The sequence below is a fragment of the Apodemus sylvaticus genome, chromosome 21 (assembly GCF_947179515.1).
Source record: "Apodemus sylvaticus chromosome 21, mApoSyl1.1, whole genome shotgun sequence".
Classification (NCBI taxonomy): Eukaryota; Metazoa; Chordata; class Mammalia; order Rodentia; family Muridae; genus Apodemus; species Apodemus sylvaticus.
Genome location: NC_067492.1, coordinates 5293760 through 5354707, shown reverse-complemented (window position 1 = coordinate 5354707; position 60948 = coordinate 5293760). Strand labels below are relative to the sequence as shown.

Below are 60948 nucleotides of genomic sequence, written 5' to 3'. Positions count from 1 at the left end.
ACCTATCCATCAAGTATAAAGCCAATCTATTTTACCCTTAGCATTACTTATCCTTTGTTTTGTTGTCTTTTTTTTTTTTTAATCTAGTTTTTAGACCTTTTAGAGTTTACAATGTTTGTAATGTCCTTTGTGTTTGAAACAGTACTACACCATGTACCTTTGGCTACTTGGAACTATGTAATCCAGGCTAGCCTCTATCTTGTAGAGATCCACTCTTATCTGCCTCCCAAATGTTGGGATTAAAACTGTGTATTGTCACATCCAGCTACAATGGACCCTCCTAAATAGATGTTCATCTCTTCTAATCAGCAGCTAGTAACAATGGATGTATCACTGCTGTAGGTGATACAAAGTACACTGAACAGAACACAATAGACCACTAGACCTGTTTTGTGGCTAACCCAGACTGTACTCTGCCCACATCTCTGAAGAAAGGCAAGAGTGCCCCTCTAGGACCAGTGATGGCACTTGACTATTCTCAAAGCATCAATGAGAAGCCACACATTGTTTGAAACTAAATACATTTTAATAGAAAACAAAATACAAAATAACTCTTTTCAGAAAACAGAAATATTTAATTCTTTAGCAGACATCAGAACTTGCTTTGTCCTTAGAGCATGGTCGATATTTGTGAGTGTGCACTCATGATTCACCCCCTGTTCGCTACCAACACTGCAGTGAGGTGGAAGCAGGTCATTGAGGGAGAAAAGGACCAATAAGCCACATTTAGTTACCTTTAAATCCAGCATTTAAGTCTATCTTGTGACTTATTCAAAATTATTTTATATCATAATTTTGTTGATGGTGTAGGAATGGAACCCCAGGTAACTGGCACAGCACGGAGGCCTACCCTCTGGCCACCACGGTGCTTCTCCCTGGGGTACAAGCGCCGACAGAAGTGCAGCCACCATCACTGCAGGAGCCCATGCTCAGTAGCTACCTCTGTGCCCACAGAAGCACAGCAGATGGTGCCCCCTTTCCTGACACAGTGGGCCAAAGTCTGAATTCCCTGAACCTCAAAATTCCAAGTATTATAGCCAGTGCCAGGAGTCACTTGCTGCCAGTGCTAGGTTTCCTCTTCTCAATAATAAAGTTATAATTATAATATAAAAATCCTGGTTTTTTTCACTGTGGAAATGGAAAGCCTGTCAGATCATCCCTTCCTTTCCTAGTTCCCGTCTCCACTTCCCTCAAGGGCAGTCACAGGAGAGGTTTCTACGGCTGCCAGAGGGGGAGCTCTGCAACTGTCCCAGGACACCCCAGGGAGAGGGCAAGGTGCCTGCATGAAGCAGGAGGCCTCAGGCCTGGAACACCCCAGCTCTCAACCAGGGCTGTGTTGAGTACATGTGGGGTAGGGGAGGGCTCTTTTGTAATCACTGATTCAGTTTTAGCAAGTCCTGGACTGTGACCAGTCTTCCAGCCCCACCCAGTCTGCCGCCTGGATAAAGACTCAGTGTTCTTGATTCTCTTGTGTGACTCCTGTCACCAGGAGGAGGTTGCAGGCCATGAACTGTACACTCAGGACGCTGCTCATCTGCCCAGTGTACACGCCCACGAGCTCACCCGAAGAGCCGTCAGCAGGTGTGTTGCAGCATGTGCTTCTGATGTCCCAGACACGCACAGAGTTGTCCATGGAGGCAGAAGCGATCAGACCACTGTCTGGGCTAAAGGCCAGACTGGTGATGCTATCCGTGTGGCCTCTCAGTTCTTTAAAAAGTGTCCCAGAGGCCAAGTCCCACAACTTTAACCGCTGGTCCTCACCAGCAGATGCCAAGTACTTACCGTTGGGAGAAAAGGAGAGGGAGAGCACGGGGCCTCGGTGGCCCGTGAAGAGCCGCACCGAGTTCCCCTGCTGGGCACTCCACAGCCGGACAGTTTTGTCAGTGGAACCTGTAGCTAAGTAGTTTGAGTTGGGGTGGAATTTGACACAGTCCACATCTGCCAGGTGTCCTGCATATATCCTCAGCGGGTACGTCCGATCAAAAGACCACAGCCTGGCGGTACGGTCATGGGACCCACTGGCAAAGTACAGGCTGTAGGGGCTGATGTCCACGTCCCACACAGGGTAGGCATGTCCCTGATACAGCACAGTGTTGGTGAAGCTCCCCAAGTCCCAGTACCTGATAGACATGTCTTCAGAACAAGAGAGCAGCCCTGAGCTGTCTGCGAGGAACCGTGTGCTGTATACTGGGCCACAGTGTCCCCGCAGGATCTTCATCTCTGTGCCTGTATTATCTTCTTCATTCTCCTGGAACATAGTGGGTGGGATGGTAAAACACACAAGAAGAAAACATTTAGTGGTCTTCCAAGGAAAATAAGCCTGAGAGAGGAAAAGCAGAGAGCAGGGCCTGCCTATGTTCAGAGGGCACACACACGGCCACACCAGCTGACAACGCCCAACCATAGGCCACATCAGAGTGAAGATGGGCCTTAATCTTTCAGTGAGGATCTGACAGAAAGGCAAACTTATGGGACAGCCACTATTAATTATGATAGGTATTTGCTTTTGAAAAGACTGACTTCTATGTTGGCATTAAGTTTCTAGATTTTTCCAAAGGCACTGTCTTAGCTGTCAGCTCTTACTGCTATGTATGCCATGTGATTCCCTGTTTCTATTCTACTTAATGAAATCTTAATTTAATAGGCCTGGTAATGCACTGCCTGGTAAGGCACTGAGAAATCTACAGCAGGAAAAGCTGGCACTCAAGGCCAGCTAAGACCCACTGAGAGCCTATTTAGAATAATTTGAAAAACTTGAGCCAAAGTAAAACCTGACTGTCTAACTTTAGGCCAGAGCATACAGCTGCCTTGTTTGTAACGGCAGTACTTAGGATCGTCAAGAATCTGATATTGGGCCAGGCGGTGGTGGCGCACGCCTTTAATCCCAGCACTCTGGGGAGGCAGAGGCAGGCGGATTTCTGAGTTGAGGCCAGCCTGGTCTACAGAGTGAGTTACAGGACAGCTAGGGCTATACAGAGAAACTCTGTCTCGAAAAAACAAAAAACAAAACAAACAAAAAACCAAAACCAACCCAACCCTTCTTCCCCCTCCAAAAAAGGAATCTGATATTGCAGAGACTTTGGGGGAGAAAAAAAAGTAAAGACAAAGGAAAAGAGGAAAAAGGAAGGCAGAGTCTCCAACATGTCTCCCAAGGTAACAAACCATATACTGAGAATGACAACCAGGGGTGGTGGCACACATCTCTAATCCCAGCACTTGGGAGGCAGAGGCAGGTAGATTTATGAGTTCAAACACAGCCTGGTCTAAGTGATTAAGACTGAGAAAGTAAGAATAAGAGAGAGAATGACCCTAAGTCAATTACAGACCTTTTGGGCATAACTATATAGACTAGAGGTATAAGCAGCCTGCACCTAGTGAAGGGACACAGGAAGCAGGCTGTGGCAGCCTTCCTCAAGCCTTGGCTGAGATTCAAAGACACTAGAGCATCTGCTATTGTCAACACCACAGCCTAAAACAAGCAGCTATGATCTCTGGTGTGGCTCAGCTCAGGACCACACAGGCATGTGTGCCATCCAGAGGCTGATTCACACGTGCCAGGAGTCCTAGAATGTCCTCTCCTGCTGACAGAGCACATTCCAGAAATCCCTCCTGTGCTATGTTCCCTGCAGTTAACAGACATGTCCAATGCTGATCTGTACAGTACTTATACCGGATCACCCAATCTTCCTTTGAGCCAGATGTACTTTGGGAGATCTGAACTTTAGCCCCAAGCTCTTGTACTCAGTTTTCAGAAAATGAAGCAGTTAATTCTATTTAGGCCCAAGGGTATGTTAAGGATTGGAGCCATGTGGTAGTGGAGTACACCTTTGTCCCAGAGGTAGGCGGATCTCTCAGTTTAAGGCCAGCCTGGTCTACAGAGTGAGTTTCTAGTGTAGTTGGGGCTATACAGAGAAGACCTGTCATAAAAACAAACAAGGCCTCTCCCCCAAGAAGAGGAAACAGGCGAGTGCTGCGTGACATGAGGGACGACAGGAGAGGGAAAGCAGCAGACACACACATCATGTTCTAAGACAACACAAAGGTTATGTGCATCCTATCTCAGCTTATACAGTGAAATATTGTCCTTATTGGATTAAAAGGAGTAAAATTAATTGACATTAACAACACCTTATAATAGACTCAAATACTAGAGCCACCTTTTTTTTTTTTTTTGGTTTTTCGAGACAGGGTTTTTCTCTTTGTAGCCCTAGGAAACTCAGAAATCCGCCTGCCTCTGCCTCCCAAGAGCTGGGACTAAAGGCGTGAGCCACCACCGCCCAGCTACTAAGGCCATCTGAATATTACTAATCTACACTAAAGTTTCAAAGACCCACTGCTGACTCACAGGGTCTCATGGAGCCTAAGCTGGCCTCAGAATATTCACTGGGATTGCAGTCACAACCCATGGTGGAGACAGAACCCAGGGCCTTGCCATATTGGGCCTTTTTTTTCTTACCCAAGACAAGGATCTATACGCTATATAAAATTCACAAGATTTTTAAGTAAGATATGTAAACTTAATAGTTTAAAATAACTTTTCATAAGGGAGTGCATGCTCTCCTTCCTCGTTACAGGTTCTGGGATGAGCCGCGGGCTGCCAGGCTTGCGTACTGCATACCAAGCACCTTCAGCCAATGAGTTATCTGGCTGACAGCTCAATGGTAGTCAACTACACCTACCACACCACCAAAACACACAGCGGTTTCACGTCATACATAGAAAACTCCATGCCTGTTATCAGTCACTGCTCCTTTTCTCATATTTCGCTTGGCTAACTCTGATCTACGTCTCTGTGAAAGGACCTATTCCATATACTTCTGATGAAAATAAAAAAGAGCCTTCTGAGACTGGCTCTTTAAGGCAGCATAAGTTTTAAATTTCAATGTGCCAATGCACCATTCTTTTTCACAGTTGCATAATATTTCACGGCTGGGCCAGATTGCAATTTTGTTCATTCTACCTTGGGGATTTGAGCCATATTGCCAACGCCCATTCTCACACAGGTTCTTATGTGGAGCTGTCTAGGATATTCAGAGCATGGAATTATTAGGTCTGAGCACTGACTTAAGTGTCTATTGTTAAAATATGATTGTACCAAACAGATTAAAGCAGAGATTGCTAACTGGGTCCTTTCCTGGGTCTGTGGTTCCTGTCTCTTTCCACCAAATCTCTTCAACTCTGTGGCCTTACCAGTCACTTCTGGCGTCACTCCTATAGGCAAGTGAGCGTCTGACCCTGACTGTAAATTCTCTAAGAAAAAAAGTCCAAATTTTCACTGCAAAGACATAAAAAACCAACAATCAGACTTTTACTCTGCTTCCCTTGCAAAAAACTGAAGAAGAAAACATGCCCAAAAGGCAGACCAAAGGCCAGAGAGCACACAGATCCCAGCGGTGTCATTTTATACTAAACCAGGCAGTGGTGGCGCACACCTTTAATCCCAGCACTTGGGGGGCAGAGGCAGGCAGATTTCTGAGTTCAAGGACAGTTCTTGTCTCAAAAAACCAAAAAAAAACCAAAAAAACAAAAAAAAAAAAAAGGCTACCCCACCCACAAAACCCCTAAACTGTCATTTGTACAATAGTGAATTCATTGTCTAGGTCAGCAGTAATTTAGTGTGGGTATGACTGAACCAGAGACCGTTAAGCCTATCAACCATTCCTGTGACCACCGAGGCCCAAGACACAGGCATCCAAGGGACACTTCCCTTTCTTTACCTCTGCATAACCTCATCAGCAGGCTGTTTCCTGTCTGCTCCACCTTCCCTGGCTAGAGCACACCCCTGTGCTGACATCAGCAGTCTGTCCTCTCTGCTCTGACACTCTCCTGGCTCCAGTCAGGCTTCATTTTCTTCAGCCCTGGACAATGCGGAACCCACATCTTCAAATACACCTCTGCATGCTTCAGACACCACGGTGCCCCTCCCTTCTATTACCACTCTAAATAATCTACAACATCTGTGCATCAAAGGTCAAAAGGAAGGTAAGGTGCATTTCTGTACTTCAGAAAGCTGACAGCAAATGAGCAGTGATGCCTCAGTTGAAGGTAGGAGCAACAGTCTCCACTAAGAGAAGTCTGAAAGTTCAACCCAAGTGCAACAGTTACCTGGGGAGCCCTAGAAATTAGACTCCACTCACAATAAAAAATCTCTCACTGCAAGTCTCAGTGCCTAGAATCAAAAGTTCAAGGTCAGCATGACTCAGAATGAAGCTAGGGGCCTGAGTTTCAGTCCCAAAGTCTGCAATTTAAGAACTTGGGGTGAAGGAGACGGACTTTGTGATGAGCTTCTCTCTTGAGCACCCAACAAATGCTGGGGGTCCAGACACTTTCGTTCTGTCACCAATGACATGCAGGTAATTCAGCCTTGAGGCAGTTTGGACAGAAAATTTCTGAAATACTGAAGGTATTTCTTTTCTTTCTTTTTTTTTGGGGGGGGGGTGTCGAGACAGGGTTTCTCTGTGTAGCCCTGGCTATCCTGGAACTCACTCTGTAGACCAGGCTGGCTTCGAACTCAGAAATCCACCTGCCTCTGCCTCCCAAGTGCTGGGATTAAAGGTGTGCGCCACCACTGCCCAGCTGAAAGTGTACAATAACCACAACATTCTTATTGGCTGTGGCAAATTACCCAGAATGACTTACTTTTCAGTATTTCAGACCACACCATGCTTGCACTTTTACTGCTGGCCCAGACAAGTCACCTCAACCACAGGTCACTGCACTGATTAAGGAAACACCACAGTTCTGGATCCCATGTCTCTTTTCAAGGTGGGGCAGAGACGATGCTTGGAACACAGAGCCAGGATAGGTGCCTCACCATGCACTTTATGCTGACAGGCTGAGAACCACATATATTTCTGTAGGGGAATACTGCTTACATACAGACCCTGAACTAACAATCTTGTTCCTCACTATTTGAACACGCATAGCACACATTCAAGTGCACATCTCTAAGTCAATACCAGCTGAAATTCTGTTAGTCAGGCTTAGTGGTGTCACCTGCTTCCCAGACAGTGACATAACACTGCATACTCACAAATAATGCTGAGTGTTGGGGAAAGAGCTTTACTGTGCATTATCAGTGCTGTATCTATCATCTGACATGAGCCCAGCCCCGGCTGCCTAGAAGGGAACTACCGATTACTGTTTCAGTGAGACAGTCAGGTTTAGGAAAAGCACTCTACCAGAAGTAGCATCCTACCTCCTCCTCCAGAGTGTCACAAGCTAGACGGATTCGGGATGTGTCCACATGGTGGGGCTCCGATTTCAGCTTTTTGGATCGCAAGCTCCAGAGCTTTATGCAGGAGTTGTCAAAGCCAGCAGCCAGCAGCTTGCTATCAGAGGAGATCTCTGCCGTATTCAGCAGCTGTTCTGTGTTATAGAAGGCATAGAAGCAGATGGTGGTGAGGGAGGGAGGGCCATCCTTGACCCTCTTGATGCTTTCCTGCAAGACTTCCAGGGCAGCCTCGTTCTGCAGAATAGGATTGGGCACATCTGGTGGCTCCAGGCTGCTGCTTTCGCTGCGGGAGGAGCCCCCACTGGCATACAGCTGGTAGTCTGTCCTCTTGGCAGGCTGCACGTCCAAGTGAATGTGCACGGCGAGCACCTTGCACAGGGCAGTGTTGTTGTCGCTTTGGAGGTAGCGGATAAGGTAGTTGTAGCTATCTTCCTGGAGACGGACTACGTACTTGTTGTCCAGGAATGCACGAAGCTGGAAATTTGACAGAATGTCCTGGATGGTCTGTGTGGTTTGGAGCTGCTCGATGATGTCCTTCTGACTTGCATTCTGCAGGAACATTCCATGGAAGCGACTATAGAAGCTTTCCACGGTGCTCTTGGGGCCGCTCTGGACCAGGTTGAGGTGGAGGTAGACAAAGAGAGGATAGAGGAGAGGCATGACCTCGCGGCTGTACTGGGAGTCAGACTCTGCAATGAGAACAGCGACATTCAGGGACAATGGAGAAAGCGGCTTCTCCTACAGCCCACACTTCCTGACCATACACGTCTAGAGTTTCAAAGTTTTCCCAATCAAACATGGAAAAGCAGACTATGAGGTTCAGTCAAGGTCAGTCAGAGGATGTGGCCATGTCTTACTTGTGACCGACCACTCAGCAGCTGTGGCTAGGGCTACAGTCTAGCATCTTCTTCATTATTTAAGTCAGAAACTGTACTCTTCCCCCAGCCTTGAGGGGGCTAGTTAGACCTTGTTTTGCCACAGTGGCCTAGCCCACCTGGAGTCTCCTGTTCACCACACCCACAGTATTCCTCAGAAACAAGGCTGCCTGCTGAAGCTGGTTTTGAAACAAGAACTGAGCTGAACCTAAGGATAGTCTTTACCTATAGAAAACGCAGAACTGAAAATTAAACTTTAAGCCTTGATCAGAACTTTGGTCTTGGCTCCATTCTTCTCTCGCCACCCCCACCTTGATTCCAGCCTCCCTTTCAGGGAAACAGTTTGCCCGGAACTGCTGGATGGTTATAAGAAACCCATACTTCTGAGAATCCCTAGATGGGTTCTAGTCAGACTGAGTCTATACAAAGACTTTTATCCTAATAAATGATAGAAATACAGGTATGTTCAAAGTCTTCTTGGTAGCAAGCTAGAGGTGATAATACATGCCTTTAATTCCAATGCTTGGGAGGCAGGTGGACCCCTCTGTTTGAGGCCAACGTGGTCTACATAGAGTTCCAGGCTGCCAGGAACACACAGAAAAAAACCTGTCTCAAAAAAGTCTTCTGGGGCTGGAGAGATGGCTCAGAGGTTAAAAGCACTGACTGTTCTTCCAGAGGTCTTGAGTTCAATTCCCAGCAACCACATGGTGGCCCACAAAAAGGTGTAATGGGATCCAATGCCCTCTTCTGGAATATCTGAATACAGCTACAACATACACATATACCTAAAATAATACAATAAATCTTCTAAAAAGTCTTCTGGATGGCACTGAGCCTTGGTTCTGTGAGCACTACAGCCAAGAGTAAAATCAAAGTTCACTGGTTACCCAGGCTGATTTGTCCTATGCAATGGTGAAACTATTTATTCAAAGCTTTTACTTGCTTAGTGAAACTTCCCTTTGTAGTGAGAATTACAAAATAGATTTTTTGTGTGTGTCACTGAGACCACTCATTAGTTGGAAACTTTAGTGTCCCAACACTCTGATAAAGAATGCTGAGCAGAGCTTTGCTGTCAGCAGGGTGAGAGGAGGTACACACAGCACCTCAGTGTGGACAAAGCTGAGGACGGAAGGAGTGGGCCTCTGAAGATAGACCACATCCAGCTTGAGGGGCAGAGGGCAGCCACCTCTTTAGCCTTTCCAGGTTTGTTTTATCACAGGGTCTCATGAAGCCTGGGCTGGCCTCAAACTTGCTATGAGGATGTCCTCTGTCCTTGAACTCTCAGTCTTCATGTCTCTGCCTCCCAAGTACTAAGATGCCAGTATTCTTGGATAAATTGAAATTACACACACACACACACACACACACACACACACACATACACACACACACACACACACATACACACACACACACACACACACATTTTGAGACAGTTTCACTATATAGCCCTGGCTGGCTTGGAACTCATCATGCTTCAAACATCCATCTGCTTCTGCCTCCTGAGTGCTGGGAGGAAAAGGCGTGACACTACATTGCTACTAAGCCAGTATCCACTGATTACTCTCAATCTGTGCTGAGTGGAGAGTATTTTTTATTCTTGTAAGGTGCTTACAGAAAGGAGGCAAGACTCTGAGCAGACTCAACATGAATCTTTCGGCAGCTCCCCACTTTAAGTGAATGCTGGCCCTCACAGTCAGGAAGACATGGTCTGGGTTGGCTGTCCAGCTTGCCCTTCACCGCACACCAAGGATGTGGGGGCTCCCAATAGGGAGAATGGCCCTGCCTAAGCAACTGAATGAGTACGAAGCAAGCGGAACCCACACCCACAATCTGGTCTCCTTGGTCATTCTATCTACGGCCTACACAGATGACAATATCTAACTCCATCTGACTTATGAGCACTACAATGAGACAATATACATTTCAAACTCACTTCACTTAAAGGATACTTCTGTCCATGGCTCAGATGTTCATTCACTCAAGAGGAATGTGGAGAGCTTTTTGGGGCTGCTTGGCAGGAATTTGGCATTGGGCCAAGACAGAGAAGTTTAGGGAGGAATCAGATTTTAGGCTAAACAAAGAAGTAGGCTACAGGCAATAATGACTTTGGGTTAGGTTGGGGAAGTAGGCTCTGGTATCTCGGTCGTTCAGATAGGCTCTGAGAAACTGGTTATCTCGAGACGACTTTATTGCCTTGCTTGTTCCTAGGCAGTTGGTGTTTACAGCACTGCTAGTTCCTTAACCTAGAACTGACCTTGTTACTTGCATGTTAATTAAAGTGGTATAAAAGCAGATTGGAAAAAATAAACCTGCCACAGCCTCAGAACTGGCTCTATTCTTGAGAACTTTAACTTCAAGATCTATGTCTCACAGAATTTCATTTGCATGCAAGCACTGTGTTAAGTGTGGTGGTACTTTTTTTGTTTTTGTTTTGTTTTTTCCGAGACAGGGTTTCTCTGTGTAGCCCTGGCTGTCCTGGAACTCACTCTGTAGTCCAGGCTGACCTTGAACTCAGAAATCCTCCTGCCTCTGCTTCCCAAGTGCTGGGATTAAAGGCGTGCACCACCAACGCCCGGCTTGTGGTGGTACTTTTTTTTGTTTTTTTTTCGAGACAGGGTTTTTCTGTATAGCCCTAGCTGTCCTGGAACTTACTCTGTAGACCAGGCTGGCCTCTAACTCAGAAATCCACCTGCCTCTGCCTCCCAGAGTGCTGGGATTGCAGGCATGTGCCGCCACCGCCACCGCCACCACCACCACCACCACCACCACCACCTGGCTGTTTTTAAACAAACAAACAAACACCCCCCAAAAAGTCCCTGACTCTGTAAACCCTAACACTATGCCTCTAAGAGAATACATTATTTGGCTTCTTCTAAGGACTCACCAGTTAGAAAGCTCCTCAGTCGTCCAAACTGTACTTCATATTGCTGGGGCTCTGCCTGGCAAGGGGCTGCAGACACCGCATTGGCACAACCAGATTCTGATTGGACTAAAGGGAAGACACATGAGGCAGGCAGGAAGGCAGTTACTGTCTACCACACAGCAGGACGGACAGAGAGAGTGCACAGAGCGCAATGGCATCTCTCAGTAAGTCTCTAGAATCCTGACAGACCAGACAGGCTGCTGACACCAGTTTGTCCCTTCTCTTATGATACCCCATAATACTAGGGCAGAGGATTGAATGGCTACAAAGTGCAGGAGAGATCAAGTGAAGAGAAGACAGGCACTTAATATTCTTGAGATTTACCTGAAAATGTCTAGTCTATATTAACATGGTACATGTGCTATGACCTGGGTTTGTCAATCTGAGAAGCCATGCCTTCCAGAGGACCCGAGTTCAAGTCCTGGCACCCCCACATGACAGCTCACAACTGTCTGTACTCTAGTGCCAAGGGACTTGACACCCTCATAGAGACATACGTGCAGGCAAAACACCGATGCACATTAAAAAGAAAAATTCTTAAAATCTTCTTTCTCCCTGAGCAGCATTTTCTTATCCCAGTACTACCATATGGACAGGTGTGTCAGAAGTATCGCCCCCAGGGCCTATTGCTCCTGGATGTGAGACAGGGCACCACAGGGATGAGGGGAGTGTGGGGCATCAGTGAGCATGGCATGAATAGTTTCCCAAAGAGTATCTCTGGTCTGGGCAGGTCAGAATCCAGCAAACTGTTGTTCACTTGCCTTCCTGGGGAATGAGGTTGGTTGCAGTGCTCTGGGAATCTAGCAGAAGGAATAAGCCTGGGGTCTCCCTCTTTAGCAAGCAAGCAAGCACGCCCTTGTTGACTTTACCCTTTCTTCTTCTGATAGATAGGGTGTCCCCAGCTGACCTGGGATTTTCTTTTTTCCCTTTCTTCTTCTACTGGAATTATAGGAGCGTGTCCATCACACCTGGCCTGAGTTTATGCTTCCTAAAGATGAAGCTTAACCTTTCTGCACAACCCACTGCAGAGTCTACACTGTGTTGCTCATGGCTCCTACTGTAACCTTAAGGCATACTTTCATAGACATCCAGAGACATTGATGCTCTACACACGGAGAAAGAGGCCCTCAAATTCCTTGTGGCAGCCATCCACTTAGGTGGTACCAACCTTGACTTCTTTATAGTGACCTGAAGAAAATTGTCTATCTAGCCACTACATTGTGGATGGAAGGATATTAGTGAATATAGAACAGAGGGAGTCAACACGGTGCAGAGAAGAGGGTGTGTGAAGAAGAGGCCCTGCTCCCTCCCTTTCATCAGTCAAAATCCTGACTTTCTGGTCACCTCAGACTCTTGGTTCTTGGCTTGAATATCTAATTCTTTTTTTTTTTTTTTTTTTTTAAGATTTTATTTGTTATAAGTACACTGTAGCTGTCTTCAGACACACTAGAAGAGGGCATCAGATCTCATTATAAATGGTTGTGAGTCACCATGTGGTTGCTGGGATTTGAACCTTTGGAAGAGCAGTCAGTGCTCTTAACTGCTGAGTCATCTCACCAGCCCTCGTACATCTAACTCTAACTTGGGCCCTTTAACTATATCTAACATCTAGTCATTGTTCTAAAATCTATCTCCAGATCTCACATGCCCTCCAACCTGATAGTGGAGTGCTCTATATGGTTTCTAGTCTGGCTTAGACCTCACTCTATATTCCAAACTAATGGCAGCCCTCGCACTGTGACTTCCCAAGTGCTGGGATTAAAGGGATGAGCCATCATGTCCAGTTCTGAACTACGATTTCAAAAAAAAATTTAGAATCTCAGATGTGCTTAGGACCAGCCATCAAGCTACAGTATGCACTCACAGTATAGGCTAGCAGAAAGGGCTTGCTCAGGACACTCAGGGTCTTGTAGGGTAAAAAAGTTGCACCTACCATCAGGGACATATAAAACAATCTGGACTCTCTGAGGAAGGAAATACGCCTCTAGCTAGGGGCTTCAGAAGTTCGGTGAGCATATTTTTGAGGGACAGGGTCAGTGCCACTCAGAGCTGCTGAGAACCCATGAGGGCACTGACAGCTCCCATTCCAGGACAGCCATAGGACCCTGATACCTGTGAGGTTTGCCGCCATCTCCTCAGGGGTCTGTGAGAGTCTCAGGCCTTGCTTCAAAGGGCCTTCCGAGTCCACGTACTGCCGGCGTTTGAGGTAGCAGGACACTGCCACCTGAACCTGCTCCGTGCGCACTCGTTTCATGACCTAAGAAGGAACACAGGAAGCGTGGTGTAAGGGATGGCAGAGGTGTCACAAAGCTGGAAAGACAGACACTGAAGTGGCCCAGTGAAGACACAGTCTGGGTTCCCTAATTATAATAAACCTACATTCTTTTTCATTTTATCTACTTTTCCAAAGGTTATCATAGAGCCCTTACTTCTTTGAGGGAAAACAGCAGAGGTAATACCCACAGAATACTCTCAAATACACTCATCCAACCAGCGCATGAACCTCATTAGTGCTCCTAGCATGCAGCAAGCAGGCCCAGTTTGAATTTCAGGCCATTTCTGCTGCTCTGTCAGAGAGTTGGTATTAGCTGCATAAAAGTAAGTGCAGTAAAACCTCAAGTAGGAGGTAGTATCCGACAAAGGCCGGAGAAGCCCAGACTCACTCGGACGAGCTGAGAACCTAGCAAGGGGAGGTTCTGTGCGGCTCTAGGGATGGAACCCAGAGCTCCGCACAGCCAGTTAGCACTGCACCAGTCAGTGAGCTACACTCCCATCCTTCTTCCTTTGAGACAGCGTTGGTTGATTTGTATTCCGGCATGGTCTTAAACTTAGAGATCTGCTTTCTTCTGTCTTCCAAGTATAGGGATTAAATAAAGATGCAACCACATTCAGTCCTGTCTTAGTTAGGGTTTTACTGCTGTGAACAGACACCATGACCAAGACAAGTCTTATAAAGAAAAACATTTTAACTAGAGTTGGCTTACTGGTTTAGAGGTTCTGTCCATTATCAAAACAGGAACATGGCAGCATCTAGACAGGCATGGTGCAGGCAGAGCTGAGAGTTCTACAGCTTCCTCTGAAGGCTGCTAGATAGAAGACTGACTTCCCGGCAGCTTGGGTGAGGGTTTTAAGACCACACCCACAATGATACACCTATTCCAACAAGGCCACTCCCTGGGCCAAGCAGATACAAACCATCACATTCCACTCCCAGGTCCCCATAGACTTGTTCAAACACCAGAGTCTATGGGGGCCACACCTAAACATAGCCTACTGCAAAAGTACCCACGGTCTATAGCAGTCTCAACAATGTTAACAGTCCAAAGTTCAAAGTCCCTTTTGAGATTCATCCAATCACTTAACTATAATCCCCAAAGCAAGACAGGAAACCAAACTCCAAACTCTGCATCTCCATGGCTGATGTCATGATGTTAAAGCAGTTTTCAGATCTCCAACTCCTTTTTCATCCTTGTTGACTGCAACAAACTTCTTTCTCCTGGGCTGGTACCACCTCCTCCAAAGGAACCCATCACTTCTCCAGCTCTGCCCTCTACAGCACTCTAAGCTCAGGTTGATCCACTCCAGTGCTGCTGCTGTTCTTGGTGATCATCCCATGGTACTGACATCTCTAATACACTGGGGTCTTCTGCTTCAACTAGGCTTCACCAATAGCCTCTCATAGGCTCTCTTCATAGTGCCAAGCCTCAAATCCTTTGCATGACCCCTTCAGTCCTAGGCCAACAATGGACAGAACCTCTAAACCAGTAAGCCAACTCCAACGTCAACAACTGAAGCTGCATTTCACCAATGGCCTTCCATGGCCTCTCACAGTGCCATGCCTCAGCTGTTCTTCATGATGCCTTCATGTCTTCAAAACCAGGACCATCTGGGTGACTCTTACACATTACGGAGTCCAGCTGCAGCATGAGGTACAACCTTGGCTATCTCTGGAACACAGTTACTTTGTGCTCTCAGAAAACAACTTCCCAGAAGACTTTACCTCTGTGATGCTTGGCTCCTCTTCCTCCCTCCCCTCCCCTTTTCTTCCCCACCCGCCTCTCTCGTTTCTCTGTGTAGACCTGCCTCTGCCTCCCAAGTGCTGGGACTGAAGGCATGCACCACCACTGCCTGATTGAATCATGTATTTCATATTTTCCTTTCTTAGTTTGCTACGCTTGTTCAAAATGCTCTTCATGAGACTTAACCAGAGAACAAAGTCTCTGCTGGGCTTTTTTGAGACTTGCTTTGTCAATGAAAATAAACTAAATCTCTTCACCTTAGCTTCAACCAGACACTTTGGACAAGGTCAAAAAGTAGCCACATTCTTCACCAAAATTGCACAACAGTCTCTAGGCCACATCCACTGAAACCTCTTGGGCCAGATTTGTACAATTCAAATCATTCTCAGTAAGAAAGTCTTCCATAGTCCTCTCATGATAGCCCATTAAGCCCCCATTTAAAGCATTCCACTGCTTTCCAAATCCAAAGTCCCCAAATCCACATTCTTTCAAACAAAAACATGGTCAGGCCTATTACAGCAATACCCAATCCCTAGCACCAATTTCTGTCTTAGGGTTTTACTGCTGTGAACAGACACCATGACCAACACATCAGTAATGTATGAACTGAAAACTGAGAAGCCTTGTAATTTAAACAAAAGGTTGTATAATTATATCCAAGCCCCTTTATCTTATTAGTACTTTATTATGATCACTGGAAAAGGGGGGGCATCTCAAAATTATAGTGTAAATCAGATGAGACTTGGATCTATTTTAAGGTGTACTCTAGTTTGAGGACGCACGCGCCCATTTATAGATATTTTACCAAGGAAATCCAATATCTCTGAGGCATTTTTCATTATTTTGGTTGAAATATGTGCATCAGAATAGAATCAGCTAAGGCGGTTGAATCATGTCTATGGTATTTTGTGTTCCACACAGGCTATACACACAGTTCCTGTTGAATTTCTGTCTTGAGGTCTTTGGCCCAGAAGCTGACTCACCTGTCCTCAGGGAGTCTCTTAGAGTAAAGGCAGCTGCATTCAAACAATCCCAGTCAGGCTGTTAATTGAAGGTAAATTCTTTTGTCAGGGTTTACAAACTTCTCTTAATTCTAAATGTTTGTTTTGGGGAGAGACAAAGTTTCTCTGTGTAACCACCCTGGCTCTCCAGGATTTGTAGGCCTTGAGTTTACAGAGACCCACCTGCCTCAGCTTCTGGAGTGCTGGGATTAAGGGCGGGTAACACCACACCCAGCTTTGTTTTTGTTTTAAGACAAAACTAAGATGGATTTTATGTAGCCTGAGGCCTTGTGCTTCAAGTCTTCACTTCCTCCAGGTGCTAGATTATAAATTTGGCCACCACACGTGACATTTGTTTTCTTTTACAGCTTTGGCGGCTTCCTCTCATCTGCAAGACACTTATCTCACGGTCTGTTCTCCCACGTAGCCTGTGTCTCACAGGCAGGGTTTTTTCCTGTCAGAAGGCTTGATTGGAGCCTCAGTGGTGGCACACACTCAGGAGCAGAGGCAGGAGAATCTCTAAGTTCCAGAACAGCCAGGGCTACACAGACACACCCTGTCTTGAAAAAGCAAACGGAAGGGTTTAATGGGAAGGAATGCTTGTGATTCACTTGGGTGCAGGGACATAGCTCCACGTCACCAAGCTCACAGTGGAGACTTTGGAAGGTCTTAGTTTTTGAAATGTAGAATTGGACTAGTTTAGCAGGGTTTAACATTGGGCACTCTGGAAAACAGCAGCAGCAGCAGCAGCAGGTATGCTATGATGTAGTCAAGGCTGGATGGCTTGACTGTCCTGGTTGGGCGGCAAGAGAAGGAGTCATGGAGTCAGCTGCTGTATGTCCCGGTCCTGTCCTTCCAGTCAGAATCTCCAGGGCTGAGGTTACTTATTTATACACATATACACACTGCCAGGGTTTTTGTATAGCCAGGTAAGCCATAGAGTCACTGATCAGAATAAATAATTATATTGAATACTAACCACAGACAAACAATGACTTGGCCCCATTAATTGACAAGAGGAGAGGCCTTCCAAATTATCAAGGCCCTTGTGCTATCAATTAAAAAAGTAGTTTAATTAAAATAGTTTATCAGTAGACTGAAAGCATAATAAACAATCAAGAGATGGAATATCAGTATTGGGAACTTATTCATGCTTTTTGTTACATGACCATATTACAGCCTTGTCTTACCTGTCATCCCTCCTTTCTGGTTCCTGGGCTCTTTGTGGTACTCCAGGAATGAAACGCATAGACAGCATAGCCTGTCTCATAGTGTAATAGGGTGGTCAGGGTATTCGTAATCGTTCTCTAGAGCCACAGAAGAGTAGAGTTCCCGTTGGAGGAGGGAGAGATGGGCCTACAGTAACCCCTCACTCGCCCTCCTGTAACCAACCCTAATAATGATACACACTGCTGAGACAACAAGCACCACTACAAAACCATCCTTCAAAAACTACTAAAGGCATGAGAGCAGTCAGGAAAGCAGCGGAGACTGAGATCAGAGGGGAAGGAAGAGAGTGGTGAGGACAAGTGAGACCAACCCCAGCATCTGTATGGAAACACCATTATGTTATAGGAACCCCACTTGCATTAGCCAGGGTCTTCTAGAATAACAGATCTTACAGAATGAATCTCCCCCAATATAGAGAAAGGGGGATTAGAAAGACTTACAGCTTGTGGTCCAACTAATCCAACAACAGACCACCTATGAACAGAAGGTCCAAAAATCTAGTAGTTGGTCAGCAGATGTGGCCCAGGTTAGATAGAGGTGTGTATTCCCACCTCAGAGATGTGGATCTTACCACTTCAAATGACCTAACTAAGCAAAGGTCATAGGTATGCACAGCCATTCTTGGGTTCTAATTCCAGAAATATACTCAAGTTAACAACCAAGATTAGCAATCACACCATCATAATGTTTTATGCCATTATAATGAAAATAATAAACAACCATCACATTTTCTCCTCCAGGATGAAAGCATGTTGTCCATTCTAAACTGCACACAACGCAGTCACTCAGATACTCAAGCGGTCAGGCCAGCCCAGGGCAGCCCAGCCCCTGCCCACTACCTCGCTGTATGGAGCCTATCTCTGACTGCTCAGGGTTGTGTGGGGCTTTCAGCTTCACTCACGAATCAGCCTTCTACTTTGAAAGTCACTTGCATTTAAAAATATTGAAAATTTCATTTTTCACCCAAGTAGTAGTGGTGCACACCTTTAATTACAGCACTCAGGAAGCAGAAGCTAGTGGACCTCTGAGTTTCAGGCAAGCCAGGACTACACAGAAGAAATTCTGTCTCTCTCTCTCTCTCTCTCTCTCTTTTTTTTTTTTTGTTTTTTTTGAGACAGGGTTTCTCTCTGTAGCCCTGGCTGTCCTGGAACTCACTCTGTAGACCAGGCTGGCCTCGAACTCAGAAATCCGCCTGCCTCTGCCTCCCAGAGTGCTGGGATTACAGGAGTGCGCCACCACCGCCCGGGGAAATTCTGTCTCAAAAAGCTAAAAAATAATATTTACAGAACTGTTTTCTTTAAATGTGTATGAATGTTCTGCCTGCATAGTGTCTATGCACAACTTCTGTGCCGTTGGCTCCCCTGGAACTGGCATCACAGATGGCTGTGGGCTGCCACATGGATGCTGGAAATCAAACCCAGTCCTCTGGAAGAGCATCCAGTGTTCTCAACTACTGTGCTATATCCCAGCTATTATTTTTTTTCTTTAAATACCATTCAAGACTTTACCTCTGTTATCCATCTATAATTCCTTGTAGTGTATTGTGCATGGATACATGTTTCCTGGTTATTTGGCTAACACACTGCTTCCAGAGTATCAATAAAAGTCTTTTTCCTTCTAAACTGGTTTGTGAGATACTCTGAAGGCTAATCCTCCAATTTCTTCAACTCCACATAGCTGGGACAACAGGGAGGGCAGGAATTACACAGACAAAAACATATGTTACAAACAAAATGTTACTGACTGTATTAGTCAGGGTTCTCTAGAGTCACAGAACTTACAGAATGTCTCTTGATATTGAGGGAATTTATTGTGATGACTTACAGTCTATAGTCCAAATACCCCAACAATGGTCAGTTGTGAATAGGAAGTCCAAGATTCAGGTATGGAATGCTTCTCTATACTGAGAGAATCTAGTAGTTGCTCAGTCCAACAAGGCTAGTAAATTCTAAAAGATGTGCTGGCAAGTAAATGCAAGCAGGCAAAGAGAGCCCATCTTCCTTCTTCCAGTGTCCTTACGTAGGCCTCCAGCAGAAGGTGTGGCACTCATATATGCCTCCCTGTGGGAACTGGGCCTGGTGACCCCAGTCTGTCAGTATAATCTGTATCTTAGCCTCACCCACTTACCATCAAATACAGCAGGCAGAAAAGAACAAACAAACAAACCCCAAGGCTACTAAGACAAGCTAAGTAGCAAGTACTCAGCTCTGTGAAATGCCAGGACACTACTATACAGACATAATTCATTTCTTTAGAATGGAAGCTTCAAGATTGAGTGCAATGTAAACCCAAGGAATCTAACTTCTACACCATCCTTAAATAAGCTTGTTAAGAGTTTTTGACTATGGGCCAGTTTTGGTGGTGTGAAGAGTGTATTTTTCCTAACTGTGAATTTATGCTTTAAAAAAAATTAGGGGTTAGGGATTTAGCTTGGTGGTAGAGCAGCCCTGGGTTCAGGCCTTAGCTGGGGGGGTAGGTCTAGAACTTTATACTTTTGTTGAAATGTCATGCAAAATACCTAAGACTCAATTTAAGCATCCCCTCCCCATTTTTGTTTTTGTGGATTGGTTTCATTTTTTGATAGTCTCACATAGCCTAAGCCTACAGTCTCTGAAGACTGTCTTGAACTCGGGATGGATGTCCAGGCCTCACCTCTCAAGTACTGGAATAACAGGTATATGCCATCACACGGAGAAAGATCTATGTAAAGGTCACCTAAGTGGACGCCCAAAAGTCTGGTATTTCCACTGTCACAAGAGTATATTCAATTAGTGTTGTGAAAACATAGGTCAAAGTTGAAGGTAAGTGTGGTACAGTTTTAGCTGTATCTCAGATCATTGTACAACTCTGACTTTTTCCTTCAGACCCTGTCTCATGTATCCAGGCTAACTTCAAACTCACTGTAGGTAACCTGAGTAGGGCCTTGAACTTCTGACCCCATCTCTACCTCCAAACATGACTGCCTTTCAAAGTGAATCTTTGCTCAGACCCAGCAATAAGCTTTAACAGCAGTACTTTCCTTAAAGAATAAAGATCCTGTAAATGAGGCCTATAACCAGGACTCAGGAGGATATGGACAAACCTGGGGTTTTGGTGGTGGCAGTGGCTGTGAAGTTTGTACTTAGGAACCACAAAACCTAATGGACAACATTAGAAGCTTATTTCTTGGGCTAGCTAGCTGCTCTTCCAGAGGACATGAGGTCAATTCCTAGAACCCACACGGTAGTCTACCACTGTATGTAATTCTAGTCTTTGGGACTCTGCTTCCCTATTCTGGTTTTCAAGGGCACTACATACATGTGTGTAGAGCTTATAAACATAAAATCTCAAAAGGGAGAGAAAAAAAAAGCTGATTTCTCTATCACCTTTAAGATTTTGTCTACAACATCCTAACCTAGTGGTTCCACACCAGTTTCCTTATCCAGCTGTCTGACCCTGCTCAGCCTCAATGAGCTGTTGAGAAAGATTGTGACTCCTCACCTCCTGTCTTAATCCACCTTTCCTTCCTTCATGATCCCATGACTGGGCTAGAACCGTCCTTAGAGCTTACCAGGGCAACCCTCTTACCTCAGCTTCCCAAGTACTAAGAATTAGGTCTGAACCACACACAACTCCCAGCTAATTTAATGATACATTACCCATCATTAAAGCAAGAGAATTAGTCATTTTCTTAAGATACTTTGCCTCTATATGAAATCTCTAATTCCTATTTGAAATTTCCTTCTAAAGAGAATCCTTTGTCCTTCCTGATGATAGCACAAAGCACTTAACTGGACCATCTCAATATTCACCTATCTCTAAATAAGTTCCCATGTACCAATGAAGGCTCTCCATGTCCACCACTACTATTCTCCAGATGACAGTCCACTAGAGAGGAGGGTTTTCATTTGTTGCGTGGGACAGAGTCTCACATTGTGGCCCTGGCTGGCCTGGAACTTGTACTACTAGATCATGCAGCCCTTCAAAACAAGTATCTACCTCTAGGTGCTGGGATTAAAGTTGTGGGCCACCATGCTCAGCAGGAGGGTTTTTCTTAGGGTGCACACCTGCAATTCCAATCCCAGGTAAGCAAAGGTGAAGAGTGGCACTGAGGCCAGCATGGGGACACAGGCCCAGGAGGCATGGGTACACAGACCATTTTACAATGGACAAGAGAAGAAAGTGATGATGCCCTTTAATTCCAGTGTCCAGGAGGCAGAGACAGGTGGATCTCTGTGGGATTAAACACAGGTTGGTCTATATAGCAAGTTCTAGAAAACTTGCTAAAAACCCAGGGCTAAAAACCCTGCCTCAAAAAGCAATGCAAAACAGAGTATTTCCATATTCTGTAAAATAAAGACATAGTTCAGCCAGGCGGTGGTGGTGCACACCTGTAATCCCAGCACTTGAGAGGCAGAGGCAGGCGGATTTCTGAGTTCGAGGCCAGCCTGGTCTACAGAGTGAGTTCCAGGATAGTCACGGAGATACGGAGAAACCTTGTCTCAAAAAAAACCAAATCCAAAAAACGGTGTAAAAGGGATCCAGTGCACAAGGTCATTAATGTTTAGTTTGTTTTGAGCTAACCCCTCAGCTCAGATGCTTCTGGAAGAGTACAGAGTGGAGACCAGCAGACACTAACTTGACCCTGCATTTCAAGAAGTAACACCTACACTCAAACACCCACAGACGGAGAGAAGAGGGAGAAACAAGGAGAGTCTCACAGGCATCCCAAGTCTCAGAAATGTGGTCAAGACTGAACTCGGGAGTGAGTGACACGTTTGTCTCCAACACCCTCCTCTCCTTATATAATCCACTGGCTGGAAGTGGGATTTAAGACAGGATATGAATCTTTGTTTTCTCAGATTGATAACCCTGATTAAAGCTATATTAAGATTTAATTCCTATCCCACTTACTGGCTTCTGAAGGGGCAGGTAGCATGAACTATATTCTGATTTAAAAGTTTGAATGCTGTCTAGTTTCTGTTTGAACTTATTTTAGGCTTTTGATCTTTTGTGATTTCTAGGAACAAGAAAGCCACAAGTATCTTATTTCTACTTTAATACTATTTTTATAGCATAGTAGGGGAAAAGGTCTATATTTTCTTGGTTATTTTTCTATTGCTAATGAAGAGAAACCATCACCAAGGCAACGTATAAAACCAAATATTTTGGTGGGGGAAGCAGATGTGTTGAAAGAGGGTTTCTCTATATAGCCCTGGATGTCCTGGAATTAGCTTTGTAGACCAGACTGGCCTAAAACTCACAGATCCACCTGCCTCTGCCTCTTGAGTGCTGGGATTAAAGATGGGCGCCATAGCCACTGCTGCTGCCAGTGTCATAACCACCAACCACCACCAACCACCCACCACCAACCACCCACCACCCACCACCCACCACCCACCACCCACCACCCACCACCACCACCACCGGGGCTTGCTTACTATTTCCGAGTGTCAGTCTTGGAGTATCACAGTGAGGAGATGGCAGCAGACAAGCAAGGCACAGCACTAGAGCAGTAGCTGAAAGCTTACAGCTTATCCACAAGTTGGAAGAGAGTGACTAGACCTGGCATGAACTTTTGAAACCTCAACACCAACCCTCAGAGATACATCTCCAAAAAGGCAAACCTCCCAATCCTTCCCCAAACAATTTCATCAAGGAACCAAACATCTAAGCCATGCTGGGCATGGTTCACCCCGTATGGTGGTGATGTACACCTTCACTACTCGGGAGGCCAGCAACTGGTCTACACAGTGAGTCCCAGTATAGCCAAGGCTATGTAAATGTAAGAAAACACACACAAAACACGAGTTAGTCTATAAGGGCCATCACCATCCAAAACACCACACATAGAAAATAAAAGTTCACTAGGACAGAAGGGCATATCAGCATAAGTATCAAATGAGGTACAATTGTGCTGCAACTATTTATACATATTGTAAAACACCAGTGTCAACTAAACCACTATAGATTACTGAATTCTATTTTGGCATATTTAAACCTGAGCACTAAGGCGGTCAGACCGGAAAACTTGCAAGTCCCAGGCCAGCCAAGGACCCACAGGAAGACCCTGACTCAAAGTCCAAATGCACATGTAATTGTTTTCCCAAAGCATTTTATCTTACCCACCAGGTCACCACAGATAAGTTTTTTGGTAGAGGTGGGGTGGCCACAGGGATTAGCCTGAGGCCTTCCATGGCAGGAAAGCACTCTACCACCAGCTGCCCTCAGTCCTCACAGCAATTCTTCCTTTTCTTCCTTTCCCCCCCTCGAGACAGGGTTTCTCTGTGTAGCCCTGGCTGTCCTCGAACTCAGAAATCCGCCTGCCTCTGCCTCCCGAGTGCGGGGATTACAGGCGTGCCCACCACGGCCAGCACGGCTTCCTTCTCAAATCCCTGTGTGCTCTCCTTGCTGCGCTTCAGTCCGAGCTATCGATAAGCCCCTTTCACTCACCCCTTACAGTATTTTTTGTTGTCCCCCTCCCCCCAATCCCATGTCAGAGTTTTTGTTATGTAGCCCATGATAGCCTAAACTCTACCTAGCCAGCCTGACCTTGAACTTTCTAACCCCTTGCCACAGCCTGGTGTACTAGAACCACAAGAACAAACCATTTCCAGAATAGTTTGTTTTCTGTGCGATCTGTACCTGTGCCCCCAGCACTCGTCAGTGAACATTTATTTTTGTTATTTGGTTTATAAAACTGATTTGGTGAGACTAAATAAAAGCTCCAACCTAGCACCACTGGTTTGCTCCAGCCTGGCATGCCCTCCTGAAGACCATCTTGGTATTGGAGCAACAACCAAGGCTGCCTGGGAGCAGAAGACCACACGTGGGGTAACACCCTCCAATCACAGGGAGACGTCTCAGAGAAACCTGCCTCTAGAAACACTGTCTAGAACCACCTGTATCTTCATGTTTTGTTTTAATGTTTTCTTAGCTTTGAAATTCAGATTAAAAACTTTCTGTACTAAGCTAGATACAGAAGTAGGGACGGCTCTCAACTGCGGCCCAGCCCCTCTCTACTCAGGCCTTCTTCCAAAGAGCCAATGTGATGCACCATTTAAAACTCACTGCTTTTTACGGGAGGATAAAAAAGAAAACCCACGCACAGTGTTTGAGGTTGTGCTGAACCAACCGCTGTTTGCCTACCCACTAGAACCAATCCCGCTGTCACTTTCCTGGGTTTCCTCACCTTTAATGGAGGCTTTGGCGGAGCCCTCTCCTGTGGAGGCACCCTCACACATGCTCAGTCTGGCTGGCTCGTCCTCCCATGGCTTCCTGGTCTCTGCCCTTCTACTCCTGGAGTCTGGAACACCAGCACAGTCCATGTCATAGTACCGTGTTTTCTACACTACCATAGATACCTAGCATTCACTTAACATTCCACCCGGGAGTAAGCCGCCATCTTAGGTACTTCCCACGGCTACCTGCTACCTGCTTTTACCCTATTAGGCAGGTAAACGCCTCAGATGGGAAAGCGGAGGCTCACCGTAGTCAGACATCTTGCCCAAAGCCCTGTAGTTCCTGGCTGGGAAGGCAGTCGTGTGGATAGTGTCCGAACCTGCGCCCTATGCTCCACTGATCCCACGGGCAAGCACTCCCTGATGCTTATTCCAATGAGAACCTGCAAGTTAGCCAGCTAACATGCTGCTGGCTGTGTGGAAGGCTGGAAACGTGACTTCAAGTAGTATTCAACGAGCAGTGCTAGTGTCACGAAAGGTTGAGCTAAAACAAGCCAGAAAAAAAGCTAAGCCCCTTTTGTTCCCAGCTGTTGTTCATCAATTCTAACGTACAGAGTGAAGAATAACAAAAATCATCAGTTACTAGCAGTCAGAAGAGGTTTTTGTAGCCGGGTGGTGGTTGCGCACGCCTTTAATCCCAGCACTTGGGAGGCAGAGGCAGGCGGATTTCTGAGTTCGAGGCCAGCCTGGTCTACAGAGTGAGTTCCAGGACAGCCAGGGCTACACAGAGAAACCCTGTCTCGAAAAACAAAACAAACAAACAAAAAAGAGGTCTTCGTCTCTCTTCAGTGACAGAAGTACACACAAATCTCACAGTTGCAAGACTGTCCCAAAACACACAAATCTATTTATTATTGATGGCAAGGCACAAACAGACTTTTCGGTTTTTCTGGTTTAATATTCGCTTTAGTGTTCACAAAATAAGGCTCTCACACACACACCTGTGTGTTTGTGTATAGACCAAGTCTCACTCTGTGGCTTAGACTGGCGCAGAACTCACTTCGTACACCAGGCTGGCCGGCCAACAATTGGCAGCAATCCTTCTGCCTCAGCCTACCGAGTGCTGGGGCTTACGGGGTGCGCCACCACGACCAGCTGGGACTGCTCTTAAATTACCATCCCATTTTACAGAGCAGAACCCGAGGCGGCAAGCTTGCCGGCTCCACGGCTGCAACTCTAAGTCTCTGCGGTCACCTACTCCAATCCGCGACACTCAGCCCCTCCGAGTTTTAAGAAGCCAACAAGTCTGTAACCTGGAGAAGGCGGACTCCCTTCCCACTTCACTTTCCAGTAGGGCGGGTCGGGCTGGACCGGACTCCCGGCAGAGCCCTGACGCCATCCACCTGCGGGTCCCGGGTCCCGGGGAAAGGGGACTGACTCACCTCTCGACGCCGGAGCCACAGCGCCTGCGAGGTCCGCGGGGCCGCGTCTCCCCGCGGCAGCCGCGAGCCGTCCGTCCGCTGCCCACTTCCGCCGAGCGCCCTCGTGAGCTCGCAGTTGGCTCCGCGCGAGGGCGCCCGGCGGGGCCGCGGGGTCTCCGGGCGCGTGCAGCCGGGGCCGCCACGTGCGGGGGGTCGCTCGAGCCCGCGCGCGCCAGGGAACCCGGACTGCGCAGGGCCGCGCACGCGCGCGCGCACCCGAGCCGCTCGCCCCGAGGCCCCTCCCCTCCCCTCCCCCCCCCCCCCCGCCCCGCGCCCCGCCCGCACTCACTGAACATCCCAGGCGGCTCCCGCTGCCCCGCCGCCGCCCCGGCACCGGCTGCTTCCGTATCCGTTGTCCGTAGTAGGAGTCCGTGCCGCGGCCAGCTAGCCGGGTCCCCGTGCCCTACGTCCCGCCGCGCCCGCGGTTCTCGGTTGCCGCCCCATGACCGCCTGACGGAGCGGGCACGCCGGGCTAGGCCGCGGACGCGAGATGCCGCGGCCAGGGCGCGCTCGGCGCTCCTCTAGCGATGTCTGCGTGACGCCCCTCCCCGCCCCGAGCCGTTGGCGTCAACGTCTGCCGGAAGCGCCTCCCTCACGTGTGGCTCGGGGCTGTGGAGGTCCCAGGTGAGAGGACCGCTGAGGAGTTTGGTCTTTGGCGCCGAAACGCGCGTCTGGCGGATGCGGACACCAGTTCTAACCGGAGGGAACCGGCCTGGAGAGACGGGATCTGCGGAGGCCCAGCCCGAGGGATTTCCCGCTGTCTAAGGGAGCCCCGGCCCGAGGTGGTTTTCCTACTTGAGGTTCCGAAAGAGCGCCACTTGAGAGGCCCGTGACCTGGGGGAAACCTACGTTAGAGAGCCCGACTCGAGAGAGAGCACCCCGATCGCCTACCCGGGGCTCGGACCCGAGGGAGCCCCGATCCGGGCAGTAGGATTCGAAGGTATCGATCTAGAACCACCTCCCCCTCCTCCTCCGTTTTTTATTTGTATGTGTGTTTTGCCTCCCCCATATCTGTATTCACCTGCAGAGGCTAGAAGAGGGTGTTAGGGCTAGAACTGGGGTGGGGTGCGAGCCAAGCTGGAGGGTATGGGACTCGAACCTGGGTTCTCTGGAAAAGCAGTAAGCGATCCTAACCACTGGAGTCTTCTTTCCAGCCCCTAGAACATTGCTTCTCAACCTTCCTAATCCTGCGACCCTTTAATACCGCTCATGGTGTGGTGACACCAACTCCTCGCCCCCCGGTCCCCCGCCGCTGTAAAGTTATTTCGTTGCTACTTTATAATTGTCATTTTCCTACTGTTAAGAAACCTGGCGCACGCCTGTAATCCCAGCACTCTGGGAGGCAGAGGCAGGCGGATTTCTGAGTTCAAGGCCAGCCTGGTCTACAGAGTGAGTTCCAAGACAGCCAGGGCTACACAGAGAAACCCTGTCTCGGAAAAAAAAACCAAATCCAAAAAACAACAACAAAAAATAAAAACAAAAAAACCTGGTATGCGACCCTCTGGGGGGCGTGACCCGCAGGTTGAAAACCCCTGCGAAGGGGTGCGTCTCAGTTCCGAAGGCGTTTAGTAAGCTTTCCAAAGTGCACGTGCATAGTCTCTTGCCTTGACACAGTCTCTTGTGGTGAATTTGCTATTTTTTTTTGAGCTAATTTGTTTACCTTAATGAAAACTTTTTATGACTTTTAAGAACTCAAAAGGTTTGGCTGGGTTTCATAGCAATCGTAGGTTGCTAATGTATTCTTTCCTTTGTTACTTGGGATTTTAAAGATTGTATATTTTTTTGTTTGTTTAATGTAGCTCTTTGTGTGTGTGTGAGAGAGACAATACTATTACAGTAGAAATAAGAGCATCTTTATTGAAATTAATGCCTGACTTCTTTCTCTTTTCTCTTTCCTTATTTTGTCTGACATACATGAGGATTCTGCAGAGAAGATGCAGAATCCCTTGGAAATTGACTTACAGATGACTGTGGGTACTAGGAACTGAACTCTGTCTCTCTACAGGAGTAACAAGTGTTCTTACTGCTGACCTGTTTCCTCGGCCACAACACCTAATTTCTTTTTCACCTCAAGAAGCATTGTTTTCTTCAAGTACTGTATTGCTTGCTTTTTTGCTTATTTAATGCGCTGATCCTGACATATTTTAGAAGCTATGCGCTAAAGCATCTCTTTGATCTTAAATCGTGGATGGTGACTGTCATCCTGTGGGTGATGTACACACTTGGATTTTCCTCAGTGAATTCCTATAAATTCTCTAAGTGTGATGGCTGATCACAGCAGAAGTGTTTGTAATCGATTGTCTACCTGCTTTTGCTGAAAGCCAGTTTCAAACTACATATTTGACACAGCATCCTACCATATCCTTGGCTGGCCTCTGCTTCCTAATTGTACCCAGTAGGGGATATTGTCAGGGGTTGAAGAGGTGGCTCAGAGTTAAGAGCACTGCTACTCTTAGGGAGGACTTGGGCTCGGTTCCTAGCACCTACATGGCGGCTAGCTCACAACTGTCTGTACTCTAGTCTCGAAGATTCTAATGCCATTTTCCTCTTTTAATTGTAGAAGACTGTAGCAATGGCTGCTGTTTATTCTGGTATTTCCTTTAAACTTAAAAGCAAGACAACTTCCTGGGAAAATAAACTAAAATTAGCTCACTTTGCTTGGATTTCTCATCAGTGCTTTCTACCAAATAAAGAACAAGTAAGTTTAATGTAAAACTTACACATCTTATGATCTAAAATACTTTTATGTACAACTTGGATATTGACTTTTTCTTAAAGATTAGAAAACATGTTGGGGAGAAACGTCACTGGAAGTCAGTGAAGAAGCAGTGGGAGCCTTCAGTTTGCTAGGCAGAAGGTGAAAAGTCTGGAAATGCTAGCCTATGTGTCAGGGCAAGCTAGAAGCAGGTACCAGTTATAACGTTCTATTGCGATTTCTTAAGCTGCTGTGGCTAAAATGTAGGCAGTGCAGCTGTGGTAGGATGCCGAGCTCATGGTATAGGGCTGACGTACATCCTAATGCTGGTTTAAAGGCAGCACCACGAGATGTATCAAACTGTATTATAATTGTGAGAGAAGTGATAAGGTGTAGTTTGCAGAACAGTTAGCGTTCCTGCTAGTGTCCATGCCCACTCCATGTTTGAGTCATCTTGACAGCTTGGTAGTTCCCAGGTCAGCGCTGCACAACATAAACAAGATCCTGGTAGGCTTGATCAGGACCCCAGCTCGTCATACCCATGAACAGTCTGGAGAGCAGAAATGAGAAAGTATAGCTCAGTGTCACAGTATTTGCCAAGCATGCCTGAAGCCCTGGGTTTCTTATTGTCATCATTATCCTCATCCTCACCATCATACACATAAGGCACACACAGAAGCACTCATACACACAGCTCTGCAGGCTGAAGCATCACCTTTTTTTGTGTGCTTGAGAAAACATTGTTGCAGTAATGGAAACTGCTTGTGTCTAAAGCCCTTTTTCTCTCAGGAACACTTGTGAATCTCATAAACACGTTTGCCTTGTTTGTATCTCCTGAATGAGGGAGACTTAGAATTACATGTCTTGGGAAAATCAGCATACATGTCCCAATGTTCTGATCTCATTCCTTTTTTTCTTTAATTATCCCTCATTGCCATTTGATTTGCATATGTGACCACTTCTGTGGTCATTGTGGATATTTATGTGTTTCTCTTAGAAAAGTTTCATTGAAACTTTTCTTTGAGGTCAGATGAAGACACTGTTTTTCCTTAATAAACATTTCAAGATTTCAAAACACTATTATATAATGTTAACACAAATGAGAATTTTAAAAAATGCTTTCACTATACATACATCTCTTGCTGCCATTGGATTGAGATCTTTTGGTCTCAGCTTCCAAGTACTTGATATTAATAGCATGTGTAATCATATTCAGCCTATAGGATCTTGCCAGTCTCATCTTGATCTTGTAGACTGAAGTGTTCCTCCTGTTGCAGACATATTTTAACAGGAAATTGTTTTTGTTTTTCGTGCAATAGGATTTGGTCATGATTGGGTGTCCCTTCAATGTTGAAAATCTTTCTCCATGTAAAAACTTCATTTACATCATATATTTTCTACCAATCCAGGTTTTACTTGATTGGGCAAGGCAGTCATTGGTTGCATTTTATAAGAAAAAACTTGAACTGCAGGAAGATATTGTTGAAAGGCTCTGGATCTATGTAGATAACATTCTACATAGCAAGAAATTGCAGAATCTCCTTAAGAATGGAAAGACTATAAATCTTCAGATTTCCCTTGTCAAGGTAAATAAATAATGGTCTCTTCTGTTGACTTGTATTATGTGCATCTTTGTTAATTTCTTGTTACTGCCTGAACTTGTTTTAGAAAATTATGTGAATATGTGGGAAATTTCAGGGAAGAGAAGGAAGTAGTGATAGTATCCCTCCACACACACACACACACACACACCCCAAAACCCCAAACTTTTCTTTTTCTTCTTTTTCTTTTTTCTTTTTCTTTTTTTCTTTTCTCTTCTTTTCTTTTCTTTTCTTTCTCCTTTCTTTTTGAGACAGGGTCTCTCTATGTAATCCTGAATGTCCTGGAACTTTCTACACAGGCCAGACTGGCCTTGAATTCATAGAGATCTGCATGCCTTTGCCACAATTGATTATAAGCATGGGGCCACCGAGCCTGGTTTGTGAACTAGTTTGTATTACCATTTGTTCTCAGCCCATGTTCCTCTTTCTTTGTATAGGGAATATAGATGTGAATCATCAGAGCCAGTTTGATTACTATTTAACTGGAAAAGGTAGCTAGCATATTATAACTACACTGGCACATGCATACACATAGACACTTGTAATTTTCTGGAGGGAGATCAAAAATTAAAATGGGCAGGAATTATCTCAAGGATTTTTGACTAAAATCAGAAAAGTCTGTACTTCACTGTCAAAACAATATTTTCAGATACCATGATAATAGGTATTACCATTAAAATCCAGTACTAATGAGCATTTAGTACTCATGACTGGCTCGAAGGGCATAAGGACATAACTGTTCATCACATGAATAGTAAGTGGCAGTGTTGGCCTTTGATCTTAGATGTGCCGCTGTCGGCGCTGTTCATCCTGAGCCTCACAGAATAGAATGGAACAGAACTGAGAACAAAGAAGCAGATAAAGGTGCCTGTAATAAGACCACACCCTTTATTTTGACACTTTAAAATAATGGGTCGTTCTGAGTGGTTCTTCAGGCAAGGCTAGACAATCAAGTATCTCTGTATTTAAGAAATAATACTTAAAAACTTTAAAATAAATATATGCTTATAGTTATATAAAATATTACTAAAGAACACATACACAATTTGAACACAAGTTATGCTTTAGGGTTTAAGTCTGGAGAAGACTTTTTTACTGATGATCTATATAATAAAATATCTGGAGGCCACTGGTGATATATTGACTCCTTAGGATTCAGCACATTTGCTGCAATTTTTAGAAAAATAAGCCAGTACTTGAGTGGAAATAATGGTTGTTTCATGCAGTTAATAGGTTAGCACCTCAAGAATCAAACAGTTTTGATTCTTAGATTTTTATAAGATTAGGAATAAGTCACTGGCCTAACAGTAAATTTTGGGATCTGCCTGCTTTAGTGTCTAAATTTGGAATTTTGAAAGCTAAAAGCAGTGTCTGTAATATATGACAAAAAGGCGAGTACTCACATATCATAGGCTGGCGTTGAATTAGCTAGGTAATTGAACCTCTGATCGGCTTGTCTGTACATCTTGTCTTGAGTACTGAGATTACGGGCATGCACGACCACACTCAGTTTAGGTAGTGCTAGGGATTGAACATAGAGCTTCATACATGTTAGGCAAGCACTCTACCAATGGAGTTACATCTCTAGCCTTGCTTTGGTGTTAATAGGAAAAGTTTGACTCTTTTACATGTATAACTCCATCCATCCACAGGGTCATGACTCAAGTGCTTCCTGATGACACCTAGATAAAGACTTAGGGTCTAAACCTTTGTTCCTACTGGGTTGCTACATCCAGCCTTTATATGAGGGTTTGTGCTTAGTCTTATTACATCTTGTTATGTTATGTTCAGTTGATCTCTGGGAGACCCGCTCTTTTCTGAAGGGAAAGGGAGGTGGGAATAGGGCAGGAACTGGAAGGAGTGGAGGGAGAGGCGGCTGTAGTTGAGATGCATTATATGAGAGAAGAAGAAAAAGAAGAAAAAAATTAACTACTGATTTAAGCTTTGCAAAGCCTAGCCTTATGGAATTGGATGTCAGATTTAGAAAGGCACTAAATCTTTTCAGGGTTGATACTGCCAGGAGATGGGTGTGTCAAGTTCATGTTAGAAGTAGAAAAATCTGGGTATTCCTTCAGAATTGGCAGAGGAATGGTTCTTCCATACTTTCTGAGGAAGTGTGGCTTCAGGCAGTCCTGAGCTTTTTTCTTTCTTAATATTCAGATCATAAATGAGAGAATAGAAGAGTTCTCACTTTCGGGATCCCAGAGGAATATCTGTGCCATCCTGAGTTGCTGCCAGGGCATCCTCTCAGCGCCTGCCCTTGCTGTCATCTATACAGCCAAACCAGAACTTATTGTGACTTTGCTGAGCCAGCTCTGCTGGTCAGCGTGCAGACAACCAGAAGGAGCCATGACAGCCAAGCTCTTTGAGGTCATTCATCTGGCTCTTGACCATTACCTCAAACTTCAGCAACAACAAGCTAACCCTAGACGCGTCTTTGGAGATATGACCAGCCACCTCTTCCAGCCCTGCCTAGTCCTGAGACACTTGCTTTTGGGAGGCACATGGACACAAGCTAATCAGGGTCAGCAGTGGCAGGTACTGAGCCGAGATATCAGGAGTAAGATTGATGCTGTTCTTCGAGGTGGTGTTTTCCGACATGATTTACTCTCATCCTACAAAGAAGAGCTCTTGGAACAGCACCAAGAGAACATAAAGATAGGGGTCCTGAAGAGTCTTCTCACTCCAATGGAAACTGTGATTGCAAGACTGCTGGAGCCTGACTATGTCAGATCAGACATCTATGCTTTGGTTGTGGCCAGCTCAGTATCCTTGTTGTATAGACTCTTTCTGGAATCATACCTTAAGGAAGAGAACCAGTTTCTCTGTTTTCGGGTTCTCCCCAGGTTGTTTGGCTGCTTGCAGATTTCACACCTGCAGGAGGGGCAGATAGAAGCCCTGTCTGTATCAGATTGGACCACAGAGCTTCTGACTGTAGAGCAACTGCTAAACTCAGTGGCCACTGGTAACATCTACAATGTGGCTACTGACAGAATTCGGCATGCGGAGACACAGTTCCACTTTTACCGCCGTGTAGCTGAGCTGCTGATCAACCATTCACAAGCATCTGTGCCAGCTTGGTTTCGCTGCCTCAAGATTTTGATATCTCTGAATCATTTGATTTTAGAGCCAGACCTGGATGATCTGTTGTCCTCGGCTTGGATTGATGCAGAAGTAACAGAATTTCGAGCCAAAAAAGCCCAGGAGGTACTTATTAACACTGTCTTCCAGACGTACGCCAAGCTCCGACAGGTGCCACAGTTGTTTCAGGAGGTTCTGGGGGTGATCTGCCGTCCAGCTGCTGAGGCACTGCGGCAGCCTTTGCTTGCCTCAGGCCTCTCTACGGCTCTCTGTGCGTGCCTTTTGGAGCTGCCACTAAGTCAGATCCTGGATACATGGTCCCTTATACTGGATAAGTTCCAGACTTTAGTCATGCCCTGTTTGCAGAGTGATACTGACATGGCTTTAAAGGCAATGTCACTGAGCTCTCTGCTACACTGCATCATGTTCAACATGCAGAGTCTGGACAATAACATGCCTCTGCCTGTCATTAGACGGACACAGTGCATAATGGAGAGGATGCTGAGAGAGCTTGTGAAGCCCCTTTTGAGCCTTCTCCCAGACCTCTGGAGCCCAGAGCCTGAGCTGTGGCAGCAGAAGGTGAGTGACTGTGCACTCTTACTCTCGTACACCTGGGCTCAGGTGGACACTACCCTCAGTTTGCACTGCAGCCAGTATTATTCTCTGGCCATCTCTCTAGCCAGGGCTGCTCTGAATAGCTCAAATCTTCCTTTGTTGCTACCAGAAGTGGAAACAGAGCTTTGGAAGAAGGTGGAAAAGTGTATAGCCCAATCCAGGTCTCTCGGTAGGTACTGCTTAGAACAGCTGTACCTTCAGAAGGTGAAAAGGACTTTAATGCAGAGCAATTCCCAGTCCAAAGAAGCCCTTCAAACCCTGAAGTTTGACACTGCCCACATTCTTGATTCTAGCAGAGACTGTTTAAGTCAGAAGACAGTAGCTGCCTGGGACAGGCAGGTGTCGACAATGAACGAGTCCACATATCCTGTAGCACACTGGCACTTGATTGTATCAAACCTCACAGTTTTAATACCATACCTTTGTATGAATGATGTGAAATATGTGGCCACTGTCTTGTTAAGAACTTTACCAGCAAATAAAGCCCAGGGAAGCTTGGCACATGGTGAGCCACATATCACACTTGAGAAGATATCTACAGCCCTCCTTCACAGCCCTCTCTTTCCAGAGATGCAGTCCCTCTATTCTGCCTTCCTGACTTGTATCATTGCAAAATGCTCTAGCATCCTGTGCTCTGGTGCTCATAGTGATCTGAGTCTTATTAGTCAGCAGCTCCCCTGGCTTTTTGGAAAGGACTACCACACAGTTGTGGCTCACTGGGAAACCAAATTGGCAAAAGTTGGACCTGAAGGTATAGAACCAAGAGGAGAAATTGCCCAGAATTTTCTATCCATGGTCAAGAGTGGTTTTCCAATCAAGCTGGATGAAGAGCAGCTGAAAGGTCTCCTGGAGCTCTTAGAAGTCATCTCTGCCCTTCGCCTGGACAGCCTCTCTCCATCTCACCACGTGCATTTGTTTTTCCTGCTATTCTCCATGGCTGTCTCCACATTAGGGCATTGCTCTTGCCCACTAGCCCTCCAGTTCTTGGTAAAGTGCTACCGGCTCCTCAGTGGTCTGCAGAGAGGAAGGAATGCTCGCTCTGTATTCAGGGTTATGTACGTTAGTGACGTCTTTGAGGCTGTGCTGACCTCACTGTTGCAAGCCAGTGCTGAGTTTCAAGTTAGGGAGGATGACCCTGCTTGGCTGCAGCTTCTTCAAATGTCAGGGGTGTTCTTAGACCAGCTACTGCAAATGCTTATCCAAGGAAAGCTGAGCTTGGTGCTCAATTTTGGGAAAATCACTGCCTTTCTTTCACGGTACAGTAAGGAAGCTTCCACCAAAGAACTGAAAATCCAGAACCTTCGGGGCAGGCAACTGCTTCTGGTGGCTCTAACCAAATTGTGTCAGAGTTTGGGGCTTTGTGTTAAGGAGCGGAGGCAGCTCCTGGAGGCCCCAGCAGCACTACCTGAACTGCTGCAGCAGGCCATAATGCAGATGGGTGCCATGCTGAAGCTTTGCTTAGTGTCTGGCACTACAGGGCGCCGCCTGCCTTCAGCCTTCCTCTCAGCTGTCCCGACACTTTTAGAAGTAGATATGAACCAGCGCCTCAGGGACGGACAGCCCAAAATTGCTCAAGTGGTGGATACAGACAAAGCACTGCTTTCTCATGCGACGCTTTACCAGGATGTCTACACTCAGTTGCTGGAGGAGTTGCCAGCTCTGTCGGGGAATACTCAGTCTTTCCAGGCAGCATTGCGATTTCTAACCTTGTTCCTTTTGGCCCCAGAGCTCCATTCCAAGGAGAACTCTGTTTTTGCTTCCATTTTTTATTCTGTGCAGAAAGTTCTTACAGGTAAGATGGGGTTTTTTGGTGTTTTTAAATTTTATTTATGTGTATGCATGCATGTCTGTGTACCAGGTGCCCTCAAGCCACAGGATGGTGTCAGATCCCCTGGAACTGAAGATACTGATGGTTGTGAGCTGCCATGTGAGTGCTGGGAATCAAACCTGGCTCTGGACTTACAGCTACTGTTTTAACCACTGAAACATCTCATTAGCCCTGAGAAGGTGTTACTTTCTGAGCTGATTCTGTGCTGCAGAGGCTTAAGTCAGTGGGACTCCATGGCCAAGTTACCGTGCTTTCATGTCCTATGACTCACATGCCTCTATCTCTTCAGGATATCCCACCGCTGAGTACACTACAACTGGCTGGGCCTCCCCCTTGAACAGGGTGAACAGGCAGCTTCAGAAGGAACCACATGAGAAAGCTTGCCCCAAGGCATGCCTTTCCTTTTTCTGTATTGGCACATGCAAGCAGTCACCTTTCCAGCTTTCCCTTCCCCATGTCCTCAGATTTTAGGGATTATTTTGTGCACATTCATACTTTGTTTGAAGCAGGGTCTTACTTTGTCATAGCTGGCCTGGAACTCATTATGCAGACCTGGCTCGTCTCAAATTCCACACCTAGGTTTTTGGGGGGGGGGTTGTTTTTTGTTTTGTTTGTTTGTTTGTTTGTTTGTTTTTTCAAGAGAGGGTTTCTCTGTGTAGCCCTGGCTGTCCTGGAACTCACTGTGTAGACCAGGCTGGCCTCGATCTCAGAAATCTGTCTGCCTCTGCTTCCCAAGTACTGGGATTAAATGTGTGTGGCACCACTGCCCGGCGGTTTTTTTTTTTTTTTTTAAATCATGTGTGTATATATGTGTGGGTTTGTGTGTGAGTCTGTGGACATGTGAGTACAGGTGCCTGTCGAGTCCAGAAGAGGGAGGGTTGCTGATTCTCTAGAGCTAGAGTTACACATTTGTAAGCCACCCAACATGGATGGTGGAAACTTAGTTTGGGTCTTCTGTCTGAATATTATGTGACCTTAACCATTGAGCCATCTCATCAACCCCCATTCATGGTTCTGAGTTCTTGTTTTTAGTTTTTAATTTGCTCTGGCCATAGATGGCTCATAGAGATCATCTCACCTAGGGAAAACTCCTATTTCAGGTCTATAGTGGTAGATTAACTTGGAAAATTATCTATCATGGAAATTCTGCTTTCCTCAGCACCCCAATTCAGTTTGATCAATTATGTATGTGTGTGCATGTGTCTGTGGTTAAATAGACTGACCTGGTGTCATCTATGTTACTGAGGTATCCTTTGAGGCCAGCTGAGACCTCAGACTAGTGAAAGAGATGATGTCTTCCTGCACAAAACTGACACCTGAAGGATCTTATGTAGCCATTCAAATAGTTATAAAGATTATTTAGAAACATCTAAAATGTTAATGTTCAACAAATGCAGTATAAAATAATTCTTTTTCACACACACAAAAAAATTCTTTTTGGCAGGACATGGTAGCACATGCCTTTAATTCCAGTACTACAGAGGCAGAGGTAGGAGGAATTCTGTAAATTTGAAGCTAGCATGGTCACATAGCAATTTCCAAGCCAAGGATACATAATGAGACCTTTTCTCAAAATCCAAACATAAACAAAATCTTTAAAGTGTGTGTGTGTATGTTACTCCCTAAAGCAAACAAAGATGAACAGGTCTGATGTCTTGTATGCATTGAGCAGCTTTTATCTATCACAGGCAGCAAAGGCTTCCTTTTAGTTTTGGGGGTTGCTGAGGGGCTAGAGTAGGAATTAGGTTGTCTTTTGAGGGTTAGGGGGCAGGAGTACATGCTGAGCAGAGAATGTGCTCAGCTGGTTCCCACAGAGAAGTTACAACAAGGCGGGACTTTTAGGAAGTGAAGCCACCTCATCTGCCAGGGCTGCTACCTGAGCTGGGTGTATGGACTGAATAGTGTGGCTGCTGTCTCCTGTCAATGATCTTTCAAGAGAGGATGAACAGGGAAAAAAACCCCTGGCTCTGATGATCATTTTTTTTTTGTTTGTTTAATAAATCAGGGATTGGTGCTTCCTTTACTGGAATTAACATTGATTTTTTTTTTTTTTTTTTTTTTTTTTTTTGTTAAAGCTTGTGACAGCATTCCAGGTGAGTGTCTTAGGATGGCAGATGGCATCCTGTCAGTTTGTTAAACAGAACTTTTGCATCCCTTTCCCTACCTCTGGTGAGATGAGGCAGTTCTCAACCTTACTTTTATATCCCTGGGCCTGTAGCATCTCAGACCTCTGGGACAGAGCCTCAGATACAGTGAGTCCAGCATGTTCACACATCTGAACCATTTGACTGTCTGGTAATGTGCTGGAGTAGTAAGCAATCTGGAAGAAATACCAAGTGAGGTGAGGCCTAAGATACTGGGGAAGAAAGGGAACATTAAGGTTGCTTTGAAGAACTGAAGGGTTCTTTTACAGCAACTTGGGTGGAGGTGCCCCTGCCCTCCTGTGGTGCTAAGGGGGCATTTCATAAATAGGAGCTTTTATGAAGAATGCTTTCAGGCAATAAATAGATTGCTTTAGTGGAACTGGGGAAGCCAGTGCTTCAGAGCTGGCCTTTTATATAGGACTGTCTCTGCTCTGGCAGATTTGGGTTTTATTAACATACATATATAGAGATTGCAGAAGAAAGAATATGGGGGTGCAAAACCCAACCTGAATGTGGGATCGGTGCTAGAAGGCACATGTAAGCCAAGTGTAAGTGTCCGTGAAGTCCAGCCAAGCAAGTATAGATGGGTGGTCAGCCCCCCTGGAAAGGCTCTTCTATAGGTTCTGTGTCCTTTTATTTGCCAGTGGCATGCACCTTTGCTGATGTGTTCATTGCACTGATGAGCAGATTGGGACTGAAAGTGACTGCAAATCTAGGTCTAACAGGTTGTAGGAGACATGAGCGTATTACTTTATCAGTCAGAGCCCCTGATCGCTGTTCTCCTGATTGTAAATAACACAGATTGAGAGGTAGAAGGCGATCTGGTGTGTAGCAGTTTGAAACACATGGAAGGATATGCAGGTCAGTGTTGAAGGGCCTTGGACTTTGTTGTAGTATTTTGGGCCAGAAGATCCTGGAGGGTTCCAGAAAATACCTTTGGGATCTGGTATACAGTCCCAGGAATGTCAAGGCACTTGTCTTTTTCAACATTCTTGGGTAACCCAAACCAACATTGAAGTATTGAATGGGAAGACCTGGGATGAGAAATAAAGACAAAAGCAGTAGCTGGGATCAGGAGGTCTTGCATAAGCTATTGACTTATGCCAAGCAAGGTAATCACGAAGAACAACATCATATGTACTTGTGTGTGTGTGTATGTGTGTGTGTGTGTCTAAGTCCAGAAGAGCGCTATGTTAGACAGTGTTGGCAAAGAGAGCATGGGGTACCTCAGACACAGTTGCCTTAGAACTGATAACAGTCAAGGAGCAAGAAAGAGTTGGGTCCTCAGAGGTTGCAGCTTTGAGTCCTCAGGCATTGGCTCCAGCTTTATACTGGCCTTGCCAAGTTCATTCCTGGACAAGGATACAGAACTTAAAGTCCACTTTGTCCTTTTATTAGGGCCTTTTAGAAGGTTTAGGGTTGGTTTGACTCCCCACATCTGGGTATTTAGAAATATCCCACTTCTGCACCATTAACAATTGTATAAGGAGGATAGATAAAAGAGTCATGGTCACATGTTTGCTGTGGTCCAGAGCCAACTTGAGCATTTTGGCATTTCCTGTGTGTGAGCGCTGTGCATAGGGACAGCTGAGGAAGAGAAGGGGCCACATGGTGCCCACTCTGACTCTCATCAGTACCTGCTTTTGTTGTGCCTGTATGGTGTCATGTGCCAACTTTACAGATCATTGTCACTTACCATCATGTCGTAACCATGTTGGCTTCTTTTCCTACAGGTCCATGCATACCTGCTCCAGTCACTCAGGATACTGAGCTTCACTTGGGAGCCCTGCTCACCCACATGTTTGAGGCTGGGACGACAGAGCACTTTGGGATGGTACTGCAGTCAGTTCTCCAGGGGCTGGATGTCACTCAGGCGTGGAGGTCAGATCTACAGGTGGGTATCTTCTTTTGTTACAGGCCTGAAGTGGTGGTTATTCCTGGTGAAAGGGAAGATTGTTTGAAATGTTGTGTCACTTCTAAAAGGAAACAAATTTGGCTGACAGAGTGGAGGCAGAGCAGGAGCCTGTGAGAGGGACCCCAGTTGAGGACCGTCTAGCTTCTACTGAAGAGTTTTTTTATCTCAAAGGAGAATTTCTTCAAATTACAAATGTGTGCTCTTATTATGTGAGATACGAAATGTATATATATAAAAAGACCATATATAAAAGTCTATAAGTTCACTTCATCTACCACAGTCTTTTGGAAACATTATTAAAAAAGTTAAGAATGAAGATTAAGAGAGATGCTTGTGAGAAAATAAGACACATGAGAGAACATGGTTGTCAGCTTCTCAAAGAGTTGCCCTCACACGCTTTTCTGAAAAGTACTTGGTGTAGTCAGACAGCTATAGACCAGAACTTAAGAGTCACTTGGGGGAGCAGGAGGTGTGAGTGCATGTATACACTCTGGGTGTATAGCTTAGTTGGTAGAGTATCTGTATTGTATTCAGGAGGCTCTGGGTTCAAACCCCAACACTGACAAGAAAGAAAAAAAAAGAAGCATTTGAGCTCTCAGTTCATAAGCCCAGTGTCCATGTAGAATGCCTTATACAGCTCATAAGCCAGGATGATCGTGGGTACTGCCTGGTCAGATATTCCCAGTGGCACTTGAGGAAAAAGCCTCCATAGACTGGTCTAAGCTGTTGACTGCTTCTCTTCCTCTTTTTTTCCTGAGCTTGCCATTTGCAGCCCAGTCCTGAATTTATAATCTCCTGCCTCTACCGCTCAAGTACTGTAAATATAGATATACACTGTTAGTGTCCAGCCTCATTAGTTGCTTCTTGATTCCTGGTCATTGACAACACCTGGGATTGGGTTTTGATCTGGATTAGAGGGGAGTTAGGGGGTGAGGGAGTTCTGGCAAGGGGCAAGGAACAGTTTAGACCCTAACCCATGAGCATGAGGACCTGAGGACCTGACCATCCCTACCAGTTACCTGCCACACTCGCCTCTCTTTGGAACTTACATTGTATATCTTTATGGCACAATTGGGGCCCAGCTTTGAAAAAGGGCTCTGGGCTTCCATTTCAGCAACTGATTTGGGGGAGAAAATAACCCCCAAGTTTTTATTAAGCCAGCTAATTAGAGAGGGCTTCGCCAAGGGAAACTTGAAATGAGTATTGAAGAATGAAGAATTTGACAGGATACTGGGTGTGCATGGGATAGCAGTGTATGTCTGTTGGGGCAGAGGGTGTGCGATTTTGAAAAAGGAGAGGGCTCCAAGCCACAGTGGGTAGATAGATCTTGTAGATATGCAAGAAACTGGCAACAGTCAGATTTGCAGCTTTGTGCAGTCAAGAGGAAGCAAGGGAAGAGTGCACGGGGCAGAGATCAGGGTCTAGCTGGGACTGTGGGGCTTCACAGCCTTAGGAGAGAAAGAGGCTGTTGTGACCCTGAGAAGCAGTGCATGATACCAGGCCTTTCTGAAACATTAGGTAAAGGTAATACCTGCCTGCTTAGAGGAATTACCTGCCGTCACAGCTTCTCACCCAGGGTTTCCTTTAAACCTTCCCTTATCTAGTTTAGTTTTGTTTTTTAATTTAAAAAATTTTTCTTTATGTGTATGGGTGTTTTGCCTGTATGTATATCTGTGCACCTTATACCTGCCTTGTGCCTGCAGAGGCCATCAGATAAAATACCCCAGAACTGGAGTTAGATGATTGTAAGCCACAATTTGGAAATCAAACCCAGGTCCTCTGGAAGCCTAGCCAGTACCCTTAACCACTAAGGCATCGCTCCAGTCCCCTTGTGTAATCCCCCCCTCCTTTTTTTCCCCTGAGACAGGGTTTCTCTGTATAACACAGCCTTGAATATCCTAGAACTTGTTCTGTAGACCAGGCTGGCCTTGAAATAAGAGAACCACCTGCCTCTGCCTCCTGAGTACTGGGATTAGAGTTGTACGCCACCATTGCCCAGTTCTTGTGTAGTTCTTGATCAGTGAAGTAATAGTGTCCTCTGTGACCAGCATCTTGGCAAAATGGAGACTATGATTAGGCTGTTTTTTATATCTCACTGAACTTGGTGTCCTGGACCAATTTTGTTTTGTTTAAAACTAGTTTAGTGAGATACTCCCCAAAGAACCTGTTTTTTGCTTAAGTTAAGCTCATCATCATTGCTTCCTGACTGTGCACAAATGTAAAAGATAGTCCTTGCTTTTATAACTCAACCCTGTCCAGGCCTTGTCCCTGTTCCTGAGCCCAATAACGTGTTAGTACCAGTAAAAGACTCTCCTCTCCTATGGCGTGCTCCCAGAGGATTGGCTGTTTCAATACTAAACTTTGCCTTTTTTGTTTCAGGCTGTTTTGTGTGCCATTAGACTACTCAACCTGCTACTCAAATGTCCACTCAGTGGAGAAAAGGCGAGTTTGCTATGGCGTTTGTGTCCCCAGATCATCACGGCTCTAATGGTGAGTGGCTGCTCGAGGTACCTTCCAGCTCTTCTTTAGACAGCTGGTTCCTTCGGCTCTGTCAATTTTTCTTGAAGGTGGCCATGAACCTAGTCGTGCTTTCTGTCTGTATACACTGTTAGACACTAGCAACCTGGATAAGAAGTGGTGAGAGGGACTGGCACTGAGAATTCAGACAGGGAGTGGTGAGATTGATGGCAAGGACAAGGTGAGGCTACTGTGGGCCGTAGACTCAGGTGGAGGAGATCCCTGGGGCCGATTCCCCACAAAGTTCTGTGGTCAGTTAAGTACACTGGTATCAGGACGGGCATGTGTATGTAAGGCATGTGATACAGTAAAGGGGAATACTCTTATTTAGTTTAAGCAGTAATATTGTGACAGGTTGCGGTTGCATCCTACCCAAGTGTTGAATTTTCATCTAGCAATGACTTGGTTTAATTTTATACTGCAAGAGCATGGTCGATTGAGGATGCACCTTTCTTGTGCACCTCAGTGTTTGTACATTCCTTGATCCTGGCTCAAAGATTCCTACTGCAGATAGGAAAGGGCAGCACCTGCTTGCCATCATCACTATCTAGATCGCAGCTTTTGCTCTTTGAGGGAACTGTTATGGATCAGCATATCTTCAGAGCTTAAAGGCCTGAAAACTAGACTTCATGTTCCCTTCTGTTTTCTAATCTGCTTCTTTGTCTTCTCTAAGAATCTGTAACCCCAAAGGCCTGTGCTAAAGTGTGCCATTTCCTCCCAATATGTTTTTGTAGAGCAGACAATGGAGAAGCAAGTTACTGAGTAGGGTATAGAACATAATGATGGTTGGCTATGATGTGACAGTGTGTGTTGAGATGCACTAGGTTAGAACTCACTTGGTGCCCCTTATGTGTGGCAGACTGGCTGCAGAGCCATGCTCCCTGCAGAATGATGGGACTTTCAGATTCAGGACACAAAGCCTCCTATATTCACTGTCAAACTGGGAACCATAGGGATGCTCTCTAGGTGACCCAGGGAAGACAATTGCCCCTTGTCTTGAGTCTAGTTTCTTATTTTCTAGGAAACTAACTGAAAATCTTATTAACTAGACCTTTATTATAATCACAGGCATTTGCAACTGATTATGTTTTGGGAAAACACTGTTATACATGTCTGGCATGCAGCTTCCTTGTAAGAAATTGGATGTCTCTGTTCTCTTTAAGAAATGTTTATGGTAGATACAGTGAACAAAAAAAGTGAGGACTGAAGCTGCTAGGTCTGTGGAAGGTTACCCTTGGAGACTTGGATTGCTGATTGGCCACACTACTTCCTTATAGAGCATAGGCAGACTACCTTTGTCACCCAGAGTTTTAGTGACTTAGTGATTTAGCTTTAGAGATTGAGTGATTCTTTGGAGATCACCTTCACTTTCTTTTCTTTGTCTGTCTTGCTTTGTAGCTGCAACACCGAGAGGCCTGCCAGGAGCAGCCTGTGGCCCTAGTAGTGATTGAGCCTATTCTTGAAGTCCTGGCTGTTCTGCTTCGGAAAGGGGAGGAGAACATCAGCAACCCTCACCATGTCAGCCTGGCCTTTAACATCTTGCTCACAGTCCCTCTAGAGCACCTGAAGCCACGGGAGTTTGGCAGTGTCTTCCTGAAGATGCACAATGTGCTCTTTTCCATCTTGCAGTGCCACTCTAAGGTGAGAGGCAGAACAGTGCAGCTGCTCCACATGAGCTGGGCGTGCAGCTGCTGGAGGAGCAAGAGGCTGGGGGATGCTCAGAGGGGCGGGCATGTGGGTGTGCGGGTGTGTGGGCGTATGGGCGTGCGCATGCACATTAGGTGCCTGAGTTATCCCTACTACACTAAAAATAAAAGCAAACAGAACTAAAGAAAAGAAAGCTTCACTGTTACAGATTTTGCTTCTAGTAGTTTCTGGATATGTAAACTCCTTGACCTTCCCTGCGGGCCATGTGAGTGATTCTTTACCATGTCTGATCCTCTGAGTGGCTCCATGTGTCATACAGAGGAGGCCTGTTACTCTGCTTGCTGATGATGTATTTAAACAAGTCACTACCTTGCTTAGATATGTGGGGATTATAATTCAAGTGGTAGCGGGAGTGAAGGTCTTGAGTTTACTCTGCTACTGTTTATGTTACACAGAGGCTAGGAACACAGATCTCATAGAAGAGGATATGGCCAGGGAGCATTTGTTGAACGTTTGCTGCTTTACTCCATAGTAAGCCTTTAAAGTATGTGATAATCATGTTTAGTGATGAGGACATCGAGGCTTGGTGAATGCTTTGACCAATGCCACTTAGTTGAATCTGAGTGCTGGGCTAAGCCTATTGATTCCTTTAATCAGTGTTCTTTTCATGAACCACCACTAATACATGTGACCAGCAGGAACTAATAAATACTGTATATGTGCCTGTACACATGCATGTTGAGATATTTCTAAGTGTTTTGACAGTCTAAGAATAGACAGTGTACATACATACATACATACATACATACTATGAGGTGTGTTTGAAGGTCAAAGGACAAATTTGTGGAATCAGTTCTCTCTGTTCCTTTTGTGTGAGAGCCAGTGTCCAAATTAAGATTACTATTGCTATGAAACAACATGATCAGAGAGCAAGTGGGGGAGAGAAGGGTTTATTTGACTTACAGTTCCACATCATAGGTCACTGTTGAAGGAAGCCAGGACAGGAACTCAGGCCGGGCAACTCCTGGAGGCAGGAGCTGATGCAGAGGCCATGGAGGGGTGTTTCTTATGGGCTTGCTTCCCATAGCTTGCTCAGCCTGCTTTCTTACAGAGCCCAGGACCACCAGCCCAGAGATGGCGCCACCCACCATGAGCTGGGCCCTCCCCTTTGATCACTAATTAAGAAAATCCATTGCAGCTGTGTTTTATGGAGCCATTTTCTCAACTGGGTCTCCCTCCTCTCTGATGACTTTAGCATGTATCGAGATGATATTAAAGTAGCCAGCACATCTGGCACTTGAACTCAGGTCACCAGGCATGCATACCAAACACCTTTATCGACTGAGTGATCTTATCTTCCCAGCAATGCTGGTTTTTAAGAGAAATATTCTATTCCAAAGACTTTCCCAGCTGTCAACCTCTGGCCCTGCCTCACTATGACATGAAATATTTTGACTAATTATTAAGGCTGTTATGTGACCGTGTAAGTGTCCTACAAATCCATCAGCACAAAATAGTGCTTTTGTTCTGGTGCTTTGCTCTTCTATTCTGAGCAGGGCGTTCCAGTAGATATTCAGTGGTGCCTGCATTGTCATTGTGGTACTCATTGGCCTCAGACATGATGGCTAGTTGAAATGTAGTTGGTATGACTAGAAATTACAGGTTTAATTTTGCTTAATTCTAACTAAATTTGTATGATCTTATTGCTGTTTGGCTGGACATTGTGTTGTGTTCCTGATGTGTGGTATAAAGAAAGCATGTTTGGGGCTGTGGAGATATAAGCACGAGGAGCCTGGTGTGGAACCCCAGAGTCCACAGAAAGCTGGACACGGTAGCCTGTGTCTGTAATCCCAGTGCTCTTAACCTAGGGTGGGAGGTGGAGATGGGCGATCCCTAGACGGCTGAGGGTCAGCTAGCCTGGAGAACACAGCAGTGAATAACAAAAAGGTCTTGTCTCAAAAACAAGGTAGCAGGCTAGGATCCAACACCTGAGGTTGTCCTCTAACTCATATGTGTGCTGTGGTCACATAGATGACTGTGTATAAACAGATATAAGGAGAGAAATTAAAAGGCATGTTTTTGTCATCTTAGTTTCATTTTTTTTTTTTAATGAAATAAAGTTCAGGTTTGTTGAAAAAAGGCTTTGACTGGGATAGTGGTGAGTGCCTGTGATCTCAGCACTTGGCAAAGGCAGGAGTGTGAAGCCAGCTTGGTCTACATACGAGTTTCAGGACAGCCAGTGATATATAGTGAATGTCTATTTCAAAGGAAAAAACAGATTTTTGTAAATATGAGAGAGTGGGGACTGAAGGAGGAGGGATTTAGACACATAAGGAAGTTAGGAATAGACTTTTAAAGAAGATTTTTGTGTGTAGGAGTGTTCTGCATGTATGTAAGTATAGCTCACGCATATAGTGCTCACAGATGTTAGAAGAGGACCTCTGATCCACTGCGACTGGAGTCAGAAACATAGATAGTTGTGAGTTACTGTGTGTGTTTTGAGAACCAAACCCAGGTCCGTGGCAAGAGGACCTGTTCTGGACCACTTAGTTATCTCTCCAGCTCCAGGAGCGAGCTTAAAACCTAGTCTCAGTGTTCAAGGAAAAGTCTTAGGCAGACTGTTTTATCACTGCTAATTGAGATGGTTTGACTTCCATTGTAAGTGAATTTGTGTAATCGGTTTTTAAGGTATCAATTTTTTGTGCTTTTAGGGTATATTAAGAGCAGTGTAGAGAAAACATAGACTTAGCAAATTTTAAATCAATGTGCCTACAAATTTTGAAAGGTGTGCAATGTGGAACCCCTGTTCTCTAAAATGTTTAAACAAGAATTAAGGCGCCGTATATGAGCCGGGTGCTCAGTCACTTTAGCAAAGATATGCGAAGTATTGGTGCTGCACAGTGGGGCACACACCTCTTTTGTGTGTCCCACCAGGTGAGCAGACTAGATAGAGATGGCTGACACTCTGTGACTGACGCTGTGCGCCTTTGTTACCACAGGTGATGCTGAAGGCCATTCCGTCTTTCCTGAACTCCTTTAACAGACTGCTGTTTTCAGTGATGCATGAAGGACGGCAGAAAGACAAAGGTAATTCAGAGGAATGACATGAGGTGCACAGATTCAAATCTAGTCATCATGCAGTGTTTTTGGTCATAAATAGTATTGAAAATAAAACTGCCAAACTAAGGTGAGAATTGTTTATTATCAAGTGAACATTTAAGAAAAAAATTTAAAGGCTATTTTTTGAAAAATATTTACTTTTATTTATGTATGTGTGTTTGTGTCAGCAATGCTGGTGGAGACCAGAAGATGGTATTTGATACCCTAGAACTAAAATTACACGTAGTTTTAAAGCACTATAGATGCTAGGAATAAAACTTGGACATCTGGACACTGAGATACCTTTTAGACTCTTGTCTTAGTTAGGATTTCTGTTGCTGTGATAAAACATCACGACCGGGCTGGAGAGATGGCTCAGTGGTTAAGAGCGCTGACTGCTCTTCCAGAGGCCCTGAGTTCAATTCTTGGCAAACACGTGGTGGCCCCATCTGTAATGGGGTTTGATACCCTCTTCTTGTGTGTCTGAAGAGAGCGATGGTGGTGTACTCATATGTATAAAAATAAATAAAAAACTTAAAAAACAAACAAACATCATGACCAAAAGCAACTTGGTGGAGGGAAAGGCTTTATTTCAGCTTATAGAGCTCTCAGGCACACTCAGTCACTGACAGAAATCAGGGCAGGAATTCATAGGCAGGAAATAAAGGCCATGGGTGATGCTGCTTGCTTCTTGCTTTCCATGGTTTGTGCCCTATTACATGAATCATTAGTAAAGAAAATGGAGGATACACTTGCCTACAGGCAATATGATGGAGGTGTTTTTTTTCAGTTGAGGATCTGTTCCCCAAATTTAGTAACTCTAGCTAAGGTCAAGCTCACAAAAACAAGAACAGAACTAAATACAATCCAGCCAGGGCATCTCTCAAGAAAATTGTTTGTTTGCCATAGGCTCTCACATGTAGCCCTTGGCTAGCCCAGAGCTCTTTATGTAGGCGTAGACCAGACTGGCCTCAAGCTAACAGCTATCCTCCTTGCTCAAAATAATTTTTTTAACTATTGCAGATCATCATCACATTTTACTATATACCAAAGTGTGAATGCATTTGGTGTCTCTGAAACTTCTTTTTCTGGAAAGAAGAGGAGATGAGTTGATGGCACTATTGACATATCCCTTAGTTATTCTTTGTTCTGACCAACTGTGGGCAACTGGTGGCATAGCTAGTAGTCACCACCTCCCGTGCATGGCACAGTGCATGTATTGACTTAATATTAAAAATTACTGATATTTCAACTGGTAGTAAGTTCTTTCTCTTTGTTAACCATTGCTGCTTATATGATGACTGGCTGTGTTTTTAGTTAAGGCTCTTTAATATCCCAAGGTACTACTCTGATATCAATTTCTCCTCCGGTCTACCCAGGGAGGCCGGCAGCCAAACCCAGGTCTTGCTGTGGACTGTGGAGGTGCAGTGTGGTCAAATGCTACATCAAGTTTGACCCTTATCACATGTTCTGAACATGCACAGAAGCATGTGCTTTGTGTTAGTCTAGCTCAGTCCTCTCTAATCCCAAGACTGGTCTCTACACTTGGGTGGTGACCAACAAGACTTTAACTGTGTTCTTCTCCTTTTTGGGTTCTGGTGTACTCTTATTTTTATGCATAAAATTGGTAGGTGCAATAATCAGTGCCAGTTATGTATGTTGTCTGAGAAGAGAAGCAATAGAATGTTAGGCCACGAAGCATGTGACTACACATGCACGTGGGCCTTGCAAAATACCTCCCAAGTGTTAACGTAATTTCATGGAAATTACATTGATTGATTGGTTTTCAGGGTTTCTCTGTAATAGAACCCCGGATATCCCAGAACTTACTTTATAGACTAAGTTGGCCTCAGACTCACAGAGATCCTACTGCTCTTCTCTCACAAGTGCTGGGATTAAAGGCATGTGCCACCATGACCAGCTTAAACTGTATTTATAAAAGATGTCTGCATATTTATTCTAAAAAACAAAACAAAACAAAACAAATCTGTACTATACATACTAGAAGTACGTTTTATTGGGATTTGATGTATACTTGATGAACTTTGTCTGATTGACAGTTCAGAACAAAGTGAAGCTGTACCACAGTCAAAATATAGATTATTTCAACTTCTGAGTTCTGTGCCTTTTATATTAGGCCCAACCCTGAGCAATAACAGTCTACCTTTGTTATTGTTCCTAGTTTTATTTGAATTTTCCAGATTTGTAAGTAAAGTTGTAGCCATCGTTGTGCTCAGCAAGGCTTGGGAGGTGATGTAGCATGGGCTAGAGCTCCCTACCCCAGCGGTGAAGGCTTGGGGAGCCCAGGGACTAGATGGTCTTATACTGAGTAGTGAGGATGGACTGGGGGTAAGAAGTGATGCTTGGGAGATAGGGTGAGGTGGGTGCTGATACTATTATATCTCGGCTCCATTTGCCAGTGAAAGGAAAATGTTACATAGACAGTTTCTAAAACTGACAAAGGCAAGGACATAATGTGGAACTCTTAAATCCTCCCAATAAATCATTTCTCTTGATAATTTTCATTTGATCCTGTCTTATGTCTTACCTCCTTTAAAATGATAGCAATCATAAAATGATAGCATAGATTTTTGAAAAGTATTGATTTTCTAGTTATTAGTTGCTTTTCTCCTGGCTGTGATAAAATACTGACAAAGCAGCTTCAGAAAGGAGGGTTTTAGTTTGTCTCACAGTTTGAGGAGATACAGTCCATTCATGGGGACAGAGGTGTGGGCTGCTTGGTATCATGTACTCAGGAAGCAGGGAGATGACTGCTGGTACTCCCTTGGCTTTGCTGCTCCTCTCCTTATTTTTAGCCCATGACTCCAGACCACGGGTGATGCTGTCCATATTCAGGGTGGTCTTTCCTGCTCACTTAATCCTTCCTGGAGACTGCTTCTCACGTACTCCCCAGAGATCTGTCTGTTAGGACTGTTAAAGTCCAGTAGGTTAACAGTGAAAATTAGTTATCACAGGTCCCCTAGAAAAACACATAGATTGAATATTATATTTTTACTGTTGTTGAGTTTGGACATGTCTTTTACTTTATTTTTATCTACAGAATAAGCTGTTTAGAATCTGGAAAGAATAGAAGGTTGCAGCCATTTCTATTTATAGTGAAACCGTAGGGCTACAAGAGATAACTCTTGCCATTTCAGTACTGATCATTTGCCCTCTGTAGGGAGCATGGATGACCTGCCAGCCATCCTTGAGTGTGCACGCCTGGTGGAGAGGATGTATAGCCACATTGCTACTCGAGCTGAGGAGTTCACCACTTTCTCCCCATTCCTGGTGGCCCAATATGTGACAGAGGTACAGAAGGTAAAACCCAAACTGAACATACTCATCAGGGGTTTTCATTCACAGTCTTAGAGCATGGCTTTTATCCAAAATAGCAGTCATAGGCCCTTTCCTGTATGTGGTGTGTGTTGGGGTGGGGGCTAATCAGCAGCCTTGTGGAGTTATGGTTAGGACTGAGGAATGTGAAAAGGTCATTGAAGTCCCCCACTAAAGTTGCTCAGGACTCCCAGGTCTCTGGTTCCAGTACAGACTTGGACCTGTTTTCTTTCCTCCTGGTTATCTATCTGATATACAAGTGAAATGTCACCAGGGCCAAGAACCACGAGCTCTTATGGATCCAGACTGTAAGATCATAGAAAAGAGGAATGGTTCAGCTGCTCCCAGACTCTCAAAGCAGGCCATGGGGGTAGACACACTGAAAAATTTGTTACCAGTGATTTTCGTCCAGATTCGTCTGACTTTTGGACTTGGTGTTTGAATTTGACATTTAGAGAGTTATTTGTTGTGTTTGTCAGCGCACTGTTCTCACTCTTCCATAAGCTGCTGGTGCCCATGGTTGGGCAGCTCAGGACTACACATGGCATCGGAACTTCACTTTGATTAGTGAGTGCCAGTGTGTCAGAGCCAGGTGAACAGAGGGTGCCTGTGTCTTCATTTGTTTATATTTGTATACACACATTTCATGCCTCTGTCTGGGAAATAGCCAGTCTAGTGGACTGGCTTGGGATTGGGGTCTCCTGGTGGGCACTGTAATGGAGCGTCTGGCTAGAGAAGTCAGCATTTCTCCAGGGAGGTTTGGTTAGGTCTTTCTAGTTTACATCTCTATTTGAAGTACCTGTAACTGTTGAGTTAACTTTCCAACCCACACCCTTGCTGACATCAGTGTGTAAAGCTTGTCATCCTAGCAACGTGGGCTGAGATAGGCAGAGCAGCAATGCTAATGAAGTGCCCGAGAAGATATTTCTAGTGCTCCTAGGATGGGATGGCATGAGGACTTGTGATTTGATTTCCCTATGAGTATTTAGCAGTTTTTCAAGTTTCTTTCTTTCTTTCGAAAGCTTGATATTTTCCAAGCATGTGAATCATTAACATAGAAGCTTTTTATGAAAGAAAAGCTTGTACTTTTAAACCGGAGAATAAAATGAGGCATAGTAATTTAACTTTGGTGAGGGCCAAAAAGTGCAGTGATCGTTGGAACTCTTTAGCCACATTATTCTGAGATTTACTTCATGAAGTCTCTGGCTTCCTGGCTTCATTTCTCATCTCTAATTTAAACCTGTCCATGTTTTCCTTTTTGTTTTGTTTTAATCTTGAAAGTAGAAAGACCTTGTAAATTATTTAAGACCATTGCATCCCCCCCCCATTGGCAGCAGTCTAGGTGCTATCTTTCATTTATTTTTAGATTTAGTAATGAAGAAAACACTCCACATACGTTAGAGACTGCTACTGAGAGCCCTGAATTTTCCCAGGCATCAGGTTTAGTTTAACTCAATGCTTAAGAGCAAAGACAGCCAGAGAGCTCTCTGCATTCTCTCCCTCTGCTTCTGTAGACTGGGTGTTGTGGGAGGCCCTCCAAGGGACAGGCAGTGTCCTGGGAAGACACTGCTGGTCAGGAGCTGCTACAACCACAGAAGAGGCCTGCTTGTTTAGTCTGCTTTATGTGATGAGAGTCCCGGTGAAAACATAGAGATGTTTCCAGTACCTTGTCTTTTACTTTCAGATCAAGTTTATAATAATCTCTCCACATTCTTAGCTTGGGAAGAATAGTGGTTAATGCTCATCTCATCCAGTGAATTTGGAAGCTGCTGGGATAGGCTTTCATTCATTGACAATTGATCCTAATGGTAGAAACGGCTTTTGTCTTAGAAAGTCTCAGGCCAGGATTCTGGCTGCACCAATTTATGCTGCTGTCTGAGCCCCAGGGTTTCCAGCATATTGCCTGTTTTTTGCTGAGAGGCCTCCTTTCTTCCTAGGTAACCTTGTATCCACCTGTGAAGAACCTGCTTCAGGAGGGAATTTATCTCATCTTGGATCTCTGCATGGAGCGGGATATCCAGTTTCTACGGGCCTCACTACAGTCCGGAGCACGAGATGTCTTTAAGGACTTGCACAGCGACTACCTCAAGTACCACAAGGCCAAGCATGAAGGAGAGAAAAGATATACGGCCTAGACCATAACACAGAACCACCTGGCACCCTGCAGAATATTCATAGTTCAAAGCCTTGGAAGATGTAAGACTTCTGAAGTTCTCACACATATTGTCAACAACCGTGAGAAACACACACTCACTCACTCTCTCACAGTCTCACTGTATATTCTTGAATGGCCAAGAACTCACAGAGATCCCTCTTCTTTCTGTATGCTGAGTCTAAATGAATGCACCACCTTGCCCACCTTGGGGATTATATATTTTTATAGCTTTTTTTTTTAAATGGTAAATGTTCTTTGATATCCTGCCCTCAGCAGGATAAAGATTAAACACAGGCCCTCACACACACTTCTACCACTCAGCTACACCCACATGCCTCTGTACACCTTTTAAAAAACTAAGTGTGGTATAAGAGACATGGAAATTGGGACTGGATTTGATGGTGCACACCTTTAATCCCAGCATTCAGGAGGCGGAGGGAGGTGGATCTCTGAGTTTGAGATCAGCAAAGACCAGGACAGCCACACACACACAAACTTTGCATAAAAAGAAAAGAAAGAGAGAGAGAGAGAGAGAGAGAGAGAGAGAGAGAGAGAGAGAGAGAGAGAGAGAGAGAGGGGAGAGAGGAGAGAGAGAGAGGAGAGAGAGAAACAAACTTGAAAATAGGTTCTGAGATAAATTTAATGGAAAATTCATGACCATTATGACTGTACCTATTGTGGCCCTTTCTTTTCTCTCTCTTCTGACTGTAAACTGTAGAACTGGTATTTTGCTTCTAATACATGGGTCTGTAATTAAATCCTGTTTGAATAATTCTGTCCTTTAAATTAAATCAAGTTGCACAGAGACACTTTCCAGCTGCCACACTGTGCCTTCCCGTTAAGAATTCTGGTGGTGCTGGGGGAACAGCCAGGGCCCTGGATAGGGTGGTGTGTACCTGTCTGGTTGGGAGGTACTCTAGCACACGAGACAGGACTCCTGCTTGTTCCCACTTCAGTTTGAGAAGTTGATTACAAGGTTCAAGAAATGTTAACTGTTCTTGCTACCTAAGCAATATATTGTAATGGTCTTAATTATTAAGCCCTTATTATTGTTTGGAAATGTCTTGTTTTATAGTCTTTGTATATGTAGATATATATGTGTGCGTGTGTACATATATCTATATATGTACGTATACATACAGTAAATTGATCAAAAATGTATTTTAAGGTTACTTAATGTTTTCTTTTGTAATAGTTGTCATCTTAAGAGTCAATAAAAATATTTGGTATTTTTTTTAATGTTACATAGTATTCTGCTGAGTAGACATAGCAGTTTTATCTAATAAGTACCCCCATTGTCAAATATAGGAATCTTACATCCTTTTTTCTTTATAAATATTGCTTGTGGCTAGATGATTTTCTAAGACACGTTCTCTTGACCTGTTTATTTATTTAGAGTACTATGTCTTGTATTTTGAGACAGGATCTTATTCTATAGCCCAGGCTGATCTTGATCCTTCTGCTTCTGTCTCCTATTTGCAAGTAAGTACCACTAGTTACCCTGACTAGAAAGGTCATATCAGCTTTAACAGAATTCTGTGCATGTTACCAACTTGCCCTCTTGAAAGTATATACATTGATTTTCCCCAGGTGAATCTGTCACCACCTAGGTTGTTCTACAGACAGGAAATGTGGGTAGGCAGTTCTGGTGCTGGCAGTCACCAGCCCTTGAGTATCCCAAGGCCTAGGAACTAGACCCAGAAGTTTATGGCTTCAGCCCTAGAGAGCTGGAGACGCTAGACCTTATACCTTTTAGAATTCTGGATCTTGATATTTAAGTTGAAGGCCTAACTCTGCTGTGTGCTTTAAGCACTTGGCAGCTCTTACAACTTCACTTCACTTCCTTCACTTCCAGTAACCATGAGCAACAGCATCAGGAAGTGGTGTTATCCAGCATGTACTAGCCTTGGCTCTCAGGAACCTCTGTTAGAGCTCTCTGACCTAGTGTATCTGAGGTGCTTGGCCTTAACTATGGTTCTTGGACCTTAAGACTCTCCGTGTTTAAGCCTTGGAAGCTTTTGGAATGGTCAGTGTGTAGGGCCTACAGTTCTTTTTCAGCCCCCTCTGCCCCCTCTACTTCCCACCCAGGTCACTTTCCAGGAGGCTTTAGCTACCTGATTGCTACTGTTGCTGCTGTTACTGTGACCATCTTTATCATCACTGCTGTCCTGCCCTGCCTCTGCTTGCATCTCTCACGTTCCCAGCTCAACCTGTTCTCTTACTAATAATACCAGAAACCAGCAGGAAAAGATTGCTTGAGCTAGGTATGTTGGTACGTGCCTGTAATCCCAGTGCCTGGGAAGGAGAGGTAGGAGGAGCAGGAGTTCAAGGTCATTCTCAGTGGATTTGATGCCAGCATGGACTACATGAGATAATTGTCTCAGAGAACAACATCAGAGACTGCTTACAAGAAGCTCTCTGTTGGACCTCGTGTTGGTTGTAACACTAGGGTGCAACACAGAAGGGTGTTTGGGGTTGACTCAAAGTCACCTGAATAGCCTGCCCTGACTGTTTAGCCAAAAAAGATTGTGGCAGTCACAGGCCTCTGGCCACCAGGGGAGGTACTCACCAACTGGCCTTACTGCTAAACCTCTCCCGACCCCACTGAGAAAGCTCATTGCAGGGTCTTTGATGTTACAGACAGTTCCTTCTGGAGCCGGAGTGGTGTTCAACAAGCAAGTGTGATTACAGTGTAGCTACCTCAAGGTATATAGTGATGAGGAAGGTAGACTGCCCTAGACAGGGTCAGGTGGCTGCTTGGTTGATAGTATTCTCAGGCCAGCTGGGTACTGGGAAAGGGACTAACAGCTGTCAGTTAAGGAATCAAAGCACCTTGGTCCTAGCATCTTAGCTTGTTTAAAGGAAAAGTAAACACTGAAGAGGTGCTTACAATAAAGGCCTTCATGTGATCTCAGTGGTGCTCTAATGAGACCTAACGGTGTTCTACTCTTGGTAAAATACTCTGAGAAAGGTTGCATTATTGGTCTCAAATCTGTCTTCACTACCACCACCATCATTAAAACAAAATCTTTTGTAGCTCAGGCTGGTCTTGAACTTGCTGTATTGTTGAGGATGACCTGAGACTTTTTTCCACTTCCTGAGTTCTGAGATTCTAATAGTCATGCGCTACCACACTTGATTCCTATGGTCCTGAGTTTGAACACAGGGTTCTGCATGGCAGGCAATGGAGTTACATTCACAGCAAACAAAACAGTTTTTTTGTTTCTGTTTTTAATAGTGTTATAGGATATTTAAAAAAGATTTACTTATTTTTACTTTATGAAGTGTTTTGCCTGTATATATGTATGTAATATGACTGGTACCCAAGGAGGCCAGAAGAGGACATTGGATCCTCTGGAGTGACAGATGGAGTGACACTCGTGTAAGTGCTATGGGAGGAACTTTTGGATGAGTACTAGTACTTTTAACTGCTGAGCCATCTCTGTAGTCCCACAACATTAATTTTTATTCTTTGATTAGGGAGCTATGTCATTTTCTTTTCAATTTGTTTAATTGCTCAGTGTATTTTTTACATTACCTATTTAATCTGTAAAATTTGTTTACATAATTTCATTATTTTTCTTACATAATAGTCTGTTTTTTTTTCTTTTTTTCTTTTTTTGGTTTTTTGGATTTGGTTTTTTCTTTTTTTTTCTTTTCTTTTTAAAGATGTATTTATTTATTATATGTAAGTACACCGTAGCTGTCTTCAGACACACCAGAAGAGGGGTCAGATCTCATTATGGATGGTTGTGAGCCACCATGTGGTTGCTGGGATTTGAACTCAGGACCTTTGGGAGAGCAGTCAGTGTTCTTAACCGCTGAGCCATCTCATCAGCCCCCGGATTTGGTTTTTTCAAGACAGGGTTTCTCTGTATAGCCCTGGCTGTCCTGGAACTCACTCTGTAGACCAGGCTGGCCTTGGACTCAGAAATCTGCCTACCTCTGCCTCCCAGAGTGCTGGGATTACAGGCGTGCGCCACCACCGCCTGGCAGTAGTCTGTTTCTTATTTAGACTTTTTCTCACACACTGTAGAATTCACTTCATAAACTCTCATACCCTCATTTCATTCAGTCAAAATGTAGGCTTTTGAAAATGATTTTAAGGATAATTCATAAGAAATTTCTCTCCCCTTTTGTTTTTGTTACGGGTCTGATGGTAGTCTAGGATTGTCCTGATCTCCCTTGTGCAGTATACACTGGCCTGGAATTTACCATGATGCCCCTGTACAGCATGCCTAGTGCTGGCTTAACAATGAGTCTCATGATACACTGGACCCCACAATATCGCACCTCTATCTTTCAAAATTTTTTCCAGTTACTCCAGGTAGAACAGATGTGAACTAGATATTTTAGATATGAAAAAAGTGTTTTGTGCTGGAGAAGTGGCTCAGCGGTTAAGAGCACTGGCTGCTCTTCCAGAGATCCTGAGTTCAATTCCCAGCAACCACATGGTGCCTCACAACCTTCTGTAATGGGATCTGATGCCCTCTTCTGGTGTGTCTGAGGACAGGTAAGTGTACTCACATACATAAAATAAATCTTAAAAAAGAAAAAACAAACATGTGCTTCCTACCCCAAATCTGATTTTATTCCCTGCTCTGGCTAATTCGGAAGGAAGCAACTTTGCGTGGCTGGCTAGCTTGTCTCCTTTTCCTTCGCTTAGGCCTTCAGAACTTGGCAGCTAGAACTGGATTTGAGTGGGAAAGTACCCTTTTGCTTCTTGCTGTGCACTGACAGATTTTAAGATGCTGCAGGAACCTTCAGGGTGCATCATCAGGCCTTCAAGGAATGGAGGCTATAGTCTCTGACTGTTCTGCCCCACAACCTGATAGAGCAGTGTCTGATTTGTATTATGTTGCAGGTTCATCAGACCATACAAGACAGGAGCTACGCAAGGGACAATCTCCTACTCCAGGTTAATCAGTAGTAGGCACAGCAGTTCCTCGGGTGTCCTGATGGTGGTGCTGCGGTGCTGCTCAAGGAACTCTGGCCAGAGAACTTGCCCTTGGAGGGGGATTGAGATCTTGAGCCTCCTCAACTGTGCTGTGCCAGAAGCATGGCCCAGACAGGTTCCCATTCTAGAACTGGTTATTAGTGCCTCAGTCACTTGTCTGTGACCTTAAACCTTTCCCCACAAGTTGTTTCCTGGTGTACTTTGCTGATTCAGAGGGCAGAAGAGCATTTGCCAGTGACACCTGTGGAGAGACTCAGACTGGAGTCTCTGAGACCTGATGTTGGGGTAGTAACCCACCCTGTAGATGTGCTTTAGCTAGAACCCCCAAGTCATCGAACAACTGCGACGTGTGAGGATGCAGTTCTGGGGCAGTGTTTACTTTCTAGCAGGGCCATTGATGACAAGTGACAAAAAATGTCTTGGAGGGGAGACCTGCCTGTGCGTCAGGAGCTGGCCCATGGAGTGCAGGTCGTTGACATACAAGAATGGGTGGAAAATTGCTTGTCCTGCTTTGCACATGTGGTGGGGCGATAGGTGCGAGGGGAGCTGGGGCTGAAAGGCTCCACGTGGGGGACCCCTGCTCTCTTTCTTTGAAGGCACTGCTGGCCAGTCTAGAATGGAGAGAGGGACACCAGCGAGGACATAGTAACTTGCCTCGGCTACTCCTTGTGGGCCACAGTAGATGATCTCTAGAGCCTGTCCTCTGCAGTCTTCTTGCCTTAGTTCCTCACAGACCCTTTCCTTCCTGTCCATGTTTCCAGTGGCGCTTTCAAGCAGCTCACAGGGATTACTCTGACTTTTTCTAGTGTTCTTATACCTTCTGAGCTCACCCGCTTAATGTGAGACAGGGTCTCATGTAGCTAAAGCTGGCTTTGATTGCTGTGTAGTCAGTGCTGGTCTTGACTTCCTGGTCATCCTCCCTCAGCCACTGAGATGACAGGCTTGCACCAGAGTGCCCAGCTAATCTCTCCCACCTTTGTTTTAAAAAGCCGCTGTCCAGAAGCAGCTTTATCACCTCGTAATCCTTCATTCTCTTGAGCATCTTCTAAATGTTAGTGCTCTGTTCTATATTTCACCTTCCCTTCCTGCACAGGTGTGTGGTAGGCAGTTTGCAGTTTACATACATGTAATTCCTATCACCCTGGGATCTGCCGCCTCCACTCTCACGTCAGGCCTCAGATCCCTGCCAGTGATTTCACCCATCCCCAGCCTCCCTTTTGGATTCCTATGGGCATGCTTTGTACTCAGGGTCTGTCCTGGGGCCCTGATGACACCCTGGCCCTGAATGCCAGGATTGCTACCTGTCTGACAGGTCTGCCATTAACGAGACCCTGTATTTGAGGCTCTTCATTTGAGGGCGCTCCACTTCACGTGTTCACGATTATCTTTTGGCTTACCTCCTCTCCCCCTCGGTTTCTCATGTGTTCTGACTGCCATGTCCTCTGGCCCTCATTGGCATCCCCAGCCCAGCACCTTCTGTTGTTACTTTATTGCAATCTGTGTCCCCTAATGTCCTTTCCTTCTCTCCCTCCAGGGGCCGGATCAATTGTTTAGGGCAGTGGTGAGGCTTCAGTGATGGAGTCTCTCCTGCTTTCCTTTTCGCTGGTCTAGCTGTCTGGAGGAAAAGCTTCTGTTCTGAGGAAGAATCACCCAGGAGGCAGCATAGCTTTAGTTCGTGGTTTTATGGTGAAGTTTCGGTTGATTGTAGCATAAATGCTAAGAAAGGCAAGAAGTGTAAAATGCTCTGCAGTGACTACACTGGGGAGCACCTGGCTGGAGCACCTGGCTGGAGCACCTGGCTGGAGCACCTGGCTGGAGCACCTGGCTGGAGCACCTGGCTGGGTGCCCCTTGAGGGCCTGGAGCACAGTGTGAAGCAGACCTGCCATTGCAGCATGCGCCTGCTCTCCCTTCACGCCCTCCTGAAGGAGGTGGTCGGTTTAGAGACTGAGTGATGGTGCGGCCTCCTAGGGCACCCATGCCACCGGGGGCTTGGCTTCTCTGACTCCCCATGCAGTTTGCTGTGGTGTTTGTGCAACGTCGAGTCGGCCACATCCCTTAGTCTAGCCCTGGCCCGGTTTTCATCTCACTTTCCCTTCTATTTCCAGACACAGGGTTCTGTGGTTCTAAGCCTTCAGAACCCTGGATGGAAGTGTCCACCTCTGCCGTGTGCATGATCTGAGGGCCCCAGCCTTGTGGACTGAGGGACTCAGTTTTCCTCTCTGGCCTCCTCGTGTAGGACCTCCCTGGGTTTCCACTCTTTTGTAAGGCCCCTGAAACACAGACTTTCTCTCCTCTCCTCGTGTTCTCCTGTTCTCCTCTCCCATTAGGCCACCAGCCACCTTGGGGCAGGTTCGTCTCGAGCTTTGGATCTCTGCTCCTTGAGCCATCTGTCATATCTTGAGCTGAAAACCATATGTCACACAGGTCCTCCATGATACGTCCCCCACAGTATCTCTTTCTTAGTCTAGCCCTTAGCACTTACACCCTCCTCCTCCTGCCTCTGGTCATCCATGCCAGTGACCATTTGTGTCTGCAGGGACTCCATCCCTCTTAGAAACAAAATGGCTCTGTGGGCATGGTAGAACACGCCTGTCATCCCAGCACGTGAGAGACAGGCAGGAAATGTGGAGTTCACGGTCTGGGTCTGCTCAGCCAGAAGCTGTCCCGCCTCAAACAACAATAAAACTCAAACAAAAGAATCCTAAACCAAAGCAGAGTCTGCGTGGGAGAACTTTAGTCTGGCCACTGCTACCTCAGCTGCCCTGCCTGTCCTCACCACCCAGGATGCCTCTCCGCCCCCCTACTCTTGTGCTGCCTCACAGTTTAATATGGCTTTGGAGTCAGTGTTGTCTTGGGACAACGACAGGAGGCACAGCAGCTATGGAGCTTAGGAAGATGCCGACAGTACCAAGAACGTGTGCCAGGACAGTGAAGGCAGGGGAGACCTCAGGCCTGCATGCGTGCGGCTGAGGGTGACCTTGAACCTGAGCTACAGCCCGGCCCCTCTCACGGTATTTTTATTAAATGCTGCCCTCAGCATTACACACGAATGTGACCTCAGAACTAATCAGATAAAATCAGAACTTGGAACATTCTGTGAAACTTCAGATACCATGTCATGAAAGAAAGAAAAAAAATGGCACATGCAATGGTTTCAGACTGGGATATGTATAACCAGCAATAGTTTTGAATCCAGACTGGATTCCAGAAGAAAAGCAACCAGCCCCTTCCCCTCCACCAACCATCACTAAACCCAAAGCCATAAGGCCAACAGTGATGGGTCTCGGGTATGCCTCAGGGTGCCACGTGGTCTGAGAGGACCACACAGGTAGCTTCAGGTGGTTATTACTAGATACAGTCCACATAGAAATATGTTCAAGTTTTGGTCACAGAGTGGGTTCAGAGATGTGGTCATGACTGCAGGCGGCCGG

The 60948-nt window shown here is 45.4% G+C and overlaps 2 protein-coding genes across 7 annotated transcripts; one reads left to right on the top strand and one right to left on the bottom strand.

Annotated features, from left to right (window-relative positions):
- Positions 1 to 504: 504 nt before the first annotated feature.
- On the bottom strand, positions 505 to 26412 carry Taf5l (TATA-box binding protein associated factor 5 like). Of its 4 annotated transcripts, none has more exons than XM_052166088.1 (6): positions 26216 to 26412; positions 17246 to 17362; positions 13148 to 13292; positions 10997 to 11101; positions 7199 to 7923; positions 505 to 2248 (listed from the first exon to the last, which is right to left on the bottom strand). In XM_052166088.1, the coding sequence occupies exons 3-6, from the start codon at positions 13287 to 13289 to the stop codon at positions 1451 to 1453; spliced, it is 1770 nt and encodes a 589-aa protein (XP_052022048.1). In that variant the 5' UTR covers positions 13290 to 13292; positions 17246 to 17362; positions 26216 to 26412; the 3' UTR covers positions 505 to 1450. The 4 variants fall into 4 exon arrangements, with proteins under 4 accessions (XP_052022048.1, XP_052022049.1, XP_052022046.1 ...); XM_052166089.1 differs by lacking the exons at positions 17246 to 17362; positions 26216 to 26412 and adding exons at positions 24457 to 24570; positions 25888 to 26128; XM_052166086.1 differs by lacking the exon at positions 17246 to 17362.
- Positions 26413 to 26491: 79 nt separating this feature from the next.
- On the top strand, positions 26492 to 53090 carry Urb2 (URB2 ribosome biogenesis homolog). Of its 3 annotated transcripts, none has more exons than XM_052166084.1 (11): positions 26492 to 26866; positions 28487 to 28624; positions 30031 to 30207; positions 32383 to 35710; positions 37822 to 37839; positions 39624 to 39784; positions 42185 to 42295; positions 43721 to 43963; positions 46969 to 47056; positions 50250 to 50380; positions 52342 to 53090. In XM_052166084.1, exons 2-11 carry the CDS (start codon positions 28499 to 28501, stop codon positions 52537 to 52539), a joined length of 4581 nt encoding a protein of 1526 aa, XP_052022044.1. In that variant the 5' UTR covers positions 26492 to 26866; positions 28487 to 28498; the 3' UTR covers positions 52540 to 53090. The 3 variants fall into 3 exon arrangements, with proteins under 3 accessions (XP_052022044.1, XP_052022043.1, XP_052022045.1); XM_052166083.1 differs by having other exon boundaries at positions 26494 to 26866; positions 50250 to 50389; XM_052166085.1 differs by lacking the exon at positions 37822 to 37839 and having other exon boundaries at positions 26495 to 26866; positions 50250 to 50389.
- Positions 53091 to 60948: the final 7858 nt, after the last annotated feature.

What these genes read in the sequence shown, in the direction of transcription:
- Urb2 (XM_052166083.1), top strand. Translation starts at nt 28,499, where the DNA reads ATGGCTGCTGTTTATTCTGGTATTTCCTTTAAACTTAAAAGCAAGACA. An exon ending in TTCTACCAAATAAAGAACAA is followed by an intron (nt 28,625 to 30,030) that starts GTAAGTTTAATG and finishes CTACCAATCCAG; the next exon opens with GTTTTACTTGATTGGGCAAG. An exon ending in ATGTGACAGAGGTACAGAAG is followed by an intron (nt 50,390 to 52,341) that starts GTAAAACCCAAA and finishes CTTTCTTCCTAG; the next exon opens with GTAACCTTGTATCCACCTGT.
- Taf5l (XM_052166088.1), bottom strand. Translation starts at nt 13,289, where the DNA reads ATGAAACGAGTGCGCACGGAGCAGGTTCAGGTGGCAGTGTCCTGCTAC. An exon ending in GATGGCGGCAAACCTCACAG is followed by an intron (nt 11,102 to 13,147) that starts GTATCAGGGTCC and finishes TCTTCCCTTTAG; the next exon opens with TCCAATCAGAATCTGGTTGT. An exon ending in ACTGAGGAGCTTTCTAACTG is followed by an intron (nt 7,924 to 10,996) that starts GTGAGTCCTTAG and finishes TTCTCATTGCAG; the next exon opens with AGTCTGACTCCCAGTACAGC.